The sequence below is a fragment of the Peromyscus californicus genome, unplaced genomic scaffold, assembly GCF_007827085.1.
Source record: "Peromyscus californicus insignis strain IS unplaced genomic scaffold, ASM782708v3 Scaffold_4__1_contigs__length_199733344, whole genome shotgun sequence".
Taxonomy (NCBI): Eukaryota; Metazoa; Chordata; class Mammalia; order Rodentia; family Cricetidae; genus Peromyscus; species Peromyscus californicus.
The window spans coordinates 165,030,943-165,103,031 of NW_026294562.1; the positions used below are offsets into that span (position 1 = coordinate 165,030,943).

The following is a 72,089-nucleotide window of genomic DNA, read 5'->3' on the forward strand; positions in this document are numbered from 1 at the left end:
GCATACCCATTGGAGAGGGTATGCTTGTGTTTTTCCTCCGAGTGCCATGATACCAATATGGGTCCAAGCAACAGATGTATGCCCAGCCACAGATCAGCCTGCTTCTACCAAGGAGGAAATAACCAAGGATGGGTAAAATATATACTCCCTATTCTTGCTCCCATTGCCACTCTAAAAGCTGAAGACTTGTGTGCCCTTGCTTTTCCCATTTTATATGATGCCTTTGGTGTAGTTGGAAAATTCCCTGTGTCCTGACCTGTCAGAAGTAGGGGCAAATCTCTCCCACTCACATCCCCCAAGTAAACACACAGAGACTTATATTAATTATAACTGCTTGGCCGTTAGCTCAGGTTTATTACTGACTAGCTCTTACTTGGTAGAAGCAGTAGCTAATGAGGGGTGACCACGCAATGCCATCAGAATGCTGTCAGAGCTTCTGATTGTAACCAGCCAGTTAGGGATGACTGTAGATGAAATTCTAAAGGGTCTTATTAAATAAGAAACACAGAGCCAAATACAGAGTTAAAGCCTAGGAGATCTGAGCAAGACCCACAACTCCCTTTAACTTACCACTCACTGTCATCCTTCCCCTGAGAGAGAACCCTCCTTCCTGTGTGTCTTGAGTTTTATTGCTTTCCTGTTCTGCCTTCTCACTGGCTCTAAGCCCAGCCACATGACTTCCTCGTCACTGCCTGGTCTCTATGATTAGTACTGGGATTAAAGACTCAAAGGTCACCATGCTTGGCTCTGTCCTTGAACACAGAGACTCTGCCTGCCATGTGATCAGATTAAGGGCCTGGGCTACGTCCTCCTGACTTCTATCCCTGGCTCTCTGCTAATGACCTCTGATCTCCAGGCAAACTTTATTTATTAACATACAAATAAAATCACATTTCAGCACAATTAAAATATCACCACACTTCCTCCTATTATTCTAATAAAAGAAAAAAAGAGGAAGAAAGCTATAACTAATATAAGAAAAACTATATACAATAAGTACAATAACTATATACAATATATACAAGCAATAAATACCTAAACAATGTCTAGTCCATTTGCATTAGACAAACTCAGAGAAAATATTCCATTATCTATCCTATTTTGATAAATCCAATATGTACCTGATTTACTTTCTATCCTAAGTTATATTACTAACAGAGCTATCTTATAATGTCTTTCAAATTTATACACTTACACTTCTTTAGTGAGTTTCTTTTCTGAAATTCTTAACAAGGAAAACTATAACTATCTAATCTTCAACTCCCTCAGAGACCCAAGAAGGAAATAATATTACCTAAAAAATCAGGAAGTGCATGCAAGCAGCTTCCAAAAAAAAAATATAAGTTGACAGAAACAGCCAGCTGCCTGGACAGTCACTGGAGGTTTCTCCACAATGTTGGGGCATCATCTTCAGTCTATAGGCTTAGCGTATCTGACAGACTCATTGGTGAAATAAGATGTACACAAGGCCTACAGTTTGACCTCACATCTTGTGGGAGAAGTCCATGTACCAGAAACATCTGAATTCCACTAGTGTCCTGTCATGATAGTATTTTAAATTCTGGAAATTGTTGATGTTTTTGGAATTCAGCTTGTCCATTTTTCTTGGCTTGTGGGTGGCTTCATCTCGGCATCCCGTTGTTCTCCACATCCAATGCAATGTCACCAGATTAGGACATAGCCGTCTATGTGCTAGGAAGAGGGTATGTATATAATCGGATTCTTCTCCTTTATTAAATAAATGAGTCTGCTGTTTACCTGTCATCTGATTCCCGGTATCTGTGTTACTGATGCTGCACCTTCATACCACCTCCCCTGAGGGAGCCATTAGGACCCAGCAACAGAAATATACAGTGCAATTGTGTCACAATTTTAATTGCATTTCTTTTAAGATCTATTTTAAGTTTATTTTACTCCAATGTTTGAGTGTTTTACTTGCATGAATATCTGTGCACCTCATGAATTCCTTGTGCCTGTTGTGGTCAGGAGACATCACTGGATTCCTTGGCACTGCAGTTACAGATGGTTGAGAGTGATATATGGATGACAAGAATGGGACCTGGGTCCTCTGTAAGAGCAACAAGTGCTCTTAACCACTGAGCCATACTGTGCCTTTCCCATTTTATGGTCTACTTATAAATAAGAAATAAGGTTTTCCACAAAATGAAAATCTATCTATGGAATCCTGACATCTCACAGGTGTAATCTCTTATTTCCCATCACAAACAAGAGTTGTGTCTTAGTGTGTCTATTGCTTTGAAGAGACACCATGACTACAGCAACTTCTATAAAGGAAAACATTTAATGGGGTAGCTCACTTACATTTTAGAGGTTGAGGAGATTATTATCATGGTGGTAAACAAGGCAACATCCAGGTAGACCTGGTGCTGAAGCTAAGAGTCCTTATATTGATCCAAAGGCAATATGAAATGGTCTGAGTCACTGGGAGTGGCTTAAGCATATATGAGACCTCAGAGCCCAACTGTCAGTGAAACACTTCCTCCAACAAGGCCACACATACTCAAACAAAGCCACACCTGCTAATATTATTACTTCTTTTAGGGGCCCATTTTCTTTAAAATGACCACAATTTGGTATATCATATGAATTCAAAATATGTTGAGGAATATTACTTTAACTATGTGAAATTGTGTTACATTTTTTTGTTGCAGAATATTACTTTATCTATGGAAATGTGTGTTATATTTTTGATGATATATTTGTTTAATTATGTACAGATGAGTCGCATTTGTCTTACTTTGCCTCCCTAAGCATCCTCATTGATCCACCAAAAAGCTGAACAGCCAGTAGCTAGATATAGTGGTACAATAATGGCACAAATGTTTTGGGAGTGATCAACACTGGTTTTTGTTTGTTTCTTTGTTTGTTTTTTGGTTTTTCAAGACAGGGTTTATCTGTGTAGCTTTGTGCCTTTCCTAGAACTCACTTGGTAGGTCAGGCTGGCTCGAACTCACAGAGATCTCCCTGGCTCTGCCTCCCAAGTGCTGGGATTAAAGGCATGTGCAACCACTGCCCTGCAATCAACAACTTTTTATCTGGAATTAAATCCAACTCCATCAGATGGTACCCATAACTGACACTGATGAGGCCAAGAATAATAGTAGCAGATTTTGCCATAAGTCTATGATTTATTTAGAATCATTTTTAAATTGAGTCTGCTAAATGAATATAACAATGAAATGAATCCTGATGATATATTGTTATGCCAAAAAATCAGTGCATTGCTCAACTGTCATCAGAAAAACTAATTTTTTTGAAGTAGATGGTGATTAACACAGAGACTCACAGATGGACAACGTATAGACAGTGAGAAACTTGGAGAACTCATTCCAAAACAGAATGTTTTCATAAAACCCATCTACCCATGATGCTGAAATCTATGAAGAACAGAAGATAGATTGATTTTAGGAGCCAGAGTTGTTAGATTACTTCAAAGAAACAGATAATTCCAGACTCAAGAGGGTTTGTACATGTATGAATTCATAGAGACCAACAGCATTCATGAGACTTGCACAGGTTCAAACCAGACAAAACTCCAGCACAGAGGAAGGCAGATGGACACAAGATCTCACTCCTACCCAAGAAGTTATATGTGATTGATACGTTCTAGGGAAAGCAAAGTCAGTTTTCTCCAATGAAGTGTTACTGGGGACATCAACCATATTCTAGTATAGCCCTCACACCCAGGTGTAGTTGGCACACACAAAACAAACTCCAGGTTTATTTATTGAGGGAGAGGAGGCTTTTATTTAATTTTGGTTTGGTTTGAGCTTTTGTTTGTATTTTTATTTGTGCTTTTCTTTTTGGAAAAAGGGGATAATGTTCAGTGGGTAGGAAAGATGGTAGGACCTGTAAGGTGTCAAGGTATGGAAAAAATTATGATCATATATATTATATGAAAAAGTAAATAAAATATATGAAATTAAATTTTAAAAGTACTCTGGTGAAGCCCACAACTGACTCACTTTTCCAGTTTGATTCTGAAGACTATTCTGAGTCAATAGAGTTCAAGCTTGCTTGCTTCAGGGCTGTGTGAAAGTCCTTATAAGCTCACAGATTCTCCTTGAAGGACTGTGAGAAAGTCCTGATTAGCATATGGGAAGGAAATACTATCTAGCTTGACACAGGATGCTGAAGCCAGCAAGAGGTACACTGAGATAGACAATGAATACTGCTTGATCCTTGACTCAAGGATGGGACAGACAGTGGTTGAATGCCTGTGCTGTGCATTGTTCTCCTTCTGTCCTTCAAGACTGTCTATAAACCAGTTGTGAAATAAACTCGAGGCTGGTTAGCATTGACTGGCAGACCTCTCAACTTTTTTCTGTCTTCTTCATTGTCTATACAATCCACATACCTCTACCCAGCTACCCAGCTAACTGTGGGAAGGCCCTGACAAGTGACACCCAGTGAGGGGGCAGGTACAGAGGATTCCATGACAGACACCACAGAAGAAAAAAAGGAGTGCACTCAAGAAAAAGTAGAAGCTGTGGTAAGTATGACTCAGGAGTAAAACTGATAAGCATAAATAAAAAAGCAGATGCCGTTAAAAAATTATTTTGAACGAGTGTGAAAAATAGGTATGGCCCAAGGAATTAGTAAAGAGCTGTTTGTACATTTACTTAAAGATATCTTAAAGACTAGAGGTACTGAAGTAGGATGTAAACAACTGTGTAAATTTTTAGAATTTGTAGAACATATTGGAGTTAAGGTACAGCAGTATTATGATAAACATGGTCCAAAAAAATCTTCCATCAGATATTATCAGTATCTGCACAATCATTTGGGATAGGTTAGACCTCTATCCTGAAAGGCACAAAGTATTTCCTGAACAAAGTAAACCTGAAATTAAATATTCTGCTCTGGCAGAGGGACAACTTTATGTGGATAATTTGATAAAATTATTTGATGATAATGACCAGTTAGATTTTGGCCATGAGGCAGAAATAGAGGAAGAGGCTGCTAAGTATTATAATGAAGATTCTCTCACACCTCAAGATTTTGCTCCACCTCCATTCCTGACTATGAATGATTTCTCTGCAGAGATTAAGCAGTTCATGACCTCAAACCATTCACCCAATGTCTCACTTTCAGATCTGTTCATTGCAGCTGGTAAAGGTAAACCTCAGCCCTCTCTGTCTTGGCCTGTGTTCTGACTGTTACAATGTTACTGTTCGGTTCCATGTGTTTAAGGGGACTGGGTCCCCCTGACTGAACAGAGATAAGAAGGTAACTCCTGCCAGGTGTGGCTTGTGTATTTCAAGAGAAGCCATCTTTAGGCAGGACTCACTAACCATGAATAAAGCCATTGGCTCAGTGCTGAAGTACAGGCGTTTTGTAGTCTGTTAAAGTGTTTTTTTGTTTCTGTCTACTATCCTTCCTCATTTTTCTGGAAGAGAAGGAGAGAGGGGCAAGGCAATGGATACCTCCCTCCATAGCTCTCTTCCTATCAGGTGAAGTGGCAGAGAGTTTACTGTCTACAATTGGCAAGGTGAACAAATGCTGAAAAGAGAATCTGGGGTTAATTGTTAATTTTAGTCAGAGGAGTCAACAATTTTTTTTCAGGGACAGCCAAAAGCACTCTGTGCCTGCTTTCCTACCTAAGCCAAGTTCTTCACTGTGATAACATCCAAGTCTCTTCTGCTAGCCAGCAACTTCCAATTTTAACCCACTTTAAGCCTTTTCTGTCCTGATACTGCTTGAGGAAAATGTTGAATTACAAGCCTGCATACTTTCAAAAGCTTTTACTATATAATTAAAGTAAAAAATATATTATGCTTGGAAAAAATATGCTTTTGCCTCCACAGGGAAAAAAGGGTACATGGATTTTGGTCATCTGAGTTCAAGGGATTACAAATGCTTATCATTTAAGAGAATTGATTATAAATTATTATTGATAAAGATAAGAAAAACCTCTGCTAATCTCAAATGTTTAACATTGATACAGGTCCTTTTAGACTAAGAAGGCAACAAGCCTCAAATATTTCGGATTTAGATGGATTTGTATATGGTAATTCATGTCATAAAAATAAAGAGTGTAAGTTTTTTTCTTATTTTATATGCATACATATCTATATGTCTGTATTCCTGTTTGAGATGCTATACCTATGCAATGTTCTAAACTGCTGGGTAGAATCCACAAAAAAGGGACTTTGATGGAAATTTGCATGTTGTCTGAAAAGCAAGAGAAGGCAAAAAAAAAACTGGAGTAATGAAAGGAGAGGGGAAAGGAAGATTTTTCTAAGTCAGGCTGATCCAGAAGAGCAAACACAGGGAGGGCCTGACCTGAAGGTAAATGGTAAGTAGTAGAGGACCAGAAGGGATGTGAACTTTGCTGAATTTGAAAGGAAACTGTAAGATATGCTGAGGATTTAACCATATTATAATAATTCTGGTTTTCATCATTTTATAAATAGCTGATGATACTTTATTGCAAAATGTTTGTTAAAAAATGGAAATATATGCATGTATGTGACTTAGATTTAACTTTATAACTCTGTCTGGGCATGAATGAAAGTTGGATCCAACTCTGTGTATGTGTACATTTAACCATTGTTTAATTTTAAACAGCAACCACAAGGTCTTCCTGCATCTTGGCTGCTGACCTCATCATGAAGTGGGCAGCCACGTGGCTGGCAACAATTTTTAAATAAGATTAAAGAATACCTCTCTGAGATCTAATGAGCTCTCCATTCATCGTATCTCCTTTTAGACTAAGGTGGCAACAAGCCTCAAATATTTTGGATTGAGATGGATTTCTATATGGTAAATCATGTCTTAAAAATAAGGAGTATAGAAGATAAGGTTTAGAAAACAATGTTTATTTAATAAACTATTAAAGCTGTACCTCAATGCTTTTATACACAAGAATGTACCTTGCTCTAGCAGGTAAACTTTGTAATTTAAGAGTCTCCCAGATAATAATGGTCTTAAAGACATGAAGAGATCATGGGAAACAGCTTAGGGTTATGGATCTTAAGAGTTTTGCCATATGATGACCACAAGAAGCATGAGCGACTGGAAAATGGAAAAGGCTTGATTCTAGAAGATATTTTGGAAAGGAACCAAATGTAATAAATGTTCCATCTACTAAATGACAAATCAACTATTTCAAAATAATGATTACTGTGTAATTGCTTTTGCTAAGTTTTTGGGTCAATTTGATAATCATTATCCTGCTGATCAATTATTAGTGTTTGCTCAGATTCATTCTTTTATTTTCCTAAGTGGTAATGAAACTCCAGTGAAAGACGCTGCTTTGGTTTTTACTGATGGTTCTTCTAATGGGAAAGCAGCTTATGTGATTATGATAAAGGATATGTAGTTTAGACTACTCTTAATTCAGCTCAAGTTGTTGAGTTGAGCTGTTAGTTTTTCAAGTTCTGAAAGATAATTCATTTAATTTATGTACAGATAGTCAATATATTTAGAGAACTCTTCAAGTTATAGAAACTGTTTCTTGTATTAAAACTATTAATGATCAAATAAGAATGCTATTTCAACAAATTCAGGATGTAATTAATTTAAGAAAACTGACATATTTGTGGGCACATATTAGAACATATTCAAATCTTTCTGGTCCATTGGCTGAAGGTATTGCTTTAGCTGATAAATTTACTCAGTTGATCACTTTATCTCCAGTTGAGCTTGCTCAGCAATCACATGCTTTGCATCATCAAAATAGTAAAAGCTTAAGAAAATGATCTGGTTTAAGAAGAGAAACTGCTGAACTGTGTTATGAAGACAATGTACTGGCATTGTTCCTTTAAGCATCATGGGGACACAGCAATATATTCCTGATTGGTCTATGATTATAGTTACTCTTATCCTGTCTCTGCAGCAGAAACTTGGGACCAAGGACTGTCAGCTGGAATTTGGTATTCCACTACTAGATCTCCACAAACTTATGTTTGGAAACTTGCTGCTGCCATGGGAACAGTGGTAGGAAATTCCAGTTACTTGAAACCTGTTTGTCCTTTGAAAGGAAGTGTTTTAGCTTGTGGTAACATTCCCTACATTCTTTCAGTTGGTAAAGAAAATATTTCTATGAATAGTTCTATGTTTATTGTATCATGTCTTAATTGTACTTTGACTAATTGTATTTCTAAAATGGATAATCATACTCACGTAATATAGTGTTAAAGCAGCCTTCTTTTGTAATATTCCCAGTATATATGAGTGATCCATGATTTGATGATAAAGGCTTACAAGGGATTGAATAAATCAAGAAAGCTTTAAGCAGACAGAAGCATGTTGCTCGATTAGTTATAGAGGGAATTGCAGGTCTTATTACTATGCTTGCTACTACTGCTGTTGTTTCAATGACTTTGTCTCCATCCATTCAGACAGCAGGCTTTGTTAATCAATGGTCTATGAATGTTTCTATGACATTACAAGATATAGTGAAAATGGAACATAAATTGAATGTGGTACAATTTCTGGGAGTTGAGCTCCAAAGTCTCAAAACTAGAGTATATTTGAAATTTCATGCTATTTAGGATTGGATTTGTGTTACATATTCTGTGTATAATGAAAGTGCTTTTGGATGGGAAAGCATTAAGACACATCTTAAAGGAATTTAGTATGATTCTAATGAATCCTTAGATTCGGCTAAATTACATCAAGAGATTATAGATATGAAAAAGGCTAAATTTGATTTTGATGCAGTCAAAACAGCTGAAGATGTTCTAGAACAATTCAAGAGGGCTATTCCTTCAGGGACATCATTTACTTCACTCTTAAGTAGTGTTGTATATTAGAGCATTTGTCTTAGTAGACATAATCTACAATACAGAGATTGTGCTTGGAACTCCATGGAGTAAAATTCCCACATTCATCAGGCTCGAACCAGAGGCTGGTAGCCAAAGAGGGATAAGTTTTCTTTGCCTCCTTTCAATATAAGTCAGGACATGAATGATGGAATTCATGCTTCCTTGATGGGTGAGATTCTAGGGTGGTAAGAAAACACCTAAGATAAGCACAGTCATCTGAGAGACTCAGAGGAGTCTTAAAATAAATAAAAAGGGAGGAATTGTGGGAGCCTACAAGTGACTCAGTTTCCCAGTTTGATTCTGAAGTCTATTCTAAGTCAATAGAGTTCAAGCTTCTTTGCTCCAGGGCTATGAGAAAGTCGTGATTAGCCCACAGAGTCTCCTTGAAGGGCTGTGAGAAAGTCCTTATTAGTCCACAGAGTTCTCTTGAACGACTGTGAAAAGGTCCTGATAAGCCCAAGGAAGGGAACCCACTATCTAGCTAGATGCAGGCTGCTGATACCACCTGGAGGTACACCATGATAGAAAGTGAAACTGCCTGCTTCTTGACTCAAGGACAGGGCAGATAGTGGTTGAATGTCTGTGCTGTGCATTGTTCTACTTCTATCCTTCAAGACTATACATAAGCTGGCTGTGAAATAAATTTGGGGCTCTGGCATTGATTGGAAGACCTCTCAACTCTTTTCTGTCTTATTCATTGGCTCTACAATCCACATACCTCTACCCAGCTACACAGCTGACTGTCTGCAGGCCATGGCAAAGTACAAAAGGGTCAGGAGAAAGAGGTGATGTGTTTAAAGACTAGGCTATATTGAAAAATGGGCAATATCTCTGACCCAAAACTTCTCAAGAGAAGAAATTAAAATGTCTAAGAAATATCTTTTAAATTGGTCAACATCTTTAAAACGAAGAAAATGAAAATTAAAACTACTTTGAGATTTCATTTTACTTCAGTGAGAATGGCTATTAGGAAGAAAACAACCAAAAACAATTGCTGGCAAGAATACGTGCTGGTGAAGGTGTGGGCGAAGGGGAAGCCTCATTCACTCTTAGAGTGATTGCAAACTCTGGAAATCAGGGGAGCCATTCAGGAAATCAATGTGGAAAATTTTTTACATGGCAGACGCACTACTCCTTGGCATGTAACCAAAGAACTTGATATCCTAACCCACAAATTCCCCCTTAGCCATGTTCATTACTTCTCTATTCAAAATAGCTAAGAAATACAAACCACTTAAATCTCCTTCAACAAAAGAATGACTAATGAAAATGTCATACACACATACAATAGAATTCTACTTAGCTATGGAGAAAAATGAACTCATGAAAATTTCGGGTAAATGTGTGAAACTAAAAAGTATTATATTGAGTGAGGTAACCCAGCCACAGAAATACTAATGTTAAATGTTCCCTCTTCTTTGTGCTTTCTGTCTTTGAATTTGTAGATGTACATTTATAACCTGGAGAAACTGCAAAACTAAGATGGGAAAACAGGACTGATTGGGAAGTAACTTTACATACTGGAATAGCATTCAGGTGCTACAAAGGGAGAAATATAATAAATGGAGGGGGCCTTTAACTAATAAGTGGTCACAGAGCCAAATCCAGAGTGACAGAGAGGAAGGTGAGATAAATTCTACTAAGAATGTTTGGAGAGACATGGGGAAGCTTATTATCTTATATTTATCTAAAGTCATATATATCATGCATGCATTAACATGTATTTTAAAGATGCTATGCAATTTATAATGATAATACTTCCCCCAAGTGCCATGGACTATATGGAAAAACCCCAGTACCATGCATGAGAAACCTCCTCTCATACTGTTGGTCAGGGTACTACAAGCAACCTCCAAAACAATACCAAGTATAATGGCCCTTGACTGGCTTATACAGAACTTGAAGATACAACTTTGTTACAATACACTTCAGACACAGAGATTGGAGGAACTGAACTGAAACTGACCTTGAACTTCTTCCCTGAGGAGTGGCTTTCATAAAGTGAAAACCTGCCAAGGCAGAAGAGCAATAAACTGAGCTTATCCAGGAGTGATTTCAGTGAACAACAAAAAATAAATTAACTGGCAAGGATTCCATGATGGTGTAATTTTTATCTTGGAGGTTGCAAGGGCTAATTGGACTTAAGGCACACTCATTATGAGGGAAGCCATATCTTGTACTGTAAACACAGATAATTAATTGGGCCTGGAAAGTGCATAGAAGCAAGAGGTGAACCTGCTGCTGTCAGTTTCAGTATCCAGTATCCTTTCCAGTTGTTTTCTTAATACCTGGCTTTTACACATAGATAAATATAGTTCTCACCCCTCAACAAGGAAGCATCTTTTTACAATATATGGATATTATCACAAAGTTCCACAACAAGTCAAAATGCATAATTGACTGTAAGGTGCCTAACCCCAAATGATATCTCAGAAATGAATCCATTCAAGCTAAGGCTTGCAAAAAACATAGAAGAGTGGCCAGAAGGACCCCAGAGTCTGAGGGTCCCTATTGATAGGATATATCCATTGACCATTACAGGGAAATATGCCCATGAACTCTCCATAGTATATTTAGCCAAATGCACCAGCATAATTGCACCAGTTGGTACACACATAAGGACAGAGGAACTAATACATGGTCTTACCCCTAGATGGAGGAATACATCAGTCTAATGGCTGCTGAAAGAGGGAAAATCAGGAACCTCAGGGTGAGAAATCCCATATCGGTTTCCCAATCACAAATGCTTAACTCAGGATTCATTCACATACAAACAGAACTAAAACGACTCAGTAGGTTATATGTACATGTACTCCTATATATGAACTGAAAATTAAAGAAGAGATCATAAATATGGGAAATGGGTAGGTATTGGAGTGGGAGAGGGAGGGTATGAATCATATAGTGCAGCTAACTATATATAACTAAAACTATGAGTTTCTCAAAAACAACCACTACTTTTTACAAAACAATTGCATGTGGCATCATTTTGTATGATCTCTAACTTTTCTGCACATTTGAAACCATTTTGAAATCTGAACTGTATTAGAAAGCATTTTAAATGAACCTACAATTCAATCTCCTAGAACTTGTTATTGAGCTTCTGGTTTGGGATCATGAACTCGGGCTTACAAATACTACAGAATGATCTCTGAATGAGTTCACAATTGCTTAATCCAACAACCTTTGACTGGTTGTTACAATATGCATTTCTTCTTATCAGTAGCTAGTTTTACAATGAACTCTGGAATGTTAATGATTTCTTTTGACTGCAGTATAAATACTACCTCCCAAGATTTGCTACAAGCTGAACAGGTGGCTAAAGCTGGAAATCTAACAGTAACTACAAAGAGTTTTTCACCATGTCAGACTACCTTTGGTTTGAAGGAATACCTTTCCCTGCTGTAGGGTTTGCAAAAGAAATACTTCAAGAAGCTTGTCATAAGTTTGTGATCAGAGATGAAGACACAGTCATACTGACTTATCCCAAATCAGGTAAGAACTGTGAGTGAGAATGATCCTGAAGTGTATGAAGGTTAGGTTTTTGATTCTCATTGATTTGGGCAATGAGTGGAGTGCTCTTTATATCTGATACATAAAATGTTTGTTAGCATGGAGAGCTGTGTGTGAGTGTATTTTCACTCAGAGAAAGACCTCTAGCCAGATATGTGTGGGCAGAAGATCAGTCAAGCCATGAGAGCAATGTCAGTGAATCCTAAAGTAGACTCTGGCATTGTTCTGTCTCTGTGTGGAAGAGAGAGTAGAAAAGGGAGAATGATGAAAATAAACAGAAGAAGTAACATCAAGATATAAAGACATGAATGCAAGAATAAGTGGAGAGAGGACAATGTCAGGTAGAAGAATTACCATGGACCTTGTCCAGGTAGAGGAAAGAGTTCCAAAACTCATGGCAGCAAAAATAGGCATCATGGGTTTTGGGGGAGGGGAGTTTGCTGGGTGGCAAAAGCACTGAACATTGGGTAATTGTTACGTTGCTGACATTGAAAGTGCAATAACATGGAAAAGTCAAGGGCAGGGGAATGCAAGAAAAAGATTCACATAATAGTCCAGAGACAATGCCGTAGAAATATTCATTGAACAACAAGCATGTAGACACAAATACAACTGTGTATGCTAAATAGACACAAGAGGATTTATTCACATTAAAGAGAAGCAGTACACATACACACACTGCAGCATGGATACATCTCAACAGCATTGTATTAAATGACAGGAGCCAAGCTCAGGGACAGATTCCATGACTGCATCCCTGCGAAATATCTGAGGTAGTCAAAATCACAGTATCAGACTGTAGAATGATGATGGCACAGGACTGCAGGTGATGTTCAGGTAGAGTTTATGGAGTATCATCTTAGATTTTACAAGTCAAGCATTGGGAATATACTAGATGAATATACTTTGCACCATATAGAAATTGTGAACACCACGGGTCTGTGTGCTTGGAAACAGTTGCACTGTAAATTGTATGGTTGTATATTCTACTTGAGGCTTTTCTGCAAGTACTGTTGAAATAGTGACCATCATTTTTCCTTATTCTTCAGGAACTAACTGGCTGGTTCAGATGGTCTGCTTGATTCAGACCAAGGGGAATCCCAAGTGGGTCCAATCTGTGCCTGTCTGGGATCGTTCACCCTGGTTAGAGTCAGAAGAAGGATATAAAGCATTAATAAACAAGGAAGGACCACGCCTCATCAGTTCTCACCTTCCCTTCCATCTTTTCCCCAAGTCTTTCTTCAGTTCCAAGGCCAAGGTCAGTGTCCAGTGGTTGAGAAAGTTTTTACAAAATGCTCGTTGAACTTATTCTAATATGACAGGCCCTAGAGATATTGGTGAAATGCACTCTGATTGTGTAAGTTGGGGAAGGGAAGCTGGTATTCACACACATAGGTGATGTATTCACACACATAGGTGATGCTATTGTGTCCCCTCCTCAGACTACATCAGAGTACCAGGATATCAACCACCACACAGTGCTCCTTGTTAAATAAATATAAGAAAGAAAGTAAAATACCAAATAGAGCATTCAGAAATTATACACAGGTCAAACATGGTTCAAACTCAAATGTACAGTGGATAATAATGTTTGCTGTCATCAAAGTCAATTACTTAATCTTGATTCTACACATAGCTAATGCCCTGGGAGTGAATCACTCAAGACACAGCTGCTTATAGGGGAAGCAGCCTGACCAGGTGTCAGTGCTATAATTATGGAGATTGTTCAGCAGTTATGGCTCATCTGTAGCCACTGGGTCTTGCTGTGTCTATCTGTTCATTGAGATCAGTAGTCATAGGATTCATCCACATTACTGATAGAGGATCTCCAGAAGGGATCAGAGAGATACACGTTCTGATCTATTATAGTTTCTAGTACATAAGAAAGTCTTCTGGAAGTTTCTGCACCACAAAACTTTAAAGTATTTTATGATTAAACTACAAAAACAAATATATAATTATTATATCTCTTGAAAATATCACAACAAAAATTGTGATCATTCACTTATATTATGTGTGTTATGTGGATTTGGCAAATTCTTGGCTGGAGAAAGTGAAGCCTAAAGGGGTGAATTCAAGTATAATGTTTCAAAGATCATTGGTACAAAATGTGAATTTTCATTTATTAAAATTATTTATTTTAAAATTATTTCTTTTATTTTTGAGATTATAATATAAAAACATACATCATTTCCTCTTCTTCCTCCCTCCAAGCTTTCCTTCTTTCTCTCTTTCAAATTTATGGTCTCTTGTTTCATTAATTTTGTTACAGCTCTATATGTATCTACATATTTCTCAAAATTTAAATAAAACCTGCTCAGTCTATACACTGTTACTTGTATGTGTGTTTTCAGGGCTGAGATTGGTATTGGATGACCGATCGTTATGCTTTTCCCAGAGGAAGCCTACGTATCCCACTATCACGTTTCTTAGTTGACTGAAGCTCTTTATTTTCATGGTTCAGTGACACACTGCACCATGGACTTCTGCACCATGATTCTTTTGAAAGTTATATTTGGTAGTTACAGTTATGGAAAACAATTAGTTTTTCATATTGCAAATAGATTCAGCACTGTACTCATCACTCTATGTATATAAGATGTTCTTCACAGTAGATGGATGGTCTTTCACATTGTAAGTTATTGGTCTTTACAACTATAGAATCAGTCTTAGATTTTTGTTATTGTTGTCATTTTGTTTTTTACAGTATTATTAACCTGAGTCAATTTGCTGTTACATGTTTGTAAATGAAATAAAAACATACAAGAGGATATTCTGACTATACATTTGCACTTACATAAATATTTTGTCCAAATAAAAATAATAAATGGTTTTAGAAACTTCATGGAGATTTGATTGACATTTCATGTAAATTGTGCAAGTTAAAAGGTATGGAATGACTATATTGACCTTCATGTAAATGTTTTTCCATTTAAGGTGATCTACATCATCAGAAATCCCAGAGATATTCTTGTGTCTGGTTATTTTTTCTGGTATAAGACAAACATTGTTAAGAATCCAGAGTCACTGAGAACTTATTTTGAATGGTTCCTCAAAGGAAATGGTGAGTATCCTATTATATATAGGACTTGGGAGAGGATCAGAGACATTTTTAAAGACAAGATGAGATATAGCTCAGGCTGCTCTTGAACTCTCTACATAGACAGGGACAATGTTGATGCTCTGTTCCTCCTGCATCCACCTCTTGATTTCTAGGACTACAAGCAACTACTACCATATTCTGTTTCTTTAATGCTGGGGCTCACACCCATAATACCATCTATGTTATCTAATTTGCTTACATCCCTAGCCTTTAATATATTCTTTAGTCTTCATGTGGCTCCATCTTATCCCTCTACATTCAACCAATTTGTGTCTCCAAGTTTCATCACCATTTTGAATCTAATTATGAAGTCTTCCTCTTTTCATACACCACTGCATAGCAGGGCGTAGTCACAGCTTCCCCCATGACACAGCATCTTAGCAACATTTGGAGTATCTAGTTTTTCCAGTACTAAGGTTTATTTTACAATTTGTGGTGGTTGAATGAGAGGTGCCCTACCTACCATGACATTTGAACACTTGTTTCCCATTTGATGGCACTGTTTCAGAAGATTTATGAAGTACAACCTTTCAGTAAGAATTACGAGTGTGGGCATTGAGAGGTTTAGATTTCTTTTTTATTATTTTTTCATTCATATAAAATTCATATTTTATACACCTGAGCAGTTCCCGTCTCTCCTTTCTTTCCATTTCCTGTGCCATGCTTTGTTGACAACCCACGCTGAGGGCATATCAAATTGACATAGGGCTATGCTCCTCCCCTTGTATTAAAGTGCAGCAAGGCAACCTACTATGAAGAATAGGTTCCTAAAAGTCAGCCAAAGCAATAGGAACATGGGTACCTTATCATCAGGTCCTAGACTAAAAAAATACCTCTCCCTCCAACAGCAACTACTAACTGCCTATTGATGCTAGAAGGAGGAGGTCTCATTAGCCCTGTCCCTAACTACACTTAACTGTTCAGAAAGCCCTAGGAAAGGGGTGATTACTCATGAGCATTTTCTCATTCCTTGACAGAGTATTTGAGGACCCAGTCTTTTGAAGTAATCACAGCTACTATGAGTTAAAGAGTGCTATGGCCATGTAATGTCTAAAAGACAATATTTTACATCATTCTACCCAATATTTAATCTTTTACATCATTTCCATACCATCTTCCTCCATGTTTCTTAAGGTTACATGGGCAGTCTAGAGTATCTCATTTGGGGTAAGTACTGAAGAGGCATTTATTCTCACCATTTTGACCATTTTTTGAGACTTCAAAAAACTACTACTCACTACAAGAAGAATCTTCTTTTTCAAAACTGACAATAAAGATACATAAGGATAAACATAGCTATTTAGAAGATAATTTGATGTGCACATAGAGTCCATTTAGCAGAACAACTGTGACAGCTTCAACAGTATGATCTATTCCCTCTCTGAGGTGGATATTCGACCAAATGCACCACATTTGAACTCTTTATAATCAGAAAAAGATTGGTTACCATGATACCACAATTTCCCTTATTGCACTAGTGGGCATATCTTGTAAGGCTGATTGAAGTATAGATCACAAGTCCAGAGCTGTGTAAGACTCTTGATGATGGTCTCCATTAGACTGCACAACACTTTCTGGTACTATGAAAGCTATTCAGCAGAAAGGCATATTTCAGCCCATTCCCACCTTGCTTTCTTTATGTACTGTGACAAGAATATGAGGATGTGTTCAGAAATAGGTCTTGGCAATTGCTTTTAGGGGTCACTGAAAACAGTGACAATTGCTTTTATTTGAATCCTTAGGCCCTTTCTAGGCAACAAGTCCTAGGGAGTTATCCCAACACTAGCAATGGAGTTTTCATTTAATAGCCTATGAATTCTGGGAGCAGTATTGTTCCTTGACTTAAACTTTTTAATATTTTAATGAGCTTACAAACTGATGAGTTTGGTTAATTTTATCCCTCATCCTCTCAGCCCATCTTCATATTAACCCACTCAATCTCATATTCCCTACCTTCATATTCATACCAGAGGTTTTCTGAAATAGTTCTCTCTTTAAGGTCTATTTCTTCATGTTCCTGTTCTAATGGCCCCTTTCTAGTTTCCTGTCCTTTATATGCACTTCAAGTTAAACTAAGTATTTGTCTAGGATCCTCATATGATAGAACACAATGTTTGTCTATCTGTGCTGGGGTTACCACATTAAGTACATTTTCTGTTCCACCTATTTTACTGAGAATTCCATAACTTCATCTTTGTAACTGAATGAAATTTAATTGTGTATACACATTATAATTTCATTATCTACTTTTCAGTTCGTGGCATGCAGGGTGAACCTGTTTCCTAGCTATTGTGAGTGGAGTGCAATGAACACAGATGTTCAAACACCTGTATAGTTGTACATACCTATGTATATAGGTGATTATCCCTAAAAAGTTTGAGTCTATACCTAACAATCAAACAGCTGGGTCATAGGAATGTTCTCTTTTCAGCTTTGAGTAAATGCCACAATGATTTTAATAATTGTTGTGTCATTTTCTTCTCTCAACAGTGTTTCTCTTTCCCCCAAATTTTCTTTCTTAAAATTAAAAAACTAACCTTTATTATAAAGAAACTTGTAAATAAACAAGAAGATATACCCAAATTAATGAGACTCTAAGTCTGTACAACTTAATGAATTTATATACAGTTAGAATTGGTACTCAAAAGAGAAACTGTGAAGCTTCACAATAAGTGTTACACTTTCAATATCACTTATATTGCACTCATTTTTCCAACACCAAAACCAAAAATCCATGACATAGTTATAACTAGAACACAGTAGCCTGATATTCTCTTTCAATACTCTTATCTATTATCTACATCTACCCTTTCTCATCCCTTTATATTTGGATTCTCTTCTCTTTGCCCTACACTTCAAATATTTGTTGTCATTTGATCTCTGTCTTTACTTTTCTTCATTTTTTTAAATTTTTTAAGAGATGGGGTTTCTCTAATATTATTTGTACTTCTCAGACAATTAATGACATTGAATAACTTAAAAATTCACGTAAGACATATTTTTTTCTTTTTTGGTAACCCTCTTGAGTTCCATGGCCCAGGTTTTGTTTGTTTTCTTTGTGTGTGTGATTCGAGACAGGGTTTCTTTGTGTATTTTTGGTGCCTGACATGGATCTTGCTCTGTAGACCAGGCTGGCCTCAAACTCATAGAGATCCACCTGGCTCTGCCTCCTGAGTGCTGGGATTAAAGGTGTGTGTCACCACCACCCAGCATGGCCCAAGTTTGTTCCAAACAATTTTTTCATAGTGTTGAGGGTTAGTTTTTGTTTTTGTTTGTTTGTTTTTTTTCTTCATAGATACTAGTTATACTTTGTCTGGGAGCATGTGGCTGGCAAAGATTGTCTTTGGTTTTCTAAGCTGCATCTTCACGTGGTTAAAGATTTCCGGTCGTTGATAGAAGTCTCTTAAGTTCCCAAAGTCCAGCTTGCTTATTTGCTGTATTTTCTGAGTATTATTTAGAAAGTCTATAGGTGTGATTCCATTTCAAAGTGGACTTCCTAATTTTTCTTCTGCCAGTTTCAGAGTTTGGGGTCTTCTGTTAAGATTCTTGACACATTTGGAATTAGGGTGAATGAACTTGCATCTGTGTGTGTGTGTGTGTGTGTGTGTGTGTGTGTGTGTGTGTGTACATAAATATGATGTGTGGGTACATGGGAAAGCAAGTGTGCAGGTCAAGGCCAAGAACAACTTACAAGAATGTGTTCTTTCTTTTCATCACGTAGATTTAGGTCATCAGGTTTGATAGTAAATAACTTTTCCTGTTGAGCAATTTAACTACTCTTGGATATATTCCTGATTTTGGTTAGAGAGTATCTTGTTGACAGTTTATTTATGTATGTTCATCATGTATCTTGGTCTTTACTTTTCTTTTTTGTTGACCATTTATCTGTTTTTCATACCGAGATGGATACTTTATAAAAGCACTTTGGTGATGTTCTTTCTTTTACGGAACAGAGCAACAAGCTTTTGTCAAGTTGTCTGAAGGTCTGAGAAAATTCATCTGAACATGATTTTTTTTAAATTTAGACATTGTTTTAAGTACTTCTGCAAACTCATTACTTGTTACAGGCCTCAGTATCTGTATAACATGATTTTTATTTTTCTTTGAGAATTTATCATCATGCACCCCAATCCCACTCATTTTCAGGTCTTCCATACCTGCTCTCCACCCCTCTATCCTCCCCAAAAAATGAAAATAATTTTTTACAAGAAAGAAAGTATGAGTATTGTTCTTTACTGAGTAAGAGATCAGAAGTGGGAAAGATCTCCCATGCTCATGGATATGTAAGATAAATGTAGTAAAAATGGTCATCTTACCAAAAGCAAGCTACAGATTTAACATTATTCCAATCTAAGTTCCAACACACATAACTTGAAGAACAATGCTCAATTTCATATGAGAAAACATAAGAGACAGGATAGTTAAAACAATCCTGTACAATAACAGAACATCCACAGGTATCACCATGTCTGATTTCAAGCTCTACTATAGATTAGTGGTAGTAGAAACTGTATGGTATTGGCGTAAAAACAGAAAAGGGGTTCAGTGTAATTGAACCAAAGACCAAGACATAAATCCACAAAACTACAGACATATGATCTTCAACAGAGAATCAAAAATTATGCAATGGAAAAAAGAAAGCATCCTCAACAAATAGTGGTGATCTAACTGGGTGTCATGATTTAGAAGAAGGCAAACCAATCCATAGTTATCACTTTGCACAGAACTCAAGTCCAAGTAGATGAAAGATCTCAAAGTAAATCCAGATACACAGAATCTGATAGAAGAAAAATGGGGAATAGTTTGAAAGGCACAGGAGACAACTTCCTAAAAAGAACACCAATAGCGCATTCACTAAGATCAACAATTAATAAATGAGACCTCGTGAAACTGAAAATCTTTTATAAAGCAAAGGACACTATCAATAGGTACAAAATTGCAGCCCACAGTTTGAAAAAAAATCCACCATTCTGCATCTGATATAGGGTTAATATTCAAAATACATAAAAGAACTAAAAAACCTAGACACCCACAGGCTAAATAATCCAATTTAAAAATGGTGTACAGATTTAAATAGTGAATTCTCAACAAAGGAAAATAAAATGGCCAAGAAACATATAAACAAATATTCACCATCCTTAGCCAACAGGGAATGCAATTTAAAATGACTCTACAATTCTATATAAACCTGTCAGAATGGCTAAGAACAAAAGCCCAAATAACAGCTCATACTGGAGAAGAGGTAGAGTAAGAGGAACACTCTTCCGTTGCTTATAGGAGTGCAAACTTGTACAACCTCTTTGAAAGTCAGTGTGGCGGTTTCTCAGAAAACTAGCAATCAACCTACCCAAAGACGCAACTATACCGTAACTCCTGGACATATATGCAAAGGATGCTCAAAAACACAACAAGGACCTTTGCTCAACTATGTTCATAGCCACTTTATTTGTAATAGACAGAACATGGAAACCTAGATATCTCTCAACCAAGGAATGATAAAAGAAAATGTGGCAAATTTACACAACAGAGTATTACTCAGCTGTTAAAAGCAAGGACACCAGGAAATTTGGAAGTAAATAGATGGAACCAGAAAAAAATCATCCTGAGTGAGGTAAGCCAGACAGAGAAAGACAAACATGGAATGTACTCACCCATAAGTGAGTCATAGCTGCAATACTGTGATCTACAGACCCTGAGAGACTGGTTAACAAGGAGAATTCATGGGGGCTACACTAAGATATCCATGTAGAGGGGAAATAGAAGAGAATTTGTGCATGATCTGAGGGCAGGTGGGGTTAGGAACAGGAATCATCAGTTTGATGCAGGATAGACGGGGAAAGTACTGAAAGAGACTACTGGAAGAGGCGGGGCATGTCAGGGTTAGGTAAAAACTTGGCACAAGGGAATCCCCAAAGAACCTATCAGGAAGATTCCTTAGACTCCTAGAAATAGCAGATATGTTGTCTGAACTGGCCATCTCCTGTGACCAGATTGGTGCCTAACCCAGTTGTCATGAGAGTCATCCAGCAACTGATGGAAACAGAATCGGACTCCACAAGTGGAGTTCAGAGAATCCTGCAGAAGATGGGGATTGTAGGAGCCACAGGGGTCAAGGACACCACAATAAAACTCACAGAATCAACCTGGACTTACAGGGCTCATAGAGTCTGAACTGCTAACAAACCAGGTTGCCTACATGGGACTGACCTAGGCCCTCTGTTTATGTGTTAGAGCTTTGTAGCTTGGTGCTTTCGTAGGACACCAAACAGTGGGAAAAGGGACTGACTCCAACTCTTTTTACTGGCTTTTGGCACTCTAACCCTCATACTGGGTCAACTTGTCCAGCTTTAATACATGGGGAATTGCTTAGTCTTACAGCAACTTCAAAGGACATGATTTATTGATACTCATTAGAGACCTGCCTTTTCCTAAACAGAAATGGAGAAGGAATAGTTTGAGGGAGGTTAGGGGAAGGTCCTGGGAGGAGAAGAGAGAGGGGAAACTATGGCTGGAATGTTTTATATATATATATATATATATATATATATGTGTGTGTGTGTGTGTGTGTGTGTGTGTGTGTGTGTGTGTGTGTGTGTTAAAAAGGAAAGGAAAAACAAATAAACCAAAAATCAAACCATCTTTTGGACCCCTCTGGGCAAGATATGTTCCTCTATCAATAGAGGGATTCTTCTCTCATACTAGTCAAACATGTTGTGTCTCCAGTTCCAACGTACTTGTGCCATTTTGCTACTCCATTTTTCCCACCTCACCATTACTTATTTGTTCATCATAATGGCCTAGGGCGCTGGGGTGTGTCATGCAGTATACTCTTTTCCCAAACAGTTTTACTTGCAAATGTTCATTGTAATGAGCTGTTGGTCTGGTTCATGGTCTCTGGCTTCTGTTACACAATCAATACTGGACCCTCACCCAGACACCTCCTGGATATCCTAATATTGCTCAGAGTCATGGATCTCCTGTGCCTAGGGCTCTGCAGGACCGGCCCTTTTCACCTTCTCCACCAGGTCATAGATAGAGTTAATGTTGGGGTGAACCAACTCAAAGCCCTAGATCTGAGCCTTGGTGGTAGCTGAATTATTCAGTGCTGGGCTTTGCTATGGTGTCCTCCACCCCAGAGGTGACAGGCAAGGGGCAGGGCCAGTCCTATTTTTAAGGTTCAATTTATTTTGTGTAGAAATGTTTTTCTTGCATGTATGTGTGTTTGTTGCACATGTGTCTGGTGCCCAAAGAGGCTAAAAGAAGGCATTGTGAGTTGTCATGTAGGTACTAGACATTGAATCCTGGTTCTCTACAAGAACAGTGAATGTTTTTAAGTGCTCAGCCTTATCCCCACCTATACTTGATATATTGTTTAAAATGTCATTTTAGTTAAATTTGGGTAATTTTTAATCTATGTAGAAATTAATTTATATGATTTAGATTTTCCAGTTTAGTGGAATGTTCTTAAGGTAAACACTAATAATTTTCTGAATTTCACTGGAACTTGTCATAATGACTCCATTTTCATGTCTTACTGTATTAGCTATGGCATTCATTCTTCCTTTTGGTTAGTTTATCTAAAGTTTGTCAATATTGTTTATATTGTGGAGGGACCAAATCTAATTCATTGACTCTGTGGTTTGTTTTCTTGTTGAGTTGTTTTCATTTCACTAATTTCATTAATGTCAGTGCTTTCTTTCCAGCTCCTGATTTTGGTGTGTAACTTGTTCTTTTTCCAGAACCCTAATATAAATCATTAACTTAATTATTAAACATCTCTTTGATTTCTTAATGTAGGTGTATTGACCTTTGAACATCTCTTTTAGGACTGTTTACATTGCACCTCAAATATTTAGGATGTTGGTTTTAATTTTCATTTTATTGTAGGAGTCTTTTTACTCTTGATTTCTTCAAGAAATCATTCATAATTGTGTTGTGAGTTGTTTGATGTCCATGGGTTTATTTATCTTCTAGAGTTTCTCTTATTTATTTGTGTTCATTTTATTGTTGTTGGGTAGAATATAAGGAAATACCTCCATTTCCCCATATTTGCTCAGACATTCTTTGTGTCATAATATATGATCTATTTTAATGATAGTTTCAGGGGCTACTGAGAATAATTTATATTCTACAATGTTTGGTTAGAATATTCTATAGTGGTCTTTTAAGGCCCATTTACCTTTGATTTAATTTAATTCTGTCTACTTTCTACTGGGATGAAGGGTTAATCATTGAGAATGAAACTACTATGACACTTGGTGAAAGCCTATGGCTTTACATCTAGTAGTATTTTCTGTGTAGAACTAGGTGCACCTGTGTGTGGAATTGTACAGTTCTCTCCATGAACTGTTCCTATAATCAGTAGGAAGTGATATCATTTCTCATTAGATTTGATTTCAAGTCTATTTTGTCAGATTGCACAAGCAACGTTTGCTTGTTTTCAAGCTCCATTGGCCTAGCACATCTTTTTTCTATGATTACATCTCTCTTTTATGATGGAGTACAACACAAAAGTACTTCCTACTTTTTAATTCTAATCTCTTAACCTGTGTCTTTTGATTAAGGAATTGACACCATTAATATTAAGATACTACTGAAATGTGCCTATTGATTATTGTAATTTTGATGATTTTGCCAACATGCTCAAGCTGTTTTCATTTTATTACTTGTTTACCTGTCGTTCTAGTTTGCTTTACATTTTCTGTGACAAAACTTTATTGCTAGAATCAATGTAGGGGAAGAAAGTATTTATCTGGCTTTTACTTTCAGGTCGCAATCTATCTATGGTAGAAGCCAGGGCAGTGTCTCTAAAAGGAACTGAAGCAGAAACCATTTTACTAATCTGTTTGTTAACTTCATCAGTGTTTCATGCTCAGTTAGCTTTCTCATACAACTCATGCCCAGCTACCTTTGCTGTGGGCCAGAACACATTAATCATCAATGAAGACATCTCAAACACCTGGTAACATGCCAATCTGATGGGGATTATATCTTAACTGAGGCTTTCTCAGATAATTCTAGGTTGTGTCAAGTTGACTGGTCAAGTGGCCTTTTGCTTGTTGCAGTCTTAAGGGTACACCCATTTTTCTCTGAACTCTAAAAGACTCCTTTAAATATATTTTGTAGAACTGTGTTGGAGGTCATAAATTCATCTTGCACATTTTTAGCATATAAAGTTTTATATCTCCTTCAGTTATAACAAGTAGCTTTGATGGGTACAGTAGTCTGATTTGTCATTCATTGTCTTTTAGAACTTGAAATACAGCTTTCCAGTTTCTTCTGCTTTTCAAAATCTCAGCTAAATATCTGTTATTCTGGCAGACCTTCCTTTACATTTGACTTCATGTTTTTATCTTTCCAATTTCAATGTATTTTCTTTGTTTAAATATAACATTTTGAGAGGTCTTGTCTATATGTGGTTCTAAATTCTGCCTGTATCTGAATTTGTGTCTGTTCTCCCAAAAAAAACTTAGAAGAGGTTTTGTTTTGCTTACAACTCCAGGTTGCAGTTTATTATTGATAAGATGTTTTGGTAGGAAGTTAAAACACTGTATTCACAGTCAAAATCAGACAACATATTTACTCTTGCTTTCTTGCCTGCAACTAGCTTTCACTTCCCTTATACTTTTTGAACTCCCAAGAGTAGGGAATGATGCTGCCCACAATGTTCTACATTATCAATGAACTATCAGGACACCCTTTCAAAGATATGCTTAGAGCCAATGTAATCTAAATGATTTCTCATTGAAAATCTCTTCCAAGGTGGTTATAGGTTGTGTTAAATAAACACTAAAAGCTACTAAGCACAGCATCTCTTTTCCTAACTACAGGAAATGATCATAAAAATGATTTCTATACATATGAAACTTAGATTTCATCTTTGCATAGGGTGACAGATATCTTGGTGACAGATATTCCACTTCCATCTTCTTATTATATAATCTTTGTTCTTATTGGATTGTCCCAAGTCCTCCATGTAGCATGAATCTTAAAAGGTCTTATTAATAAAATCAAACCTGAGCCAGGTATTGGGGTGAACTGGAAGATCAGAGAACCAGAACAAGACACAGCTACCTCACCTCGCCGGATCCTCAGCTGGTCTTGTTTCCTCAGACTGGAAGCCTCAGTGTCCTCATTTCCAAATGGCTCTCAGCTGAACTGTGCTGCTCAAAAGCCTGGAACCTTAACCAGCCAAATGCTTAACCAGCCAAATGCTTTTAGTTTCTGGTCTTCACACTTTATATATCTTTCTCTTTCTGCCGTCACTCCCTGGGATTAAAGGCTCACTTTCTGGGATTAAAGGTGTTAGTCACCATGCTTGGCTGTATCCTTGAACAGATGGATCTCTGCCTCTGGAATGCTAGGATTGAAGGCATGTGCTACCACTGCCTATCCTAAGTATCTAGTGGCTTTTCTGTTCTCTGACCCCTGATAAGTTTATTAGGGTACACAATATTTTGGGGAACACAATACCAACACATTCTCCACCTTGCCTTCACAATGTACTTTTTTCCTTTAAAAATATCTTATATATTATGATCTGATATGGGTGTCTGCAAAATATCTGTGTGGGTGCACACATCTCAAAGCACATTTGTGAGAACTTGAGAACAATGTTGTGGAGTAAATTGTCTACTTCTGAAACATGTGAATTACAGAGACATCTTGGTCTTCAGGTTTATACGATAAGCACCTTTTTTATGCATTTTTATCTAATAATGCTACCATTCCCATTTATATCTCTATTTACTTCATTTAAATTTATTTGTTTTATAGATTATTTGTGCTAATTTCTACATTTTCTTGTGCAATAAAGTTGTTTTTATAACTGACTCTTCAAAAATATGTCATTAGGGGATGAATAGATACCTCAGTGGTAAAAAGTACTTGAAGATTTTTTAGAGAAGTGGCATTTGTTTCCCAGCACTCACATTAAGTGGCTCAAAAATTTCCATGACTCCAGCTTCAGGGGAACAGACACTCTCCAAATCTCAGTGGGCACACACACACATAGACTCACACTCCTATGAAAATGCACAAACATAGAGAAAAATAAAAAACAAATATTTTAAAAATGATTTCATTAACTACAATTTTCTGGGGCCTTGCATATTACCTGTTTGACCATGTATAACATTCTCTCTCTCTTTCAAAATATTTCTATCTCTCACTTTCCCATTTTCTCTCCTCTTCCCAACCTCTTTCTCTACCAGATGACTTATTCCCCTCACTCTGTTCATTGATGTGATTATTAATGATGTCATAAAACCTTGATTTGTATCATTATTGGATTTCACTCAACAGGTTTTTGTATTGATGGGAATCAATCTTCCCAACATGGTACAAAATACTATTTTTCCCATCTCTGTCACTGAATCTTTGTCTTCATAGCATACTTCACCAGGAGGCAGGTACTTACTTGTCTGCTGACTGAACATTTCTCCCTGTTAAAACTTAGATCTTGTAGTTGTTTGTTGTTGGATACAGCCAATAGGCCTCATCACTTGATACACATCAATTAAAATGTAACACAATAATTAATATCTAGGCTGATTAGTATGGTGCAAACCTGCAATCACAATGTTCATGGGATGGATTCAAGTGGATCAATAGTTCCAGACCATCCTTGACTACATGCCAAGACTGAGGCAGCCTTCTTGACACACCCTCTGCAAACTCAGCCTCCAAATAAACACATATCTTTAATATTACTTCCAAGTCAGAACCACTGTTCTGTTAATTATCAGCCATATTTATCTCATTGGTTTATTTTTGGTGCTTGCACTAACACAGTTTTGGTTTTTTCTTTGTTTTCAGACAGGATCTGTTTTATGCCAGCTTGACTATAAATTATCTGTGTACTGGAAAATGACATTGAACCTCTGGTATTCTCTTGTCTCTACCTCCTGAGTTTTAGTATTGCAGATGTATGCGACCACATTTAGCTTGGCTTTTAGCTTTTCTTTTGACGTTCATAGGTATGTGTGTTTATGATGGTGTGGATACAAACATGTGAATGTGGTTTTTCTTCTGCCAGAGCTTGAGGGTGGAAAACAAACAACAACATCAGGGGTTGAGCCTTAATTTCTACCTGGTTTGAGACAGAGTCTCTTTCTTCTTGTCCATCACTGTTTGTGTCAGATAGCTGGTCCCAAGTTTCGGAGCATTCTCCTGTCTCCACCTCCCATGTCATAGAAGGAGCACTAGGGTAACAAAAAGAGATTGGATCACCATCTTTGAGTCCTACCTGAGGATTCAAACTCAGGTCTCATACATGCAAGGTAAATGCTTTCTACAGAGCCATGACCTGAGCCCAGTTTTTAATCACATTAAGTGTCTTAAATCTGTTATGTATTGTGCAATTCACTTTCTCTCTATTACCTCTCTATAGATCATTAACTCCAACTTTCAATAAAAATTCTGTCATGTGTTGTGCAATTCCCTTTCTCTCTACTATTACTCTGTAGATCATTTGCCTCCTGCTTTCAATCAAATCTTATATTCCTTGAATTCATGCATCCTTCTGCTCTGACCATGGTGTAAATCTTTACTTTTCTCCAGACTTTATTCAGTAAGTTCTTCAGATAATGTTGAACAATCCAAGTGTGCAATGGAGGCTGAGACATGTACAGAAAGCCTTAGACAAAGAACAGTGAAGACACTGTGACTGTTGAGACAACATCAGAGTAGACGCAGAAATGTAAAAGAGGCATTGAGGTAAAGTTTCTGGGCTATGCCTGGAAGGTCTCTAGTTGTCTGGGATTTGGAAACTTGGGTGTTGAGGAGTCACTATTGAGAAGTGATGGAAGCTTAGGGGTGGATGACAGGGTGAGGGGACCTCCATCAGAAAGGGTTAAGAAGTTCTTTAGACTTCATGATAATAAAAAGTCCAAGCCTAGCTAATCTAACACCTCTCTTGCTTACTGTATATGTATGATTGCTTTTCCCTAAAACATGCCTCCATCATTGCAGCCCACCAGGAGGATGTCTCCGTGTGGCATCAGGGGTAAAGCTGTGAGGGGATAGGTTTATGAATGAAAATGATTTACTTAGCTCACTATCTGTGTGTATGTGTCAAATGTCACATTGAATAGTGTAAATACTGGTTTGATTTTTCTTAGTAAAACAGTCTGCCATTTGCCGAAAAGTGAAGAATATCAGACATACCTCACTTTCCTTCTTTATAGTCAATGCTTTCCTCTTCCTGTCACACAGTGCCATACGGATCATGGTTTGAGCACATCTGTGCCTGGCTATCCATGAGAGAAAGAGACAACTTCCTGCTACTGAGTTACGAAGATATGAAAAAGGTAATCATCATTCCTACAGCAATCACAAAGCCTCTCATGAACTCACCCTGGCAGCACCCCTTATTTCTCAAGATCCCCATGTCAGGTTTAGGCTCATGGAAAGCCAATGAAAGTGAAATTATGCCCTATGTCTTTAGTTGACCTGCACCTGGAATTTTCTCTCCAGCCTCCTTATCCATCACCCCCATCTTTACCTTATCCACCCTCGGGAAGGGTGGGGTAGTTTACACTTGTGCTATAGGTATTTTTTAATTCTGTCTATGCAACATATTTAATACACCTAATAGCCCACTCAATTGTCAGTGGCGACTGGGTAAAGCAATTTCATTCCACTGTTGTTCTCAAATGTATGCCAATGACCACTGCACTGCAAGCAGAGGAACAAAGGCAGGAAATCCATCTTTGAATCCTGGGAGAGCACAAGAACTGAAATCACATAAACAGCACTTAGTGATACTCACATCTGACCAGGCATGTACAAGATGCAGCCAGTCAGGGAGGACCGTGTCCTGTGCTCTGCAGTACAGAGAGTTCTGTATGGAAGGCTACAACACACTAGAGATCTCAAAACTCTTAGTAGAGAATGTCTAAAATGTTTCAACATTAAGTAATGACATATGTCTAAATAGACTGATAGTCCATACCATTAGTCAGGTCATTGCAGGTTCCATTTCATTCAAATGCTCCCACAGAGTGATATAAATATGTTTAAGTATTGTACATGTGTCTCGAATATCTCTTATTTTAAAAATCAAAAAAATATTTTGGCAGGGTGTCACATGTGTCTAAACCTAGGTGAAGACAGTTTCAAAGGTTCTAGATCATGGTTGTGTGTATGGTCTGTTTGACATCAACCTTGGCTACAAGAGACAATGTTTCAAAAGACCATTAAGAAAAATAGTGTTAAGTTCATTTATGTATTTTATTTTCATTTAATTAAAGAATACTCCCTCTATCTGTTTGGGAGGCATCCAGGCAGTGGGACCAGATCTTGTGCTCATTACATGAGTTGGCTGTTTGAAACCTGGGACCTATGCAGGATTGTTTGGCTCGGCCTGGGAGGAGGGGACTAGACCTACCTGGACTGAGTCTACCAGGTTGACCTCAGTCTGTGGCTGTGGAGAAGGCTTTGCCCTGGAGGAGATGGGAAAGGGGGGGGGTGTTGGGGGGAAGGTGAGGGGAATGGGAGGGGGGAGAACAAGGGAATCCGTGGCTGATATGTAGAACTGAATTGTATTGCAAAATAAATTAAAATTAAAAAAAAAGAATACTCCCTCTAATGATAGACACATACTAATGACACCAAGCATATAAGCATAAAAATGTTCTCTTATGATCATCAACTCAAAAGTTTAAGTAGTTTGGAAATTATAAGTGAAAGATAACCATAATTTACATATTACAGATAAAGATATCATTTGTACTTTATACTGAACAAGAAAAATTGTACTGAGCATGCAGTCTGTCAGAGAAAACATTTGCCCATCCTTAAAACAGTCCAAAATATTAGTTAAGGAGGAAAAGAAGCAGTGTTACAACCACTGTTTACCTTTTAGAAGTAGAGTCTGTGTTGATGAAGGTTACTGAGAGTTGTAACTATTTGTTTTCATTTTTATTTCACTTATTAAATTGTTTAACGTTTAAAATAATTTTTCAATTTAAATATATTAGATCATATCCTTCCCTCTCACAATTTCTTTCAAATTTTCTACTCCTCCTTATGAACCCAGCCTTAAATACTTTCGAAAAAAACCAAACCAAATCCAAATCAAACAAAATTATCCATGATAAAAGACAAAATAAAACAATACACAAAAAGAAAAAAAATAAAACACTGAACTGTAACCAAATAAAAGTCCCCCCCACACCAAAATGAAAAATACAGTGGAGTCTATTATACATTGTTCAGCTCCTCCTGAACAAGGAGACTGAATTAGAGTGGTTGATATATCCAGTGTCACTGCATTGAAGAAAACTGATTTTCCCTTTCCCAGCAGATAAAAATGAAAGTTGAACTGTTAACCTTTAGCTTAATGGACTGTTTTCATTCATTCATTCATTCTTTCATTCATTCATTCATTCATTCATTCATTTTTAAAAAATATAACAAAATAAAATGCAATATGATAAAACAATATTATCACCCCATATTTGGACAAGATAAACTGCTAGAAGGAAAACAGCACAAGAGAAGGCACAAGCAGAGACTTCATATTTTCAAAGTCGACAAAAATCACCAAAGTGGAAGCCATAACTTATAAGAAGAGGATTAGTGCAGAGTGGTGTGGCACTATGCATGCTGCTCTAGTCTGGGGGCTCATGGTAGCATTTCTTATGCTGATGTAAAAGGCCTTGTTTTTTTTTGGTGTCAAGAGATGTCCATTTGGGACACCGTCCACCTCATTATTAGGTTATACTATTTAGATGGTCTTCATATGTATGTATGTATATATATATATATATATATATATATATATATATATATATATATATATATATATCAGTTCCATCTAATGTCCATTAATTTAGCTGTGTCTCCCCATATTCCCTCCTCAAGTCTCTCTTCTTTCCCCATCCACACTAGGTCCTAACATTCTAGTACTTACCTAGTCATCCATTATTTGCCTATTAAGTTTAGATTTTTTAGCTTAATTTTTAATTGTATAATTATTACATGCTGAGGGGACATTCTTTCCTGATTTAGTCTATTTGATATTCTGTATGCAACTTTTACTTTGATAGGCATCTTGCTGTGGGATGGTCTGTATGGCAAATGTGTTGCTCTGATTGGTTGGTAAATAAAACACTGATTGGCCAGTAGTCAGGCAGAAGGAAGTATAGGTGGGACAAGAAGGAGAATAAAGCTGGGAAGTGGAAGGCTGAGTAAGAGACACTGCCAGCCGCAGCCATGACAAACAGCATGTCGAGATGCCGGTAAGCCACGATCCATGTGGCAAGGTATACATTTATAGAAATGGATTAATTTATGCTGGAAGAACACTTAGCAAGAAGCCTGCCACGGCTATACAGTTTGTAACCAATATAAGTCTCTGTCTTTACTTGGTTGGGTCTGAGCGGCTGTGGGACTGGCAGGAGAGAGAGATTTGTCCTGACTGTGGGCCAGGCAGAAAAACTCTAGCTACAGCATGTCTTTCTTTAGGTTAGGGAAATTTTCTTCTATGATTGTGTTGAAGGTATTTTCTGTGCCTTTGACCTGGCTTTTCTTCATCTTCCACTATTCTTATTATTGATCTTATTATTTCCATAGTGTCCCAGATATCCTGAATGTTTTGTGACAGGATTTTTTTAGATTTAACATTTTCTCTGACAAATTTATACAATTCTTTTATGTTGTCTTCAATGCATGAGATTCTTTCATCCTTTCCTTGTATTCTATTCATGAATTTCACGTCTGAGGTTCCTGTCTGAGTTCCTACGTTTTTCTTTTGTATTTCTTTCAATTTGGGATTTCATGATTTCTACTTTCAGGTCTTGAATGATATTCATTTCCTTCCACTGCTTGTGTTTTCACAGATTTCTTCATGAGATTTATTCCCTTTTTTTCTTTAAGGACCTCTATCATCTCCACACAGGCTATTTTAGGGCCCTTTTCTTCTGCAATTATGTTGGAATATTCAGGGCCTATTGTAGTATGGTGCTAGGCTCTAGTGAAGACATACTGTCCTGCATGCTATTGACTGTGCTTTTAGGCTGGCATCTATGCATCTGGGATTGGGAAAATTGTAATTCCACATGCTGATATCTGGTCTTGTCTTTGCTGGGTTGATTCTTTTTTCCTTCTTTTCTGTTGCTCTGTCTGGTACTTAGGAGAGTGTGGTGGCTGTGTGTTATCTAGTAAGAAATTCTTCTGGGATCCTGATAAGTGTGTCCACTAGGGGTTTCAGGTAATATGTTTCCAGATATAGAAAGCTGACATTTAGGAATGGAGATCATCTAGGAGAGGAGTATAAGCAGATCCACAGAAGAGAAGAGTACAGAGTATTCCACAGGAGCTGCTTAGTCACCTGGAAATGGGACAACTGTGTGCAGTTCATCACAGGAGAAGGTTTGTCTGAATGAGACTGAAGATTGGACTTGGAAGAATGGAAGGAGAGACAAAGATCTGCAGCTAACCTACTTGCTCTCCTGGTTAGAGAGGCAAGTTGGTTCTTAGGTAGTGTCTTCTGGATTTCAAGAGTTGCTAGGACAAAGAAATGAGAAGGGAGAAGGAATTTTGCTTGTTAAAATCTGTGTTATCCACATGAGACAGGGGCATATAGGGGAGGGGACTGCAGCAGGTGTTCTACACAGAGTTTGAAATGAGACTAGGAGACTGGCCTTGGAGGAACAAATGGAGAGGTGAAGATTTACATTTAGCCTAACTGCTTCCCTGTTCAGCTTGGTCTGTTGGTTCCTAGGGAATGCTTAAAGGAGTTCAGGTGTGGGACAAATCAACTCATTGTGGTATGGATGTTAGGAGGGATCTGGGAGACCCATTAGAAATTTGGGTGGCTAAGGCAGGTGTTTTGCTGCAGAGCTGGGGGCAACACAGGGAGATTGGACTCAAAGGAATGAGGAGGGTGAAGAGCTGTAGTTAGCTTACCTCTTCCCTGGCCACAGTGGTCTGTGGATTTGCAAGGAGTGAGGTTAAAAAACCTAGATGATGAGAGATGCCGTAGATTATCTGTGGCATAACTGGGGATGCCACAGGGCAATTGGATCTGAAGGAGCACAGGGAAAGGTAAAAATCTGAAGTCAGCCTACCTTCTTCCCTGCCAGGTATTGTTGGAATCTTAAACAGTCTTATTAATAGTAAACTCTGAGCCAGATATTGGGGTAAAAACTGATATCAGAGAAGCAGAGTAAGCCACAGCCAATCTCACCTAGCAAACACCTCAGCCAATCCTGGAATCCTCTGAGTCCTCACCCAAAAAGCCTCAGCCAAAAAGAGCCTTTAGTTCCTGTCTCCGTGTGCCTTATATAACTTTCTTCATGTGCCATATTACTTTTTGGGATTAAAGAAATGTGTGCTTCTCAAGCAAAGGCATGAGATCTTAGGTGCTGGGATTAAAGGTGTGTGCCACCAGTGTCTGGCTCTTTTTTCCCCTACACTGAGTCAATGTCATGTAGTCCAGGGTGCTCTTGAACTCACAGAGATGCTAACAGATCTCTGCCTCCAAAGTGCTAGTATTAAAGGTTTATGCTACCACTTCCTGGCCTCTATGTCTGATCTAGAGGCTGGCTCTGTCCTCTGATCCTCAGGTGAGTTTAATTAGGGTGCACATTCTATCACATTTCCCACTTTTGTCTAAAATTATAGAAGATGATTAAACTCATATAAGAAAAAGTAAATACAATATGTACAATAAGTATATACAATATATATAGTCAAGAATTACATTAACAATGTCCAGTCCATTAACATTTGACAGATTCAGAGAAAATATTCATTATTTGTCCTATTTTGTTGTGTCCAAAATGTTGTACCTAAGCCACATCCTATCCTAACTTGTATTACCAAGCAGATACTATCTTTTGATGTCTTTCAAACTTACATACTTTACAACTCTTTAGTGAGTTTCTTTTCTGGATTAGTTAACAAAAAAACTATAACTATAACTATAACTATAACTATCTAATCTTAAACTCCCTCAGAGAACCAAGAAGGAAATAATATTACCTAAAGTTAGCAGGAAGTACAAGCATGCAACAACTAAAAAATGTGAGAAATGATAGAAACAGCCGATTGCCTGGACAGTCACCCAAGGTTTCTCCACCACATTGGGGCATCCATCTTCAGCTTACAGGCCTAGCATATTTGAGAGACTCATCTGTAACTCAGGATTTTCAAAAGGGCCTTCCTACCTTGTCCTGGCAAGGTTCAACTGTACTTTGTTTTGTACCCTGCTTCTTCATTTGGACATTATAATGTCAGCAGTTGAAGCAAGGGCACTTTCTTGCCCAGTGACTAACTTTTTGTTACAATTGTATGTACAGTATGTTCCAACAAAATTAATCTCAAATTTGTATTAATATACAAAATTTGTATACAATATACAAAAATCAAATCCAATGTAATATATTTAAAACTAGTAGTTGCTTTTTAAAAGTAGATTCAGTTATCTACCAATTTATCCTATTATTTCTATATCTCTCTTTTTTAGAGAGGATTCAGTAAACTACCTCTAATCTATATCTTCTTTTTATCTTTTTCAGAGTAAATTCAATAATCTATACTTTTATCTTATCATTTTTAAAATTTTTAGAGTAGATTCAATATCTTATTTTTAATTTTGTAATTTAATTTAATTTTACATATCAGTCATGGATTCCCTTGTTCTCCCCACTAACCCCCGCTTCCTCCCAGCCCTCTGCCCATTCACATCTCCTCCAGGGCAAAGACTCCCCTGAGGATTGAGTTAAACTTGGTAGATTCAGTCCAGGCAGGTCCAGTCCCCTCCTCCCAGGCTGAACCAAGTGTCCCTGTATAAGCCCCAGGTTTCAAACAGCCAACTCATGCAATGAGCACAGGACCTGGTCCCACTGCCTGGATGCCTCCTAAACAGTTCAAGCTAATCAACTGTCTCACTTATCCAGAGGGCCTGATCCAGTTGGGGGCTCCTCAGCTATTGGTTCATAGTTCATGTGTTTCCATTCATTTGGCTATTTGTCCCTGTGCATTATCCAACCTTGGTCTCAACAGTTCTCACTCATACAAACCCTCCTCTTTCTCACCAATTGGACTCCTGGAGCTACACCTGGGGCCTGGCGGTGGATCTCTGCATCCGGTTCCCTCAGTAATTGGATGGGGTTTCTAGCACAACAATTAGGGGAGAGGGAGATCCCAGCTAGATCAAGAACAGAGAGGGAGAACAAAGAATAAGAGACCATGATAAATGAAGACCACATGAGAACAGGAAGAAGAAAATGCTAGAGAGGCCCACAGAAATCCACAAAGATACCTCCACAATAGACTACTGGCAATGGTCGAGAGACAGCCCAAACTGACCTACTCTGGTGATAGGATGGCCAAACACCCTAATTGTCTTGCTAGATTCAATATCTTATCATTTCTATATAATATGTTTCTATATCATATCCAATTTACTTCTTTTAGAAAGAGATTGACTATAACCAACCACAATTTTTAACCAACCCCTAAACAGAAAAACATCCATAATCCATATTTTTGGAAAGTGCCATTGTTTTCTAGGCTTCTTCCTACTGATTGAGAGCACTGGTAGTCTTATGGGAACATAAAGAAGATTTGAGATTATTGTCAAATCCTGATTGGAGTAGTCTGTGAGGCTGCATCATCTTAATTAGCCATCTCTATATTGTCTGCGGCAGTTTTCAGTCCAAAGCCAATCTTTGGGTAGTGTTTGTCAGCTTGGTGGAATTACCATGTCCTGATAGATACATTATTGTGGGGCCCTATCATGTTTTTGGAGACTTCAAAGTTGCTGTTGGGCATGGCCATGGTCCACTGCAGGAAACTGATAGAGAGTGAAACACAAAATCATATACAGGAAGCTAGATGAAGCCATTTTTATAGAATTAGTTATTAACTTATATGACCATTAATATCACTGACAAAAATTTAATATATATGTATATATATATATACTAATCTTATAAATTTTAATATAAAATTCATATTTTAAGAAAAGTTTTAAAGAGTCAAAACAAAACCAAAGGATCATGAGATTAATAGCAATACAATAGTCCCTTAATTTTGGTTTTTCTTCTGTCCCATATCAGGTGGCTCTTCTGACATGACAGAGAGATTTTACATTTTCGTTTAACAAACATGCTTGACTTTAGAGAAGAAGAGAAGCACATACCAATTCCAAAACCAGCTTTGATTTTTAATTGAACTGTGACAACATGAAGACCACTAGTGCTATGTATCTGTAGAGAACAGCAGCAGCAAACATTTAGGAAGACTAACGGAACTTTATCCTATTAGATATGTATTATACCAATAAGCCAATTTACTCTTTTACTTGAGAATTTTTTTTTGGATGATTTATCCTTTTTCTTCAGATGTCTCATTTGTTCAGTGTTCTTCAGATTCCTTAGCCTTCATTCTTCTGAAAGACAAAAACAAAACCCTGCCCTAATCCTAACTTTGGGGAGTTTCCATTTTCAAATGTTTATCAAATTTGATTTATGGTTTCTCCTTAATTTTTTGTTTTGTTTTCTAAAGCTGTAATTTTTATTTTCTTTTCTGTTTTTTTTTTGTTTGTTTGTTTTGTTTTTCGAGACAGGGTTTCTCTGTGTAGCTTTGCACCTTTCCTAGAACTCACTTGGTAGCCCAGGCTGGCCTTGAACTCACAGAGATCCACCTGGCTCAGCTTCCCAAGTGCTGGGATTAAAGGCGTGCACCACCCCCCCCCCCCCCCCGTCTTTTCTATGGCTATTTTATCACTCCAAGCAGTGTGGATTTTTACAATAAGCATTAGGTTCTTTAATTGTTCTAGAAAGGAATTTACTACAGGATTACAGGAAAGGATTCAATGGAATTTGACATGGGGGCCTGCAAGAGACCTCTCAGGAAGTTCCATAATGGCAAAGGCAAGGGATTACCTTGCCTGTCCCTTGTTGATCTACATTCATTAGTTCAATGTCTGCCTTTGCCACACCATCTGCATAATCCAGAAGGGAGGGGTGTTCTGTTGGGGTTATTCCTTGAAAAAACATTATTTCTAGGACTGATCTGTTTACAGTCTCATTTTAGGCGACCTTGTTTACCACAATTAAAACATTTAACATTACTATTTTTCTTCAAACCTCTGAAAATCACCTCTCCTACTAAGCATCATCATGGTCATGAGATTTAATATATATTGTATGTCAGATCCATTCCTCCAATGGTGCTAATCTTGTCTTTAACAGCTTAATTGCCATTTTGTATTGTGCATTGGCATTTTCAAAAGCCAGAGATTCAATTATTATCTCTCTAGCTTCTGAATTTGGTATCATTCTTTTTACTGCTGAAATCAGTCTTTTTAAAAAATCAGTGAAGGTTTCTTTTGGGCCCTGTATAACCTTAGTAAATGACTCAATTTTCTTTCCTACTTCTTCCATTCTGTCCCAAGTATTCAAGACTGCCATTCAGCATAAAGCCAGGGTGTGGTCATCATAAAAAGTTTGTCTTTGTATGTCAGCATTATCTCCTTCTCCAAGAAGTTGATCTTGGGAAATTTCCATACCTCTAGAACTACTTCAATGTTTAATTGTCTTAGTCTCATCTTTCCACCACACCCTCTGTTATAATTGGAGTCCAGCCTCTAAACTGCTGTACCAAATCTCTCCAGTCTTGGGGGATAATTTTATTACAAGTTGATCACAAGTTTAACATCTGCTTCATGAAAGATGAGTTGATGCCTAAGAGACTGTTGCTCCTAAGAATTTCCTCAAACCTAACATATGCAGAGGAGTCAAGTCAGCTCTTACACAGCCTTGAGGATATCTATCACTGGGTAGTTCCTGTAAGGTTATTACATAGAATAAGATTGGCTATATGAAAGTCCTAGGCTGTTTCTCTCTAACCTTATAATGCAATGTTAAGTTTGGTTCTACATTAAATTCTTCTGTCTGGGTATGAATATTTCTGTGATCTGTTTTAATAAGTTTTTATAAAACTTGTATCTTGACACTCATATTAACCAACTTTATTAATGATAAAAGAGAAATGATCAAAAATAATATTTATAATTGACGTTATGTAAATCCCATCAGCATTAATTATCCTTTCATTTAATTGGTCCATTTTCAGACTATCAGTTGTATTATCATACAGAGACCAAAATCTCTCCATTGTAAAAATACTTCCAATTTTCTCATGTGAGAAAAACTTCAATTAAGTAATTCGTCCTTAAAAATCCCAATTGACTCACCAAATCTGCTGACAATGACATTCAGATGACAATGTGGCCCCTGGTGAGGGGGCCAAGAGAAAGCTATAACCCACCCAGCAAGAAAAGGACAAAAGATCCAACTGTTTTCATGGGGGAAGTTTTCCAAAGTGGCTAGCTCCTGCGTTTTTGGAGCCCCCAAACCTGTGGAGTTTGCTGCAGAGGCTGCAACAAACCTTAGCCAGCTGATTAGGGAGTCCAGCCCACATAGGGTGGAGGCTCTGGCTATGTGCAGCTGAGGCCTGAGCAGGGAACTGCAAGGCCACAGGCCAGAGGCTTTTTCATGAATTCATGCCCCGAAAGTTGGATACCAGATGCTACTCAAATTCTCAAAAGTCTTTAATAAAAAACCTGGAGCCAGAAATTCTGGTAAATACTGAAAGATCAGAGAGACAAAGGAACAAACCACCTCATACAGCTAGGACTCCTCAGCCTGAAAAGCTTTCCTCAGCCAAAAGACTTTAGTTCCTGTCTCCTCAAGCCCATATACCTTTCTTTGTCCTGACATATTACTTGCTGGGATTAAATGTGTGTGTGCTTCCCAAGCAAAGGCATGAAATTTCAAGTGCTAGGATTAAAGGTGTGTGCCACCAATGCCTGACTCTGTTTCTCTCCTAGACTGAGTCAATCTCATGTAGTTCAGGGTGGCCTTGAACTCATGGAGATATAGACAGATCTCTGCTAGTATTAAAGTTGTGTGCCACCACTGTTTGACCTCTATGTCTAATCTAGTGGCTGGCTCTGTCCTCTGATCTTCAAGTAAGCTTTGTTAGAGTACACAATATAACACCATAGGTAGGAGTAACAAAAAATTAATTTTTAATAAAAAAATATTAAGGAGCATCAAAAACGAGAAAATTGGATCATTCAAAAAATTTGATCTCTTAACCTTATCATCCAGGAACAGAAAGTCACCATGAAAGTAGCAACACCAAAGACTATTTTGTCTTTTGTAAAATATTTTACTTTCTCATTATAAAATTCAATATTCCCCAGGAAGCTTCCTTACACAGCTCTCTCTGTTGTATGGTAGTGCAGTTTCTCAGAAGTCTCCTGTCCATCCATTCAACACATTCTTTTCACTTATTGCCATGGTTGTTTACCTTCCCATGAAATATTAACTCAACTTGTAGGGAAATATGTAATAAAACTATTGAGCCAATAATTTCTTTAAGGCTCAGGACAAGGGCAAGAATTCAAATAAAAGTCTTCAGTGTTCCAAAATTCTGCCTTCTTATGACTATCTTATTGGATTAAGCCAGTTGTGGCAGTCCACAGTTATAACTCCAGAATACAGGCATCTGAAGCAGGAAGCCTGAGATTGTAATGCCCATCTTAGTTACATAAATCAAAACAAAATAAAATCTCCCAGAACTACCCCAAGTAATAATTACTGAGATCATTCTTATGAAAGTGTTTTAAAACCATATTATTCTCAGTTACCCACAGGAAACAATATTACATGGTGTAAACATTAACTGTTCTCAAATTATTTATGCACATTGCTTTCATTCCCATTTATCACTGTCTAGAATTAATTCTATAAGACTCTTTAAACATCTTATGGAAGGTTGGGTATGTGGTATGCACACCTTTAATGGCAAAAATTAGAAGTTAAAGCCAGGTAAGTGGATCTCTGACCTCTTTGAGCTTGAGGTCAGTCTTGTCTCCAGAGCAACTTCCATCCTACAAGTCAGGGCTCCATTGTGAGACCCTCTTTCAGGAAAAAGCATTGCAGTGCCTTTAGTAGGAGGGTTGGCACACACTTTTGAACACAGCACTACAGAGATGGAGGCAGGAGAATCAAATGTTCAATGACTTCATCCACTATGAAATAAGTTTGAGAACAGCATCGGTTATATGAGACCCTGTCTCTAATATCTTCTCCTCTCTAAAATAAATCCCAGCCTCTATCTTTTCGGATGACAGATCAGCCACATTGAAAGCCCACTCAATATTCAAAGGCTGTGTGGGACTCCTAACATCTCTACATGGCCTGTTTCTTTCTAAATCCTCTTCAGTATTTTCTCATTTCTTGTTGCAATTTCTTTCTTCATGTCCCTTTTTTCATCCACCATCCACAGTTCCCATCTCTGCATGTGTTCTCTGAAAGCTTCCAGTTTATCACTCTTATTTTTGTCTCATCTTCTTTTAGGACACAAAGAGCACCATAATGAAGATCTGTGACTTTCTAGGAAAGAAATTAGAGCCCGATGAGATGGATATGGTTGTCAAGCACAGCTCCTTCGAAGCCATGAAAGAAAACAACATGTCCAATTTTAGTCTCATCCCAGAAGATATGATTACTAATGGTTTGGTTCTTTTGAGAAAAGGTGAAGAAATTTTAGAGCTTTAAAATATGTCAGAACATGTGTAACGCTTGTCCTTCCAATGAGCCTCTTAGAAAGTGTTGGCAATGTTACAGAAGTCATTGCTTATCACATTATATTTTCTCACAGACCTTACAGAAGAGTCATTCCATGATGATGATTCCAATGTTTCAGTAGCTCTGAAAACATTGATTTGTTCTGGGAAATCATCTTGGGATTGCATATGATCAATCCAATACCCTCAATAGAAATCAAAAATGTTGACATGTTGCAATGAGGCTGTATAAGACACCCTGTATCTTAGACCTCAACTCTAAAGAAAACATTCAGTGCATGGAACCAAAGATGTATCTGGGATGATAGCCAAAGGAAACACTTCTGTTGATAACTGGAAAAGATGTTGAACATGTCAAGATTTCTGAACCTTAGCAGTCTGAGAGTAGACCCACATAAAGGCTAAGCAAATTATTCTTCTCTGTTGCAACCTGATGGTACACGCCAACCAAATTTTGGATTGCCTCCGGTTCAGAGCTACTCAGTTTGTTGTGAATTGTCTCTCCTGGGATGGAAATATCCATCTTCTCTATGTCTGTGCCACTTCTCTATGCTGGGAGCAGACTTCAGGTATGGTTTTAAAGATGTAAAGTTGAGGAGCAACTTTGCCAGAATGAATCAAACCTGATGTGTCACTTTTACTTAATTATCAAAGAATTGGTGAGATGGGACTTGGGGTTGAAGAAGAAATGAGTTAGATGTGAGGTCTTAGGGGATGAGTAAAGAACATGAGTATAGACACAGGAAGCAAAGGGTTATGAGTTTAAATTTCTTTCCCAATAATTTACGTTCTTCAGCCTTAACTTTCAGTCTTCCTTCAACCTAGCGTGTAGGTCCTAGAATATAAGGACATCACAAGTATACATAGAGATAACTTAAAGTTGTTAGCAGATTGGATTTAATCCAATACTGTTGATATCCTCACAAGAGGAAGTTGGGAATCAGATTTGAGCACACATACATGTATACTCAAGAATATAGTCATCTATACACTAAAGACTGAGGCCACTGGGATAATCCACAGCTATTGACAGATAACGTCAAACTCCTGTGCTCCAGATTCTGTGGAGACAGAATTCTCTGAGCTACAACTGAAGGTTTCATGTAAAAAGAGAAGTTGCCCATTCTTGGATTTCTTATAATAAATCAGAATTTGGCAGAGGTAAAACAGTATGCATACATGAAAGGTTTAATGAAATGCCAAAGGAAATGAAGTGGCTTGTTTAATAGGCAAAGGCTATGGAAACTAACATGCAGAAGTTTTGTCAGAAACACACTGGAGCAGATGCAACAGAACTAAGTACACCATTCCATGAGGCCAACTGTCATTTCCACTTGTCCATGTAGATTCTTCCAGGATGAGACTACAATCAGACGTTAGTCTCATAAAAACATAATATTTTTCATGATTATATACCTTAGGAGGAACACATATATATTAGTTCTATAAGAAACATGTTCTGACTCTGTAAGTGACTTATAATTTAATTATCCTAGTGATTGTATATCTGGTTCTTTTGCTTTTAAAGATAACTTTTACTCTGGGGAATTATTTCCTTGTACTCACAATCATTATAAGCAATGAGTTCCACTGGAAATCAGGACATCAAAGGGAGAGATCGACTTCATTACTCATCCCACCCTGATTCATTACTTCTTTATAGAGTACTCTGAGTTGGATATGATGGGAATGAATTTTGAATTAAAAATCATGAGGATAATATCGGTCTTTTCAATTCATACATCAGATTGGTTCCTTTTTTAATCTTGAGGTTATGATCACATCAAAGATTAACTCTAAAATTAATTTCATTACTTATTACTACATAACTAATTCCCTAAATCATAATGCATGAAAAGCTGTGTTAAGTGATACTGGCTTTAAATGGGAGGAATTCTCTAGACCTAATTTCACTGTCCTTTAGTTGCACTTCTCGGGATACAAGAAAAATACATTTTCCTGCCTCTAGAGAGCTACTCTACAGAGCTACTCTTTACCTGGGAGACTCAATCATCTTTCTAGGTGGGAATAAACTCGTTATGAGCTTCAATCAATTATTTTCTACAAAACTTTTTTGTCATTATGATTGCCTATTAAGATACTGCACAAAATGCAGACCAGAGACATGGTCATTCCCATTCACCCACAGTATAGTTGACAAAACTTTTAAAAAGACATTGTCACAATCAAGACCTATGGGAGAAAATGTCTTCTGATAAACATTAAAGGATTTGGACCAATTCCTTCACAGTGGATATTTCCTAAATAGAGTGTCTCTGACATTAATCATTTTCACTGGTATCCTGAGAAGACATTAATATGAGAAACAGAGGGAAGAAGACCTAGAGAGAAGCCCACTATCTGCAGTCCAATAAAAAAGCATGGAAGACTTGACATCAACATTTTGTGAGACCTGCAGCATTCATAACTATGAGGAAGTTTCTTTCCAACAAGACTTAAGCCACCAAGAATTAGAGTTATCCTGTCCCCTGACACAACAGAGTTTGAGTGGATTTTTAGAAAGAACAAATGAAGAAAAATATATGCTTGCATGGTGCACCGGATTTTGACATAATTTGACTTAAATTTATGTGTGTACCTGCAAAGACATGCTTCTCTCTTCTGGACTGGTTCACTCCAGTGAGCAGCCATATTGAATTTGCTGAGATTCTAGTAGCATGACATCCATTCTGTCTTTATAGCAGCCAGTAGTATTGTGTGAAAAAACAACAAAACATTTTCTAATAATGAATACAGAAATGAAGCTGACAGTAGCAATGAATACTTATAGGTTCCCATCTTAGGAGATGACACTCATATAGTCATATCAATTAATAGTATAGTTTTTGAATATTGTGTATCAATAATCACCATTTAACTATGAATACTTTGTATATTTTGTTAATAATACAGCTAGGAATTTAAAGTTAACTTGTGTGAGACATAAGGAATATAATGTGATAAAGAAAATGACTTATATTTTCAGTCTTTTTTGCTTCAAATCCACATCCCATCACTATTAAGCTGGGTAACATCTCAAGGACTAATTTTTCTTCATTTTCAAAGTGGGAACAAGGCTAATACCATCCTTACTCATTCATGAATGCTTTCAACAATTCCATACTAAGTAAGTTCTATATGTCTGATATGCTTTGATAAAAAAAGCCTTTGGTGACTTTTCAAATATATTAGACACATATTTCAGGCATCTTTACAAAAAGGAAATTCAACCAAGTGTCACATCTATGAAACAAAAAACAACATGAATGTGTCCTTCAGAGTTCTACATGGAGGGAAGATGTGAAGATGTGTCTGTAGTTGCATAAATTAGGAAACTAAAGAACAAGAAGTGACTCCATGGAAGACATGAGAAATCTAGTGTGAAGGAAAACACAATGCAATGTGAATAGTTGGAAAATCTGACATCTCTAATGTCAAAATAAAAGACATACTAGAATGGAGTGATAGGAACCAAGATATGGTAAAAATTTATGGTAAAAAGATCATGTTGATCTTCATACATCAGCAAGCACCACACTGACTGGAAACAAAAATCTTGGGATATTCCAGCTGGCAGTTGTTGGGTCTCCTGCATCTGATGAAAGCATCAAGAAGATTGGCATGTAGATCACAACAGTGTGTATCTCCAGCTCAAGGGGTTCTGAAGCCTCAAACCCCTACTTGCACCTGCATTCATATGCACCTAAACGCACATATAATTAAAATTAACATTAAAAGATGTTTTAAAAGTTGCTTGCATGCTTTGCAGAACTTTTATAAGTTAAGCCTAAAAGGTAGAAAGAAGGATTGAAGTCTGTTTGGATACCTGAGATAAGAAATTCTGTTGAGTTGGACAGTGTGATGGAAGCAGGTGTAGTGAGAAGCAGGAATAATCTCAACATTTAAAAGGTAGAGCTAGTGTTAAAGCTGTTGATATGGAGAGAGAGGAGAAGAGGGGGACATTATTGCCACAGAGGAAGAAGTCTGATGTATATTACTTCAAGGCATAAGATGTGTTCTCCAGGAAGTCACTGGTACTTCCACTTTATAACTGTGTGGTCCTTGACAAGTAGATGGTAGGAGCGTGTTATGAAAGAACTGAAAGCAGTGTTGAGATCAATATTAACCCATCTATGTGTCTGTTTAACATTTTCCAGGCACGACTGGGGACTGGAAGAATCACTTTACAGTAGCCCAAGCTGAAGTCTTTGATAAAGTATTCCAGGAGAAAATGGCCGGTTTTCCTACAGGGCTTTTTCCGTGGGAATAAGTTCTTAACACTTTTAAATCATATATGGACACAGGGGTTTATTTTCCTGTCCTTATACATGTAAATGCCAGGATTCAGTCATGGAATAAATCCTGTTATTGAAATGTGGAGTTAATTTTATAAGATATTATTAGTAGCAGCAGTGGTAGTGGTGGTAGTGCTCATTGTATTGTGTGTGTGTGTATGTGTGTGTGTGTACGTATGTGTATGTGTGTGTGTGTGTGTGTGTGTGTGTGTGTGTGTATGTGTGTGTGTGTTTCTGTATTTCTGTGTACAATGCCTTCAGAGGACAAAAGAATGCATTGGTTCCCAAGGAGTTGCAGTTACATGTGCAATATGCCTCTTGCTTTGTGTCTTGGAGCTACACTCAGGTCCTGTACAAGGGCAGTTAAGTGCTCTTTACCTCTGAATCATGTCTCCAGCCCTGAAATTTAGAGTCTTGAGTCATCAAATGTCTGCTTCTTTTATTACTAATTTGTTATACGTTATCACTAACTCCAATATGCTTCATGGAATTCTAGCTTAAAACACCCATTCTAATATTTTAAACATAAAGAAACCCTACAAGAAACTTTAAGAAATTTTTGCTCTGTGACGCTGGGGCAAAGGAAATAAATTGTATTTATAAAGACCTTTAAACCTCATTCAAATAGCCTGTGATATAAGACTTTTATAAACTTACATTTCTGCTCAGTATTTCATACTTGTATTTTAATTTTTATTCTTTGTTTTGTTAATTTTTTAGTGTGTGTATAAAGTAATGGGTTACATTAGGAAACTTTGATACAAAAATGCACATCATTGTAATTTACTCAGTATTTCTCCTCTACTGTCGATTTCTGTCCTTTTGCTCCTGTTAGTGCTTTATGTTCCCACATGGTCCCCTCTGCTTGTGTGTCATAGAGACACATTTATATTTAATTCTGGATGTGCAGTTGGGAAAATAATGCATTTTTCTTTCCTTTTTATGGTAAAGGGGAAGGTTTTCTGATAGACATGACACAGCCAAGGGCAGCTGGAAGAGTCCAGAGCAGGGACAGAAAGTAGTAGACTGAACACGGCCAGCAGAACAGGCCAGATCATGAGATAAGGAGAAAGAAAGGAGGACCAACAGAGAGGAGCCAAGAGAGAGAGTGGCAAGAAGACCCAGAGAGCCAAGAGGTGCCTAGTCAAAATGTCAGGGTTATATAGGAATCAGAAGGTGGGGAGGAGAAGCCCATGATCGGGAGAAGTTTAGCATGGAGCCTGGAATGAGAAGAGCTTAGAGGAGCCAGGATTCCAAATACCTGAGTGGACTCTGTAACAAATACTTGCCCAGAGTTCTTAGAGGCTAGCATGCACTTTATTATTCTAATAAGCACCATAGTTAGACATTTGTCCTGAGTTTCTTTGGGGCCTGATTTATCAGTCTTTTTGTTGATGCTAATGTAATCTATTCTGTAACTGCTTCTTAGCTGAAATCAGGATATTATTAGGACCTGGGCAGGTTGAAGTGCTGACCAAAGGTTGGGAGGAAGGTGAGAAGTGTAGATTTCCCAGGTTCTGTGTGACCATCTGGGACTAGCAAAGTGCAGGCAGCTTTGGAGCAGTCTCAAAATTGTGGTTCAAGCCCAGCTGTAAATTCCAACAGAAGCATCTAGCTTACATTGGTTTTCAGCAGTCTAGGACTAGCTCATTTTGATTTCTAGCAGTTGCAGTCTTTAAGTGATCAGAAATCCAATTGGACAGATATAGACAAGAGAAATAAGGTAAAGTTAATGAGCTTAGTAGAAAATGTTTTTATTCGGTATACCCTTGAAAATTCCAGACCTGTGCTCCTGGTAGTTAAGATGTGGAAGTAGTCTAAAGACTAAGGGTAGCAGAGAGAGAGGGAGAAGGAGAGGGAAAGAGAGAGGGGGGAGAGGGAGATATAGAGAAAGACAGAGAGAGAGAGAGAGAGATACTACACTTAAGTATAGACAGTAGGTAAGTGGGGAAGCTTAAGCTGTTGATCGAGAGGAGTACATATCTGGAGACTGAACTGTGACAGGTGGAGTCAAGTCATGACTCATTGAAGCTTCCTCAACTTTTCAAAGTTTACAAAAAGAAATAAAAGTTTTTTGGTGTATTAGCATCGCTACTGATTAAAATCTGTACTGAAATTCTCACTGTAAAGAAAGCAGTTAATATTTGTCTTAAAACACGTAAAGTAGACTTATGTCTTAGAGTCAGCAAAAGCTATTGTTTTGAGTTAAAAGCATGAACACTTTTTCCTCTGTACAGAAGGATGGATATATATAGTTTAGAATGAGATGTGTTCAGCACAATGAAAAGCACTTTTAAGTCTATACCTAGAAAACAACAAAGGGAATTTTAAATTTTGAGCTTGTGACTGTGATGATAGTAGTTAGTACTTTACCAGGCATAGATTAACAGTTTATCAGAACTCCATCTATTAATGTTAAAAATCTTATCCTTAAAATCTTAGTTTAACAATAGCATAGAAAGAGAAAAAATATGCAACAATTCTCATTTTTCAATACCCTAAACACACTTTAAATCATTTTCTTAAATCTTCACAATGTAAGCATTCACATCCTCAGACCTTTAGAACTTGCATTTTCACACTTGAAATTACTTCTTTAGACCCTCTGTCTTTGTTATGGCATCTATTGCTAGGAAAAGACACCATTGCCATAGCAACTCTTATAAAGGAATGCATTTAGAGTTTCAGGCTTTAGCCAATTATCATTATGGTGGGAAACATGGGGGCATGCAGGCAGACATGGTGCTGGAGAAGGAGCTGAGAATTTTTCATCTTGATCTGCAAGCAACAGGAATTGATCTGTCCCTATGCTGGGCAAAGCTTGAGTATACAGAAATAATATCTTCATCCAGCTCCAAATCAGCCAACAGTGTAAGTCATATCATGTCCCAACTAGCAGAATCCAAAATCCTTGATGGAGAAATGCTATGAAAGAAAGAAATGTACAAGTTTAATATCAAAATATTAAATTAATTCAATAAGGAAAAAAAATAAATATATAAATAAAAGTTGCAGTCGAGTATAAGATAGCCATACTAACCAAAAAAAATGACAAGATTCTAAACATAAGGCTTCTCAGTTAACTCATTCGTGGTGTCATCTGGCCCAAATATGTTAAATCAATACACTTTATATTTTGTACATTAATTCAATAATGATGAAAAACTCTATATCAACACATCAACACTTTGAGTGTCAAATATAATGTAAATTACATTGGTAAATTTCACGTGTTAAAATTAAATGTGCAAAACTACACACAAAAAGATACACAATTAAACATAAATATAATTATGTATATACTATGTATTTTATACACACACACACATAATTAAAAACTAAGATTTGGGCTGGAGAGATGGCTCAGAGGTCAAGAAAACTGGCTGCTCTTCCAAAGATCCTAAATTAAATTTCCAGCAATTACATGGTGTCTCACAACCATCTGTAATGAGATCTAGTGCCCTCTTCAGGCCTGCAGGCATACATGTAGACAGAACACCGTAAACATAACTAAATAAATCTTTAAAAAACAGACAAAATGAGTCTCAAGATTTTCAAATCAGAAAAAAATATACACACCCTTAATGTTATCAAAGGCTAAGAGCAAATCTGGGGTCGTAGACCTATGACGCCCTTTCTAGGCCCAAGAGGTTGTCTATGTGTACAGTACCAGACATGGTTTCCCACTTGTTGAGCGTGCCTTAAGTTCAATTAGACAACCCTTGAAACCTCCAAGATGAAAGTTCCACAATCGCATCATCATGGGTATCTTGCCAGTCAAGTAATTGTGGTTCACAAATGTTACACCTGGAGAAGCCTAGTTATTGCTCTTCTCCCTTGGCAGCTTTTCACTTTATGAAAGTCACTCCTCATGGAAGGGGTTCCAGGTCAATTTCAGTTCGATTCCCCCAAATTCTGTGTCTGAAGTATATTGTGGCTTCTGCAACAAGGTTGTACATTGAAGATCTGTGAGTCAATCAAGAGCAATAATACTTGTTTTTTTTTTTCGGGGATCGCTTGAAGTACCCTGACTAACAACGTGAGAGGAGGTTTCTCAAGCATGGTACTGGGGTTTTCCTATATAGTTCATGGCACTGGGAGGGAGTAGTATCATTATAAATTGCATAGTGTCTTTAAAATACATGTTAATACATGCATATTATATATGGCTTTAGATAAATATGTGATAATAAGCTTCCCTGTGTAGTATTTATCTCTCCTTCCCCTCTGTCACTCTGTATTCTCTCTGTACCCATATCAGTTAAAGCCCCTTGATTTATTCTATTTCTCTCTTTGTAGCACTTGCATGCTATTCCAGTATCTAGAGTTTTTTCCGTAATTGGTCCCATTTTCCATTCTTAGTTGTGCAGTTACTCCAAGTTATGGATGCACATCCACAAATTCATAGACAGGAAGCACAAAGAAAGGCAAACAATTAATATTTGTATATCTGTGGCTGGGTTACCTCACTCATTACAAAACGTTTTAATTTCACCCATGTACCTGAAAATTTTCATGAATTCATTTTTCTCCACAGCTGAGTAGAATTCTAATGTATGTGTGTACCACATTTTCATTAGTCATTCTTTTGTTGAAGGGAATTTAAGTGGATTTATTTCTTCTATTTATTTTGAATAGAAAAGAAATGGAATGACTAAGGAAGAACTTGTGGGTTAGGATATCAAGTTCTTTGGTTACATGCCAAGGAGTAGTGTATCTGGGCCATGTGATCAGTTTTCCACACTGATTGCCAGAGTTTACGATCTTACTAAGAGTGAATGCGGGTTCCCCTTCCCCCATTTATGCGCACCAGCATTTGTTCTTGGTTGTTTTCTTGATAATATCCATTCTCACTGGAGTAAGATGAAATCTCAAAGTAGTTTTAAATTTCATTTTCTAAATTTTAAAGATGTTAACGAACTTAAAAGATTTTTTTAGCTATTTTAAAGTATTCTATAGAGAACTTTTGGGTCAGAGATATTACCAAGTTTTCAGCATAGCATAGTTTTCACACAGATCATCTCTTTCTTCTGACACTTTTGTACTTTAAATTTTTTTCATATATTTTATTTAATTTTTTTCTTGTAATATAATGGATCATAATTTTTACCATACCCCAACACCTTCCTAACCATACCATCTTTCCCACACATTTAAATTTATCCCCTCTTTGGAAGAAGAAAAACACAAATAAAAATACAAACAAAAACCCAAACCAAACCAAAATTAAATGAAAGCCTCTTCTTCCCCACTACATAAACCTGGAGTGTTTGTGAGTGTGTGTGTGTGTGTGTGTGTGTGTGTGTGTGTGTGTGTGTGTGTATGTGTGTGTGTGTGTGTGTGTGTGTGTGTGTGTGTGTGTGTGTGTGTGTGTGTTTGACAACTACACTTAGGTATGAGGGCTACAACTGCCATATGGTTGATACTTGCAGTGACCCTGCATTGGAGAAACCTGACTTCCCCTTTCCTAGAAGGTAACAATTGCACATAGCTTCCTGGTTAGGAGTGAGACCTTGTGTCCACCTCCCTTTCACTGTGCTGGAATTTTGTCTGGTTTCTATGAGTTTATACATGTACAAACTCTATTGTGTCTGGAATTCTCTGTTTCCTTGAAGTTATCCAACATTTCTGGCTTCTACTATTGATCCATCTTCTGTTCTTCCTAGATTTCAGAACCATGTGTAGATGGGATTTATGAAAACATTCTGATTTTGAATGAGTCCTCCCAGTTTCTCACTGAACACTCATTGTCCAGTTGTGAGGGTCTGTGTTAATCTACTGCAAAAAAAAATAGAATTTCTTAGGACAGTTGAACAATTCACTGATCTATGGTCATAGCAATATATCATCAGGATTCATTTTACTGCTATATTCACTTCAAAGAATAATAGTAATAGCTTTTGCCATAAGTCTAAGACCTATGTTGAATCAGGTTCTTGGCCTCATTATCAGTGTTAGTTATGGGTTTGATCTGACGGAGTTGTATTTAAATCTAATTAAAAAGTTGTTGATCACTCCCATGTTTATGACATTATTGCATCAATATATCTTGAAGATAGCTCACTGTTGTAGGTCACAGGATTTGTAGATGTGTGAGACTGATGATTGGTTTTCTTCTCCTGCAGTGTGCACAGTACCTTACAGCATTATTAGTGATAATCAGAAAAGATGAAGTGTCCTGTTGTATACCAGCTCCTTTTCCCCACATTCAGTGACATAAGTTAAGTTCTGTCTTCAGGAATAAGGCCTTATTATCAGGTTGTATAAGGTAACCAATAACACTGACAATAGCCTATAATGTTGTGGGGTGTCTATGGGACCCCTTTGACCAAGTACTCACAAGATGTAACCAATTTCTGGCACTTGAGATTTTACTTGGTAGCGTATGATTTATAGTCAGAGCATTATCTCCCCTATATGTCATAGTGAAATTTAAATTATCTTATTTACTTTAAGAAGTTTCTACAGTAGTAAGGTTCCATATGCCTTTTCAAAATGTCTTTATTATTAATTATAGAAAACACTAGGCGTATATACATGATTATATAATACATAAAGGATTATATATCTATGTAAGATTATATATAATTTTAATTTCTTATGGATAGAAATTTTATCTGGCCAAAATTTTGATATTATACAAGATTTCAATTTGGGGAAATAATGGAAATTACTTCTACAGAATAATTCCAGTAACAATAGAATATCTTATTTTTTTGTATCAGGCTTTCTTTAGGGCCACTATTCAGCTCCCAAATCATGACACAGAGACTAATTAATTATAAATGCTTGGCCTTACCTATGCTTATCTCACTAGCTCTTGTAATTTAAATTAACCTGTTTCTCTTCATCTACATTCTGTTTCAGGATTTTTACCTTTCCCTCATTCTGTATGTCCTACTTGACCTGCTTGTCTGTCTGACTGGTCCTGGGTACCTGCCTCTCTTTCTTCCTCATTCTCTCCACTCTACTTTTCTTTCTATATTCCTTCTCCTATTTATTCTCTGTTCCCACCAGCCCCACCTACACCTCTCCTGACTATCTCCTGGCTGTTTGGCTTTTTGTTAGACCAATGAGGTGCCTAAGGAGGCAAGGAAAAACAAATGAAACAAATCTGTAGGTATTTAAACAAATGTAGCACACACAAATGTAACACACATTTACATAGGTAAAGTAGTATTCTGCAACATAAACAAATGTAACACATCTTACATAGATAAAGTAATATTCTACAAAACATTTTGAATTCATCTGGTATACCAAATTTTGGTCATTAGAATAAAAAATGGCCTCCCAAAGGAAGTGGCAATATTAACAGGTGTGGCTTTGTTTGAGTATGTGTGGCCTTGTTGGGGGAAGTGTTTCACTGTGGGGTGGGCTCTGAGGTCTCATATATGCTTAATCTGCTCTCAGTGATGCAGAACATTTCCTATTTCCTTTGGATCAAGATGTATGGGCTCTTAGCTTCAGCACCATGTCTGCATGCATGTTGCCTTGTTTCCCATCATGACAATAATTTACTCAACCTCTGAAATGTAAGTGAGCTACCCTATTAAATGTTTTCTTTTATAATAGTTGACATGGTCATGGTGTCTCTTCAAAACAATAGCAACACTATGACACAAATCTTATTTGTGATGGGAAATAAGAGATTAGACCCATGAGATATCAGAATTCCATAGATTTTTTTTGGAAAACCTTATTTATAAGCAAATGATAAAATGGGAGAGGCATGATATGGTTCAGTGGTTAAGAGCACTTGTTGCAATTGCAGAAGACCCAGGTCCCATTCTTGTCACCCATATGTCACACTCAACCATGTGTAACTGCAGTTCCAAGGAATGCAGTGATCTCTCCTGACATCAACAGGCACAAGGAATGCGTGAAGTGCACAGATATTCATGGAAGTAAAACACTCAAATATTATAGTAAAATAAACTTAAAACATATCCAAAAATGGAATGCAATTAAGTTTGGACACAATTACAGTGTAAATTTCCTGTGGTAACTTAGCCATTTTCATATCATTAAATTTGCCCATCTGTGAAGAGAGCATTGTGGGGTGGGAGGAGGGGGGCTCATCCCAGTTTGTGTTGTCCTTTTCAGGTGCTTTCTTTGGTTTCTTAAATCTTTGCTGTAAATGACTTTCACTTCCCTTTTAAGGATTAGTCTAACAAGAGCTATTGGGGTCCAGACCCAAATAACTCTCTCCCAGCGTCAGTGAAAGAATCGAACAACCAGCTGAGAATCTAATCTGAGGGATATCAAAAGCATCCATGCACACTGATCTCTTCCAGTCCATTCTCTTCATTGTCCTAAGTTTGTTCTATCTGTGCTTCTCTTCTCTCTTGCCTGATTATCTGTATCCTTTTCTGCAGTTCTCTCTTTGTTCTACCTTAGATCTCTCTTGAGTCTCTGAAGTTTCCTGTTTTATACACATCCAATTAGCAATCAGGATTTCTTTATGACTCAAAGGGGGTGGGGGGGTGGCTTGTAAAAGTCTTAGTGAACTCTTAAAGGAAAAGGGGTCAAATGAGAGAGAGATAGACCTTAAATCAACTAGGGAAATCTAAAAAGGAAAAAAAAAGGGGGGAATCCGTGTGTAATACTGCATTCCTAAGTGTGGTTAGATAACAAGCTGACTTGTAAACCAAGGTGAAAGTAATAGGAGTAAAGAATTTGTTAGTTGGAGGTTTCCTGTCTGCAAGTGGGATGAGTCCAGTGCACATTTGTTTAGACACGTTGTAATTCTATGTCCTTGGGTGTCTGCAAATGTCTCAAATGAGATACTTTTGCCTGGACACTTAACACTGACCAAATGTCTGCCAATGAAGGTAACTGCACGAAGGCAGATGTCTAAGTTTACGCTGGAGGAAGGAACAAAGACCTGGTTGTGGGAAACAAGTATTGACTGTGTGACTGTTTCCCTACAAAGCTGGGGAAGTTATGCAAATACCTCAAACTTATAGGGGAAGTTGTGCCCAATAAATGAGCAATCACACTGTTAGAAATTCTTGGGGAAAGAATCAGATGGGAAGGCTACAACAGCATACAAGAAATTCACATCAGGAAACAGCGAATACATTCAAAAGCCAATATCACCAAAACTCCTTAAGTTTGACTTTAACCAGGGACTCTGCTGGGTTAACCTTGTCAGTGCCACCTGAGTAATTACTTCATATTTCTGTGGCTCGAAGCATTAGTCCCATTACATTTTAATCTATTGTGAACAGCACTTTTTCTTACTTTTTTCTCAACATGGTCATTGTTGTTATTTGAAAGTGCTGCCTTGCAGAAAGTACTTATCAGGTCTAAGTGTTTTCTTTAGGATTTGTGACATGTGGGGTGATATCATGTGTGAGGGGGATCATCTGACTACTTTTCTACTCATATTCTTTTTCTATATTTATCATTTCTTTTATTCAAGACCTTGAGGAGTATATAAAATAAAGTATGATCAATGAGGTATGAATGTATGTACATATATGTACACAAACATATTCATGCACATATACTCTCACATAAAATAATCAAGCAGTGTTAAATAGGAGGCCAAAAATAATCCTGGAGCAAAACAATAAAGTGCAGCAATTCAATTTGTCAGATGTAAGGTCCTAGTACAAGTCTCTGAGTGAAATCGCTATGCAGCTGCTCAGGACCTTCCCATCCCATATCTCCAAGCCCACATCCTGGAATCACCAGCCCTGGTGACAGTCAGTGCTCTTCTTTAATGTATCAGCAGAAAGTATGAAATCCATCCCATCTGTGTGGTCAGGACATGTAACCTATGTAGTCTGTGAACAAAAACTGTGTATAAGCAGGCACTAGAACAGAAGCTTTCCATCATGCAGTATTCAAAGAACCACCATTCTCAAAAGATGGTAGGTTAATGCCATAAGTCCTGTCTTCAATCTCATCTCCACACAGCTAACTTTCTGGGTGAGAGGAGGAACAGCAGAATACAGCCATTTCACAGCTCAGTTTCTCTCCCCTATTTGTATTTGGCAAAATTAAAGAAAATATTTTGTCTATCCTATATTTGTGGGTTTAAAGTTTTATATCTAATTTATCTTTTATCAAAACAAGGAAAATTATACTTATAGCTATCTACGCTTCAACTAATCAAAGATCCCAGAAGGATATAATATTACCTAAGTAAACAGGAAATGCATTGTAAGCAAATTCCAAAAATCTAGAATGACAGAGACACCTGGCTGCCTGACAGATACCCAAAGTTCCTCTGTAACATTGGGGCATCCATCTTCAGTCTACAGGCCTAGAGTGTCTCAGTCACTTTTCCCTGTGTCCTGTAGAATGTGTGGCAATCTCCTCTGAGAAGCAGGAACTTGAAGGTTCATCTTGCCTTGTTTTGGCAATATTTAGTGGTCATTTTTCCATGAGTACTGAATGTCCAGCTTATGAAAAATACTGTCAGTCAGTCAAAGCAGGGCACTTTTTTGCCCAGTGGCTATTTTTTTGCCACAAAGAAAGCAAGCTCTATAATGAGTTTATTCAATGCCTATCATTTTTTATGAAGTAATTGGTGCTGCCAGGAGCAGATGTGTCTCATTGTCCAGAAAAGTCTAATTTTTTAAAAAATATTTAATGCCATATTCTATAGGTCTTTGAAGTGTTTGAAGATTATCTACCTAATTGAATTGTATCTATATATACCTAGAAAATATAACATGAGTATAAGTTTGACTGTTATAGAAGACTAAAATTATTAGTCTGTATTTCTTAATTATCCATTACAATTTAAATGAATTATATAAACATAATACCTTAAACTAGAGTAAATATATATATATATATATATGTGTGTGTGTGTGTGTGTGTGTGTGTGTGTGTGTGTGTGTGTAGTATAACAAAATAAACTCTAAATTTTAAATAAACTAAAATCTATACCAATGTAAAACATTTTAAACATGTTCTTTAAAAGCAGGTTCAACAATCCATCTTTTATTCTATCATATCTAAATTCTATATTTTCATATCATATCCCCCTTTCTTCTTTTAGAAAGATATTGAATATGACCAATAACAATTTGTAAGCAACAACCTAAACAAAGACACACATCCATAATACATTTTTGGGGAATGTGTATGTAGTTTTTTAGGCTACTTCCTGCTGAAAAACGATGCTGTATTCTTATATGGATACAAAGAAAATTTAGGGAATATGGTCAAATTCTGACTGGAGTGGTCTGTGAGACTGTATTCTCTGAACCAGTTGCCTTAAAGTTGATTTTGGATGTTGGATGATCAGAGCCATGATGTCATTGGACACCTTTCAGGGGGTCTTGGCTGATCAAACCATATTATCCTGGAAGCAATCCACAGGTTCTCATCTTTTGTAGAAACAAAAGTAGAACCTCTTTTCCAAATCAATTTATCCTTAGACATAGATTTTGAAATCAAGATACCTTTAAAGTATACATATTGATTTAACTCAGCAGCTTTTAGAATCAAATGTCTTTCTGTAGTTAAAAATCCCAAAGTCAATACAATCCAGATTTTTTGTCTAATATCCATCTTTACGTGGCTTATTTTTCACATTACCTTTACTGTCTCTTTAAAGATTTTATTTTTTAAAACTATTTCTTTATATAACTGTCTATAGTCCCTTTACTCTCTCTTCCAAGCCTACATACATTTTTACTCATACTGTAAACTATTTAGAGGTTTATTTAACCTGAATCTGATTGATTATAAATATATTGATTTAAATTGTAGAATGACTAAGACTGAAATGACAGCTTTGGCTGCTGGCTCTACCCGCCTCAGCTTCCCAACATGGTAGAACTACATTTACAATCAGCTCTGGGAACCAAGTTCACCACTGATTCTGGGAAACAATGGGTCTATGCTTCCATCTAGTGTTTAGCCCAAAAAGCTTTTTTTTTCTTTGCGTTAGCAAAAGCCGAATCTGTCAAGCTGTGTACTGTGTGGCTTGGAGATGCCACTGTGTACCATGGTGGAATTCCACCATGCTGTGCTCAAGCCCACACACTGCTATGAACCTGTCATACTGTAGCTCACAGCTTGCCTGAGAGACACAAATAGGAAGCTATTTTTAGTTTCATTTTAGAATCTTTTTTTAAGCTTTTTCAGGTTTTAGGTGAAAACTCTTGCCCCATGTTGGGTGCCATCTGTAGCTGAAGTTTTCCTGTGTCTCACTTGGCCCACGGTCAGAATAAAGAACAAATCTCTCTCACCCACCAGTGCTGCAGCCACTTGGGACCCAAGTAAATGCAGAGACTTACATTATTTACAAACTGTATGGCCATTAGCTCAAGCTTATTACTGACTACTTCTTACACTTAAATTAACCCATAGTTCTTATTTATGTTTAGCTATGTGGCTTGGTACCTTTTCTCAGTCTGACGTTCATATCTTGCTTCTTCTGCATCTGGCTGGTGACTCCTGACTCAGCCTTCCTCTTCCCAGAATTCTCCTTGTCTGCTTATCCCACCTATACTTCCTGCCTTGCTATTGACCAATCAGCATTTTATTTATCAACCAATCAGAACAACACATATTCACAGCATACAGAACAACATTCTTCAGCAAACCCGCCTTACTTTCACTTCCAGTGCTGTGATAATTCACCCTGAAAAAGGAACCTAAAGAAGGAAGGGTTTGTTTGGCTCACAGTTCCAGGATACAGCTCATCACTGTGGGGAAGTCAAGGCATAGGAGCTTGAGGTAGCTAGTCACATCACAGCAGACACACAGCCTACTGTGGGAGATATAGTAGAACCATTGTACCTGACATAAACTCAAGAATGAGAGCACAACTAGGTTTTGAAATAATCCTTTGCAATAAACAGTGACTGTTATCTGAGATTTATAGAGTTGCTTTTTCTGTAGGATCTTAGATTCTTTGCATGAATTCAGTCACCAAATATTCGTGGCAAACCAGAAAGTCTTATAATGGCTTAGAATTACTTGGGTAATATGTTCCTTCTGATTGCTCCTAGATCAGATCAAAGGATACAGCATGTGGAATTTGACTTGTTAAAAACATGTTTTGTGTAATAATTAATAAAATGTTTTTTTTCAAGGCTGTTAAGGGTTCAGTCCACTGTGATTCCCTCCTTGCTCTTTCAAGTTTTCATTGTATCCTAGAGTGTCTCTCTTTTTTTCTGGTCATCTCACATGAAACAGTTATTGACATTTGGTACCCAACCTATGGTGCTCAAAGAAACGAGGGGCCCAGGTGCTCCAGGACTGCAGGTTAAGTACAGTTACAGGCAAGTGAGACTCTGAGATTGGGAAGGGACATTAGGAATTCTCGATTTCAGAAGCAGTAATACGTGCAGTTGCTAAAATGCTTGTCAAAAGGAAATGGAAAGTGAAAGAAAAACAGCTTACTGAGCTTTTAGAACTAGTTAAATGTCTTTGTGTTGGTTTCAGGAAACTCCTAATGTTCAATTAAAATGAGAGTGGCAAAGTATTGAGAGCTTTGAGGAGAGTTCATCAAAGAGGAGAAGCTATACTTTGAGAGATTTGGCCTTTATGTAAATTAATTCCCAATGCTTTGGAGCCTCTGCAGAGTGAAGAGTCAGAAAAGGCTTCACCAGATGGGGAAAAGGGAAGTAAGAAGGAAGATATTCTGGCTAGAAATTGTCAGAGGAGAATATTTTCTCAGAGGAAAATAAAATGTTGTTTTGGAGTAAGATGAAAGTGTGGAGGCTCAAGGTGGTGGAGAGGAAGGATGGCACTGAACTCACAAAGATGTTCATGCTTCTGTCTCTCCAGTGCTGGGACTAAAGACACATGCCACCATCACCCAGATATCACATGTAATTTTTGACCTTAGCCTTTATGAGGTGTGTATGATGCAAGTCCTGAGTCACTTTGATTTGTATTTCCATGTTGGCATGGAGTGTCAACCATTTCTTTAAGTTCTTCTCAGCACTTTGAGATTCCTCTGCTGAGAATTCTCTATCCAGATGTGTACCTAATTTTCAAATTCACATTATTTAGTTTATTCATGTCCAGTTTCTTAAGTTCTTTATATATTTTGGGTATTAGCCCTCTGTCAGATGTGGAGTTGCTGCAAATCTTTTCCCATTCTGTAGTCTGTCATTTTGTCCTATTGATGGTTTCCTTCGCCTTACAAAAGCTTTTCAGTTTCATGAGGTCCCAATTTTTATTGTCAGTCTCAGTTCTTTTGCTATTGGTGTTCTGTTCTGATAGTTGTCTCCTGTGCCAATGAGTTCAGGGCTATTCCCCCATTCTATTCTATAAGGTTCAGGGTTTCTGGTTATATGTTGTGGTCTTTGAATTGCTTGGATTTGACTTTTATGCAGGGTGATAGATATGGATCTATTTGCATTCTTATACAGGCCAACATCTAGTAAGACCACCAGCATTCATTGAAGGTGTTTTCTTTTTCCCATTGCATATTTCTTAAGAGTACATAAACAAGTTATATCTTCTCATATTTCAAAGTCTTCTAGTATCCCCAGGAACCCCAATACTACCAAATTTCCAATGGCATCCAGACCCTGAAAAGTCCCCAGCACCCCAAGTGCTCCCAGGAGCACATGAAAAACAAGCTTTTCATGGCATTTGTGTCACATACTTTTCCCAGGTTCTCAAACACAAAGAAAGTTCCCAGTTGTCCCAAGTCCATCAGTGTCCTCATTTTCCCCAATGAGTTAATGTTCAGTACAGTTCCTGGGGCCCTCTCATGCACAGAGACAAACCCAAGACTAAAATGAAACCATGTGTACACCAAGGAACAAAAGTTTTGCTGCAAGAATATTTTGATACTCAGTGCATGTACCCTTGCCTAGAACAATGCATAGAAATGGCAGATAGGATTGTTGTGATTGCATACCAAATTTACGTCTGAACCTCTCTTATTCCTCTCTCCTTGAGATGGAATAACCACTCTCCCATTAGCTACTAGTACACATATCAGAATCCTACAATCTTTGTGATACTTTACTGCTTGTGGCAGCTTGGGACAGTTAGAGAATGTGTATACATGTGCATCTAGGGCTGTTCCTTGATTTCTGCTTCAACTGTGGTATGTCCATGGAGTCAAATTATTGCCTCTCAGGGTTGAAGATAACCTCTGGCTCAGTGGTTTTTCATCTTCATAGTGTTGGTAGCCTTGAACTCATGTTGTGATTCTACTCAACTACAAAATGGTTTTCATTGTTACTTCATAACTATAATTTTGCTACTGTTATGAATCATAAGTATAAATATCTGATCTTTCCAATGTTCTAAGGTCATCCCTATGAAGGGTCATCAACTCCAGTAGGGATCCTGACCAACAGCTTTAGAACCACTGTTTTAGCTGAACTTTCCCTCGTCCTTTGGTGTCTGTTGCTTGGATTCTAATGGCACACCTCAGGGAGGGGGTGAGAAGGCACAGCATCAATGACATAGACACTTGGAGTCCATTGGAAGGAAATAAGGAACTCATTTATTCAATAACAGTAAAGGCCTTATAAACTTTCCTCCCTGTGCCCAGTCTGTGTGGTTGTCCCTCATTGGCTGGGCATGATCAGAAACTCTGACAGCTCCTGTTGCTAGGCCCTCAGGCAGACTCCAGGTTGGCTCTTAAGGAGTGTGTTATGTGCATGCCTTGGCTACTAGTCTGAGCCAATTTCCTCAACCTTCTGAGCTTGTCCTACTACAGGTGTCAAGTCATACTCATTCTCCCTTCTTATCTTCTTTTTGGCATCAAGAGCTTCAGAACTCTGTGTGTGGGTGTATGGCTAAAGCTAAGATTTCCATCCAGCATTTTTACCATGCAAACGGGGTTTGGGGTGGGGGGAGCACTCAGTTATTCCTCCGACTTCTCCTTTGTTGTTCTATATCTAGATCAAAAACCATGGTGGTAAGTACAAAGGGGAGAAATCTCATGATGTTCCAGAGGAGTGCTTATGATAGGTAGAAACTGAAAGTATTTTCTAAGTCATTCCATTCCCTTGATTGCTTAACTGTCCTTGTCTTTGTCAGTGTAGATTTCAAGTCTCTAGGCACATCCATTATGGGTTCCATTAGCAAAGTCAACCCCAGCATTGACAGTTCTCCTCATAGTTACCAAAGCTGGGAGTATACTAGCTGTTATCTTCAAGGGGACGTGCTTGATTCTCAAGCCCAGCTGCAGCTACAGACCCTGGTCAATCTGAAACAATTGAAGCCCTGACTGTCTCCCACAGTTATTGAAGGTCCAGCCTCAGCTGAAGGTCCAGTTCCAATAGCTGCTACAGCCTGAGTTACAGAGGATGCTCAAGATTCAGGATCATTTTCTCAGCATCTCTAGCAATGAATTGATGAAAACCTGAGCACTTCAGGGGACTCATAGACTTGGAGTTACATCCTGCCTCCACATAATCCCTCTCATAAGAACCATTGGTCTTAGCCAAAAATAAATAAACAAATAAACAAATAAATAAATAATTAAATAATTAAATAAATAAATAAAACCAAAAAGAAAGCAAAACAAAACAAAAAAATATCTCAATTGCAAGGAAGACGTGTCCATGGCATCAATGTGAGGGTGGGGGATTGGGTGCCCCTTTGTCTTAAATACTGCAGGTCGTATCCGTGTGTTGGTTTGTAGATAGAGTCAGCAGCTCACTCATGCTTTACACTGTTTTCACTTGACGACTTAATTATGCCCTGGTTGAGGAATTATTTATTTATTTTTTATATGGGAAGGGCTTTCCATGAGCTTCCCACACTCCTCCCTCCCCTCACACCAAGATCATTTCTAGGAACAATTTGGCCCTTGGAAAGACATTAGCATACAAATAAGAGGTGACAATGCAAAAAGTGGACCCAGGACATTTTTATGTGTATAAGGAGTAGTTGTGTGGTGGTGCCTTCTTAGTCCTGAAGATTCCCAGGTAAAGTCCTGGTTTTGGTTCCTGTTTCATAGTCCACCAGCTTCCAAACTCCTGCAAGTGGCTGCTTTCATGGAGCCAGACCCAGACACTGTTAATGTTTGGCCATGAGTGCCACGCTTCCATTTGGAGGCCATGGCAGTAATCTCTTGGATTTCTAGGATCAGCAGTTGAATGGATGGACAGAGGTGATTTTCCTATTGATCTTATTGCCTAGAGCTCCAACAGGTCCTCATGTGTGGGTTTCCTCAGGTGATCAGTGTTATGTCACTCAGAACTTTTTCTTAATATTTTTATTTTATAATTAATTTAATTTTACATATCAGCCACGAATTCCCCTGTCCTTCCTCCTCCCACGCCCTAGCCTTCCCCCCTAATCCACCCCCATTCCCACCTCCTCCAAGGCAAGGTCTCCCCTAGGGAGTCAGCCCAGCCTGGTAGATTCAGTTGAGGTAGATCCAGTCCCCTCCTCCCTACACCAAGGCTGAGCAAAGTGTTTCAGCATAGGCCCTAGGTTCCAAAAAGAAAGTTCATGCACCAAGGACAGGTTCCAATTCCACTGTGAAATTAGACATCAAAATACCCAACAGTCCAATTAAAAAATGGGTTATAGAGTTAAACAGAGAATTCTCAACAGAAGAAGCTCAAATGGCTGAAAGACATTGAAGGAATTGCTCAACATCCTTAGTCATCAGGGAAATGCAAATCAAAACGACTCTGAGATACCAGCTTACACCTGAAAGAATGGATAAGATCAAAAACACTGAAGACGGCTTATATTGGAGAGGATGTGAAGCAGGGGGAACACTCTTACACTGTTGGTGGGAATGCAAATTGGTATAGCCACTTTCGAAATGAATAAGGTGCTTCTTAGAAAATTGGGAATCAACCTCCCTCAAGACCCAGCTATACCACTCTTGGGCACATACCCAAGGAATGCTCAATCATACCACAAGGACACATGCTCAACTATGTTCATAGCAGCATTATTTATAATAGCCGGAACCTGGAAACAACCTAGATGCCCCTTAACTGAAGAATGGATAAAGAAAATGTGGTACATATACACAATGGAGTACTACTCAGCAGAGAAAAACAATGACATCATGAGGTTTGCAGGCAAATGGATGGGACTAGAAAATATCATCCTGAGTGAGGTAACCCAGACTCAGAAAGACAAACATGGTATGTACTCACTCATATGTGGATACCAGAACTGGGTTTTTAAGAGTTTGTTCAATTGCTAACTCATGTCCTGGCTTCTTTTTATTGTTTATTGTATAATTTGTTTTGTTGAATTTTACTCATCACATACGTGTGCCATTAAACTTGATTCTTCATTTTATATATGTGTTCCATATACATTGAGCTGGACACTCCATGGTACTTTGTCATCTACATTTCGACTACCTGTGGCTTTCATTATGGTCTCAGTCTGCAAAGTTTCCTGAGTCTTGGATGCAAGAGTTGCAATGTAGATGGATCAGTTGGAGCTGGATACTACATAATCACTTCGTCTGTGTATTTCTATTGATTGTGGTTTTCGATAGTGGCCTCCATTTGTTGGAAGAAGGGTGAGAGGATAAAAGTAGACTTTTGGGCGGGTATAAGGATTGAGAATGCATTTAGGCATTCTATTGCTATAGTAAAGTGGCAGCAATGGGTTCTCCTAGGGTCCATGAAGTCAGCAGCCACTGGTAATGGTTAAGTTTACAGTAACCAGGCATAAATTTCCTCCTAACGCACAGACCTTAAGTCCGATTAGATGGCTCTTTGGTTCTCCCAAGATGTAAGAGTCACAGCTCCATCCTTAGGGATATCTTGCTATGGTTGTACTATGTGACATAATTCTTGGGGTCATGTGAACAAACGTCTCTTCACCCCAAGTTGGGAGAGGTGACAAAAGTACTGGTATCAACAAAGTCTAGGTCAATTTGCCAACAATTTCTCTTGGGGATGTTCACAGGAATATGGAGGAAAGGTTTTCTTACAAGAGCAGAAATCAGTCAAAACTAAAATACAGCTAAGGCATCAAAACCCATCTCAGCAAGGATGACATACAATGAAAACTGAAAACCTGGAGTGCACTATATACCCCACAGGCAATTCTTGACAGGTTGAAGAATGTCTGTAGTTGCAATTTTCTTTGGGCAGCCAAATAGCTCCCAAATAAAGACATGTCAACTTGTTATTAATTTTGAATGCTCAGCTTGTCCCAATAGCTCTTTTAATTTAACCTGTTTCTACTCATCTACATACTGTCTCGGTGTTTTTACCTTTCTTTCATTCTGTATGTCCAACTTTCCTGCTTCCTCCATGTCTGTCTGTCTATCTGGCCCTTGGCATCTCTTTTCTCCTGAGCCTAAATTCATTCTCCTTCATATTCTCCCTGCCTGAAAGACCTACCTATACCTCCTTGCTTGCTATTCACCCTTCAGCTTTTTATTAGATGGATCAGGTGCCTTAGGCAAGACATCTTTTCATAATTAAACAAATGCAACACATCTTTATATAGTTAAATATTCTGCCATAGAGCTTTGCTGGTCTGAGTGTCTCTGAGCTGTCCTTACTTCTTATGTTTGCTTGGGGGATGAATGAGCCATACGTGTGCCACTTCCTTCCTAGTGCTGGGATTAAAGGCATGTGTTCTTCCAAATACTAGTAGCAAAGGCATTAAATCTCAAGTGCTGGGATTAAGGGCATGTGGTTCCCAAGTATTGGATTCAAGATGTGTGCCACCACTGCAAGGCCTCAATGTTTAGTGCCTGGGTCTGTCCTTTGATCTTAAGGCAAGCAAGCTTTATTTGATAGAATCACCACATGACTCCACCATAACTTTGTTTTGTTTTTTTCAAATATTTTTACATGTGAATACCTACATGCATGTATACACTATCTAGGGCCCAAAAGGCCAGAAGAAGCCCTAGGATCTCCTGGGAGTGAAACTACAGACAAATGAGATCCCACATGAGATGCTTGGAACTGAACTCAGGTCACCTGCAAGATTAGCAAATGCTCCTAACCACTGAGCACACTCTCCAGTCAATAGAGTAATAATGGTTTTAAATCATGCCTGGGAATCCCTGTCACAGCCCATGAAGCACAGAGTGCACTGAGATAAAATATTTTGTTGTTGTTTAATCAGTATGGATATCGACAACATGGAGGCTCACTCTCAGGGGTAAATCTAGTCCTAGGGAAACAGCATATACCTTGTGTACTTACATGCAAGCATATAACTAAAAAATTTTTATAAAGCTATATATGCATTCAATAAATTCTATGAAGCACACCACCACTGAACTATATCCCAGCTTTCTTCTTTAAAATAGGTGTTTGTGTCTGTCAGCACTCATAGCTCACTGAAGTGGTGTAGATGTCAGAGGAGGACTGGGAGGAGATCAATTTTTTCCTCCCATCCTTTTAGTCCCTGTGATGGTGGACTGGATCACAGGTTACCAGCCATTTTGGCAAACTCCTTTTCGAGAAGATCTACCTCCTGTGGTTCCCTCTCTCCTTCTACATTTTATTTTGACACAGGGTCTCACTGATTTGCCAGACAGCCCTGATTTATTGCAGTCTGGATCCTTCAGATTTGACTGGCTGGCATTCCAGACCTGTAACCCAAGTCCCATTTTGTCATCTTTGGAGTAGTTACTACATTATTTCTCTAATGGCTGCGATAGTTTGCAATCCGATTAGCAAGAAATAAGTGTCCCTCTTTGTCCACATCTTCCCTAGCATTAAGATGTCCTTGTTTTATTGATCTTGGCCACTCTGACAAGGTAAGGTAAAAATCTCAAAGTAGTTTGACTTTGCATTGACCTTATTGCTAAATGTGGTATGTATATACATTTTTGATGCAGAGTGTCTTTATATATCCTTGTCTGTCTCATAAACCAGGTAGACCCAACTGGACTTGAACTCAGAGATCTGACTGCCTCTACCTGTTCAGTGCTAGGATTAAAGGTGTGATCCACTACTGCCTCTGAGACTGCAGTATCATTGAGACTGCCAAGGCCTAAGCCGATGGTCTAGCAACCCACTCCTGCTGAGAGCATACTAGAACCCTTGGAGGACAAGCAGACCTCAATGAGTCACAGCACTGAATGGTCCAAATGTTCAAATGGCTTTACGTGTTACTGTCCAAAGATCAAAAGCAACAGTTTATGGCCTCAGGAAGTCTTAGTCCCCATCCCTAGGAAGGCTAAAATGACTTTCTGTAATCCTCCATATGTTTTGAAACCAAGAGTCCACAACATTGTTTACAATGAAAATCTAGCCATTGAGGAAACATCCAATATACATGGCATGCTGTGGTGATATATTATGTATGCTAACAAGGCTTGCCTGATGTCAAAGAACAGCGACCATCACTAGATTAACAGAAGTCAGGCAGTGGTAGCACACACCTTTAATCTCAACACTTGAGATCTCGTGTCTTTGATTGGGAATCACACATGCCTTTAATCCTAGGAAATAAGATGGCAGGGCAGAAAAAGGTATATAAGGCATGAAGAGACAGGAACTCACTCTCTTGAGACTGAGGATTTCATAGAAGTAAAGACTAGTGTCATGCTGCTCTGCTTCTCTGATCCTTCAGCTTTCATCCCAATATCTAAATCCAGGGTTTTTTATGAATAAGACCTCTTAGTATTTGAGCAAAGCAGACAGTGGGTCAAGCTGACTTAGAAAATGGTTGGACAGAGAGAGGACCTGTGTAAAGTGGACGAGACACATGGACAAGACAACAGAAGGCTAAATATTTAGTACCTAGACTTTTGAAACTAAAAAACCAAAACAGAAGACCTTTTAGACAGTGATTCCAGCATCAGGAGTATTTCTAGTTTTAAGTGGTACAGAGATGACAAATCTCTTAAAATTCAAGACTTTCAACTACTGTAGCTAATGACACTGGACATTCCAAATAGACCCAAGTTTGAAAAAATTCAATATGGAGATACACCTAAACTTGCCCATGTTAGAAGATTTTAGGATTTCAGAATGGTGGTAATAAATGTCAAATTGGTGTTTGCCAATGCTTGATGAGACTTAAGATTTTTAGTAGACTCAGTATTACTGTATAGTTTAAATACACTCAAAATTCTAATTGTCTTTTGGCAGTATTAAGATTAGCTTTATCTGTCTCCTGTGGTGATATATTGTGTACCCTAATAAATTTATCTGAGGATCAGAGGACAGATCCAGGCACTAGAATAGACATAGAGGCCAGACAGTGGTGGCACACACCATTAATCCTATCACTAGGGAGGCAGAGTTCTATCTAGATCTCTGGGAGTTCAAGGCCACACTGGAAACAGAGCCAGGCAGTGGTGGCACACACTCCTTTAATCCCAGGAAGTGATGGCAGAGCAGAGAAGGGTACATAAAGCATGTGGAAACAGGAACTAAAGCAGTTCAACTGAGACACTTCCACATGAGGACTCAGAGGCTTTCAGTCTCAGGAAACAGGATCTGCTGAGGAACTGGTGAGGTGAGGTTGGCTGTGGCTTGTCCTGCTCCTCTGATCTTTCAGCTTTCACCCTCATATCTTGCTCTGGGTTTGTTTGTTTGTTTGTTTGTTTGTTTGTTTGTTTGTTAAAAGACCATTAAGATTCGAACAACAGTGTTCCCTTTTCTCCTTTCTGCCGGGGATGGCGTATAAGATGGCTGACATGCTGCCAGCAGAGATTGGAGAAAAGGGGACCCGAGATTGTGGACCATTAACCCTCAGTGTGTTCCCCTCCAGACCTTCTGCTTAGCATGCCTCTAAAGGGCCAAGGCAGAAATGCCCATGTGTCCCAAGGTCATGCTTTATGGCATGCACATGTCATGTCCTCCTCCATATAAATACTTCTTGGAATACTAGTCTTTTTCTTCTATTTGATCTTCATGTTCTGTCTTCCTAGATCAATGGTGATTTCTATGATACAGGAAAGAAGTGAAGTAAATTTCACAGGAAATTATACAGAGATGATCACCCAGGCTGGGGCTTAAGCAGTTACGCAGTTCATGGAAAAGAACCTGCAGGCTGGGGAAGCTTTTTAGGCTTGAATAAACTGTGCCAAATGTGTGGTCAACTATAGCACATGGTATGATGTGTATCAACACATGTACTCAAATTGGCCATGATGAATAATTCAGTTTCTGAGGATATTCCAAGGACATTGTGTAAAACTTGAGACCCTAAGGGGTGTTGGCTGAAGACTGTGGATGGAGTAACATATAGATGGGATGACAAACTAGAAGTGTGGGAACCTAGTATAGGAGGAAAATAGTGGCCTCCACCAAGAAAGGGAGATGGCAACTTTAATCCAGATATTTTTTATTCCTCCTGAAGGAGTGTGGAGATAATTTGACAATTGATGGAGTGATTACTACAAGTTTTATTGGGTTCCTAGATTAAAAAAGAGCTGCCAAAAGGTGAGTCTCCTTTCATGAAAACTCTAAAAATTAGATCAGGTCTTCCTTGGAATTGTTGGATATAAAAGGACAGAAGTTGCTGACTTGCAGGGACAGATTTCTTGTCTGAGGTCATTGTAGCCCACCAGTCATGGGGCTTGGTGTTTGCAGAGGGCTGAGGAGGAACTTAGGCAGCTGCAGGGGTCTTGAGGTAGGAGCAGGGTGTGTGAAAAGGAAATTACTTTCTGGTACATTGACCATGGTTCTTATTTTTACCTTGTTTTTTGCGAAATTGCATGTTGCTAGCCTCTGGGTCAAGTGTTCAGAAAATAATAATTAATAATAAAAATATATTATGCTTGCTTTGGTGTTATGTTTGGGATAGTTCCTGTGTTTAGTAAAAGATGATGAAGAATATATTGGTGATTTTCTAAGAATAACCTTTGGAATCATGAGAACATTTTGTATTGGGTGACTTCCCTTTTTCTTTCTGCTCCCCCTTACTTATGATAATAAAAGACTGAGGTCACCAGGGCAAAAGCAGAAGCTAAGAGAAGCTAGGGAAGCTGAAGAAACTGTGGCAGAGAAGCTACTTAGCAACTGCAGAAGCCCGAAGTGACCTGTCAGCTTACACGAACATTGTCTCTGAGTCGTTACTGCGCCTTCCAGGTATCCCATCCTTTGGACCCCCGAAACTGCTGAGGCTGGTCCCCAGCACCTTTCTATGCCTTTAAATGTTTAACCACTAGGAATGCTCTGAGGGAGAGAAAAGAAGGGGCCTCAGGTAAGATGGTGGATGCTTCTGCCAGTGTGGGTCACCTTGAGGAAGTGGCACTGCAGTGGAAAGAATGGCTGAAGTCACTCTGGAAGAAAACCAGGCACAAGGACAGGGAAGATGGGGAGCCACAGACTAAGCAGCTCAAAGAAGAGGAAGAAGAAGATGGGAAGCACAGGGGTCTCAGGCTTCGGAACCATGCCCCAGAGGATGAGGACCTGAAGCAGAGGAGGTCTGCCAGGCCAAACCAGTTGCAATGGAAGAGAAGATGAAGGAGCAGCTAGAGGCTGCCAAGCCAGGGCCTGTCATTGAGGAGGTGGACCTGGCCAACCTCGAACCCTGGACACTTGATTGGGATCTCAAGAGGGATGTGGCCAAGAAGCTGGAGAACCTAGAAAAGCAGACCCAGAGAGCCATTGCAGAGCTGCTCCGTGAACAGCTAAAAGGCCCCCAAATCAGCCTGGCCTCTGCAGTGGATGCCACCACCAGACAAGAGGCCTGTGACTCTGACTGAGGTGTTCACTGTGACCCATCTGCTTAGCACACATGCCCTAGAGGAAGATAGTCTTAGGCAGGGTTGGGGTTAGCACTTCTGGGTCTTGAGAAGTAAGCCAGTCCAGTCAAATCTCAACCTCTGTAGTGTGAGGCCAGCTCATCTCAGGGCACCCACCACCCTGAGTGGGTCAGGGCAGGGGTCTGTACATATGTGTGTATATTGAGCTTAAAAAAAACTCATGAAAATAGAGACAAGTAAACTCTCATGTATGTAAAAAATGAAAAAGCATGCTTCTGGTACCCGGTGTGGTGTCACACCTTTAATCCTAGTTCTTTGGAGGCAAAGTCGGGCAAATCAGAATTCAAGGCCTGCCTGGGTCACATAGATAGTTTTAGGTATCCAGTGCTACACATACAGCAAGAACTTATCTTAAAATGTCACGAAACTGTTGTGTAAGGCAATTGGGAGTAGAATTGGAGACGACACATTCTATTTTCAGTAGCGTTCCAGGCGACTTGACAAGGTCAGTGGATTCTGACACTAGAGGGCAGATGGTTGGGTAGAACACCACACTGAGCTAAGTGGAGCCTGTGTCTCTTTAGAGACAGTCTCTTGACCTCTGATAGTCTAGAACAGGGAAGAAGGGACATTCTTTTCAGGAACCAGGTATGATCTAGATACTAGACTTATCTCACACTTCGAACAAGAGCGTGCTGTGGACACACAAGTTTTGCTGAGACTACAGGGATTAAATGGAGCCTACCTTCTCAAGACATCTTGTTAGACAATTGTCTAACATCACAACAGATATCAGAACCCCAGTCCTTGTTAAGAAGGTATTCCTGGCTCCTGGCTCTAAGTTTGTTTTTTACTGCAGAGTGTAAGATTTGAGTTTCACTTTCTGGCTGAACCCTTAAGATAACAGTGTCTGTATACTTTATCTGTATGTTACAATGGTCAGGTCAGCCAAAGGCATTACTTGGTAGTTGGCCACTTTTAAGACTTTGGTGAGTCTTTCAGACCTAGAGCTGACATATCTGGCTAGGTTGTTTGGCCACAGTCCTATGAACCTGAACCTCCTCAAGAAGTGTGCACATCACCACACTAGTTTTTAACATAATTTGGACGTTTCTACTCAGGTACTTGTGCTTAAGCCCTCTGACTTATCTCCCCAGCTCCCCAACTTTTTTAAAGGTATAGGAAATTCTGGTAGGATCAACTTACAAGACACTGAAAATCCAGTCCCAAAAGCCAGAAGTGTTTAAGTACACCTTTAATCCAGCATTTAAGAGGAAGAAGTGGGTGGATCAATGTTGAGTTTAAAGTCAGCTGAGTCTGCTTAGCTAGCTCCAAGGCCAGCCAGGGGAACTTTGTCTCCAATCAAACACAACTCTAAAGCAAGAGGGAGGTTAGTACTTTCAGCCCCAGACAGGCTGTTCTCCAGTCCACTGTCTTTTCTGGCCTGTGATGTTGATACCTGGTCATCCCAGCATCTCTCCCATTTTCCCATGAGAATCCTCCACTTCCAAGTCTCCCTATGGTCACATAGGTGATGGTTACATCAAGGCTGGGATAGCAGCACTAAGTTGGAGACTCAGCCCACAGGTTTGATAGCCCACTGTAGACTGTGTGTTTATCAAAAGCTGTGTTTGCTGAGACCAACCCACCCAAAAATGGGCTCAGTCTCTCCTCTGGCTGCTGGCACATTCCTTCCTTGTATCAAAACCAGCATATTTGACATTCCCCAGCACAGACTGACCAGCTTTTACCAGGGTATCTCCAGGACTCCAGCACCCAACTGGGAGAGCAGGAGACGTCCAAGCTACATGGACTCAACTACTGGATACTTCAAGCCTTTTAAGATTGAGAAAGCCTTGTAGACTACTAGACCACATCTTGTGAGCCCATCGGAAAGTCATCCAATTCTGTTCCATTGCTTTAGAGTGCCGCTAACAAATTGTGCTCTTGCAAGGGTTCTAAAAGATCCTAATTCTAAGGCAAAGCCCAGGCTCATTGCCTCTTGCCTGTGTTGTCCTTCCCAATTACGAAAATCCTCCAACACTTAATGTTACTGTTCACAACAATGAAGGGAAACCAGTTATAGCACATCAATTCATGGCAGATACATTCAATAATATGTATTATTGAGCATACCATGTAATAAATAAGTGCTGACCTAAGGAAATTAAGTGCTTAACTACTGAATTATATGCTAACTTTA

At 38.3% G+C, this 72,089-nt stretch overlaps 1 protein-coding gene and 1 pseudogene across 2 annotated transcripts; both read left to right on the forward strand.

The window, feature by feature from the left end:
• Positions 1 to 12,154: 12,154 nt before the first annotated feature.
• LOC128094700 (sulfotransferase 2A1-like) lies at positions 12,155 to 45,293 on the forward strand. Of its 2 annotated transcripts, XM_052713189.1 has the most exons (6): positions 12,155 to 12,287; positions 13,355 to 13,563; positions 15,243 to 15,369; positions 28,624 to 28,718; positions 40,794 to 40,971; positions 45,181 to 45,293. In XM_052713189.1, exons 1-6 carry the CDS (start codon positions 12,155 to 12,157, stop codon positions 45,291 to 45,293), a joined length of 855 nt encoding a protein of 284 aa, XP_052569149.1. The 2 variants fall into 2 exon arrangements, with proteins under 2 accessions (XP_052569149.1, XP_052569150.1); XM_052713190.1 differs by lacking the exons at positions 28,624 to 28,718; positions 40,794 to 40,971.
• A 24,066-nt stretch (positions 45,294 to 69,359) lies between these two features.
• Positions 69,360 to 69,886, forward strand: LOC128124671 (coiled-coil domain-containing protein 12-like; annotated as a pseudogene).
• Positions 69,887 to 72,089: the final 2,203 nt, after the last annotated feature.

What these genes read in the sequence shown, in the direction of transcription:
- LOC128094700 (XM_052713189.1), top strand. Translation starts at nt 12,155, where the DNA reads ATGTCAGACTACCTTTGGTTTGAAGGAATACCTTTCCCTGCTGTAGGG. An exon ending in ATGGTTCCTCAAAGGAAATG is followed by an intron (nt 15,370 to 28,623) that starts GTGAGTATCCTA and finishes CCTGTCACACAG; the next exon opens with TGCCATACGGATCATGGTTT. An exon ending in TTTGGTTCTTTTGAGAAAAG is followed by an intron (nt 40,972 to 45,180) that starts GTGAAGAAATTT and finishes AACATTTTCCAG; the next exon opens with GCACGACTGGGGACTGGAAG.